The 72089-nt window shown below is 44.1% G+C and overlaps 1 protein-coding gene across 1 annotated transcript; it reads left to right on the top strand.

Moving 5' to 3' along the window:
* The first annotated feature begins 30481 nt into the window (after window positions 1-30481).
* Window positions 30482-71160, top strand: LOC124775649 (proton-coupled folate transporter-like). The gene is made up of 10 exons (XM_047250480.1): window positions 30482-30491; window positions 35255-35533; window positions 38609-38783; window positions 45725-45911; window positions 46016-46163; window positions 49613-49714; window positions 52032-52169; window positions 54277-54360; window positions 55023-55179; window positions 71073-71160. Exons 1-10 carry the CDS (start codon window positions 30482-30484, stop codon window positions 71158-71160), a joined length of 1368 nt encoding a protein of 455 aa, XP_047106436.1.
* The last annotated feature ends 929 nt before the right edge of the window (window positions 71161-72089 follow it).

Here is a 72089-nt window from a genome sequence, read left to right as displayed (position 1 = left end):
TTTAAGTCTCTTCCCTTCCCTCTCTTCCCCCCCCCTCCTTCCCGTCATGGCGCGGCACGAGTCTCGCATCCTCTTCCAGAACATTCGCTCCTTCCGCTCCAACAAATACCTCCTCATGCACACCCTCTCCCACCACCAGGTCGACACCTTCCTCTTGAACGAAACCTTTCTCCAGCCCCACCATTCTATCCGCACCTCCCCCTATATCCTCCACCGCACTGATGCTCCTGGTCCTCGTGCGCAGGGTGGAGTCGCGATTGGCCACCTTAAGCATATCCCCGTCCGGCCACAACCTCTCCTCAATGACCCCACTGAACACCTTATCCTTAGCGTCTTCTTCCCCTCCATCACCATTACCTGTGCCACCATCTATGTCCGCTCCACTGCTCCTCTTCCTTATGACTTCATCTCACACATTGACCGCACCTTCTCCACCTATGTGATTGCCGCCGACCTCAACGTCCATAGCCGCACTCCTGCTGCCCTTCGGCGGTGGCATCAGTTCCTCTCCACAATCCAGGGTGACCTTGTTCCCATTCCCCAGCACACCCGACCCGAAAGTAACACCACCCCCGATGTTGTCATTGCCTCCGCCAACCTCCTTGGGCGTATCACTGTTGCCGTCCTTGACCCCACAGGTAGCGATCACCTCCCTGTCCTTCTCACCATAACGTCTGCCAACCGCCCCCCTCCGGCCCCGCAACCTGCACCCCCTCCCAAGGTCGTCCATGACTATCGCCGTGCCAACTGGGATGCCTACCGGGACTCCATCTCCACCCAGGTCGAAAGCCACCCTCTTACCTATCGCCATCCTGACGACATCATCCGCGCCTCGTCCTTCCTTCAGACGGTCATTACTGACGCCGTGGAGGCCCATGTTCCTACTAAAACCATCCACCCACACCGTCCCACTCTCCCTCCGCGGGCTGTCCTCCTCCTCCGTGAATCCCGCCGCCTCTATCGCTCCTTCCTCCGCACTCGTGACAGGGATACACTCCAACGCCACCGGCAAATACAGCGACACGTACGGAACCTTATTACAGCAACGAAGCGCCGGGACTGGCGCCAGACCTGCACACGACTCAATGCCACCCTCCCTATCAACTCCTCCAAGTACTGGTCTGCCTTCCATCGTCTTACTGGTTCCCTTTCCGCTCCCCACTACCCCCTTCTCCATAACGATCGCCCCCTTCCAGACAACCTCAGTAAGGCCAACCACTTTGCTTCCCACCTTTCCGAGGTCTTCTCCATCCCCGATGATCCCCACTTTGATTATTCTCTTTTCCCCACCGTCATGGAACGTGCTGATACCTCAGTCGCTCCACTTGCTCCTAGTCTCCAGTACTTGGGGCAGTTGCCCCCCTCCGACGTCAACACTCCCATCACAGCACAAGACATTAAACTTCTCCTCCAGTCCAAACGCAACACGGCCCCTGGTCACGACTGTGTCACCTACCGTCACCTTCGAGAAACCCCTATTCCTTCCTAACTGTCCTCGCCCATCTCTATAATGTCATCCTCTCTACTGGCTTCTACCCTGACCTGTGGAAGACCTCCCGCGTCCTCCTCTTCCTCAAACCCAACAAACCCCCTTCTGTCGCCTCTTCCTATCGTCCCATCTGCCTCACCTCCGTCTTCAGTAAGGTCCTTGAATCCATCCTCTCCCACCGTATCCATCGGCACCTTGCTCAACACCACCTCCTCCCCCTTACCCAGTGTGGCTTCCGACCCTCCTTCTCTGCTGACGACCAACTCCTCAACCTTGTTCACCTTCTGTCCCTCCAGCTCAACTCCCGTCGCTCCGCCATTTTTGTTTCCCTTGACCTCCAAAATGCCTATGACCGTGTATGGCATCCCGGTCTCCTCTTTAAACTCCAAACCTACGCCCTGCCTATCAATTTTGTCCGTCTGGTCGCTTCCTTCCTCTCGCACCGTCCTTCCTATGTCACCCTCCACAACACCAACTCCCGTCTCTTTTATCCCACGGCTGGCGTCCCCCAGGGTTCTGTCCTCTCCCCTCTCCTTTATCTCTTGTATACAGCTGATATGCCCAAGCCACCCCCACCAGTTCACCTTCTCCAATATGCTGATGACACCGCCTTCCTGGCTCTCTATCCTACCCTTCAACGGTCTCAACGTACCCTCCAAACCCACCTTAACCAGTTCACCACTTGGTGTAACCAGTGGCTCCTCCGTCTGAACCCCTCCAAAACCCAGGCAATCATCATAGGCCGTACCACTCGCTCCTTTCGCCTCCAAGATTTCTACCTCACCCTTTATGGTCGTCCTATCCAACTCACCCCCACCCTGAAATACCTTGGCCTCACCCTTGACCGACACCTCACCTGGACCCCTCATCTCCTGACCATCCAGCAGAAAGCCCATTCCCGCCTCCGCCTGCTGAAACTCCTGTCCGGCCGGACATGGGGATTGCATCCTTCTACCATCCTCCACACCTACAAATCCCTCATCCGTCCTATCCTCTGTTATGCCAGCGTCGCCTGGATCTCCGCCCCCACCCGCTTTTACAAGGCTCTCCAAATCCTTGAACGCCATGCGCTCCGCCTTGCCTTCCGTATCCGCCTTCCTTCCCCCACACGGCTCCTGTATGAACTGATCCCCTTCCCCCACCTCCTCTTGTTCCTCCAACATCTCCGCATCCTTTACATTGTTCGCAGGGTTGATCCCCCCCACCCTCTGGTTTCCTCCTTCCTCTCCACCCCTCGCCCGTTGCCGCGCCTCTATCGCTGTATCCCTCCCTCTCTCCACCTCCACACCCTCCATCTCCTTCATCAGGGCAATTTCCAACGCCTCCCCCTCCCGGATGACGAACTTCGCCGTGACATATACCCTTCCTTCCAACTATAACCCGGCCTTGTTCCCCCCCCCCCCTCCCCAGGGCCCCCTTCTCCTCTTTCCTCCTTCTCCCAGAGCGGATTCTCCTCCATCCCCCCCCTCCCCTGAGACCCTGCACCCCATACTTGCCTCTCTCCTTCCCACATCCCTCCCTACCTGGCCCTCTTCCAAGCGACCCCCATTCCCCTCCCCCATCTCTTCCCCTCCCTCCCTTCTTCAGGTCTCCCTCATCTCCTTGAACCTGGCAGATCCTCTGTACTGATCATCATCAGTGTGCCACGTCAGTGTTGTGTTTCGTGCTATTTCTCGTGTGCGTCCAGAGGTGTGATTTTAATTGTGTACTGCCTTGAGGTTCGCCGTCAGTGTGCTATGCCATCCGTCAACACCTTCATGCTCCAGTCATACTGTGCCTTGTGTTCTTTTACTCGTCGCAGAGTGTGGCTTTTTGTGTGTGCTACTTTTAAACAGTTTTTTTTATCTCCATTTTACAGTCACCCCGTTTTTTTTTTTGTATATTGCCTTCCATGATGTTCTCCCTTTTGTATATCTATGTTCGCCTTCTTCTCTCCTTTGCTGTTTTTAAATGTCTTCTATTGTTTTGTTCTATGTCTTTCGGCTGAAGAGCAGCGCATATGCTGCTGCCAGCCCGCCCCGATGGGGAATTGAAATACAATAAAGAAAAAAAAAAAAAAAAAAAAAAAAAAAAAAAAGATTTATAACCAATCCCCTCCCCAATCCTACCGTTGCCAACGGTGCCTGATGTACAATGACCACCACTCCCAACTGCAAAAACCCCCCCCCCACCTGTCCCCATTGCAAGGCCTCCCACTTTCTCAAGAACTGCCCCAACCTCGCTGCTCCTCCTTCCTGTAATACCTGCAATGGCCCCCATCCCACATACTCCCACAAGTGTAAAGCTAAACCCCCTCCAGCCACCCCTGAACTTACAGTCCCAGTTCGTCCCGTCGATCCTCCTGTCCATCCTAACAATTCCCTCCGTCCACCCCCCACGGCCGAGGACATCATCCGGTTCATTACCGTTGTACTCCAAAACATTCACCCTTTTCAGCGCCGGCACACCTTCCAACAAATATCCCTTGCTGCTCGCTCTGTTTTCCACCTGAACACCTTCGCCACTTACTCCCACAACCAAGCCCACTTCACCTTCACCCGCCTCGACACCCTAGTTTAAGTCTCTTCCCTTCCCTCTCTTCCCCCCCTCCTTCCCGTCATGGCGCGGCACGAGTCTCGCATCCTCTTCCAGAACATTCGTTCCTTCCGCTCCAACAAATACCTCCTCATGCACACCCTCTCCCGCCACCAGGTCGACACCTTCCTCTTGAACGAAACCTTTCTCCAGCCCCACCATTCTATCCGCACCTCCCCCTATATCCTCCACCGCACTGATGCTCCTGGTCCTCGTGCGCAGGGTGGAGTCGCGATTGGCCACCTTAAGCATATCCCCGTCCGGCCACAACCTCTCCTCAATGACCCCACTGAACACCTTATCCTTAGCGTCTTCTTCCCCTCCCTCACCATTACCTGTGCCACCATCTATGTCCGCTCCACTGCTCCTCTTCCCTATGACTTCATCTCACACATTGACCACACCTTCTCCACCTATGTGATTGCCGCCGACCTCAACATCCATAGCCGCACTCCTGCTGCCCTTCGGCGGTGGCATCAGTTCCTCTCCACAATCCAGGGTGACCTTGTTCCCATTCCTCAGCACACCCGACCCGAAAGTAACACCACCCCCGATGTTGTCATTGCCTCCGCCAACCTCCTTGAGCGTATCACTGTCGCCGTCCTTGACCCCACAGGTAGCGATCACCTCCCTGTCCTTCTCACCATAACGTCTGCAAACCGCCCCCCTCCGGCTCCGCAACCTGCACCCCCTCCCAAGGTCGTCCATGACTATCGCCATGCCAACTGGGATGCCTACCGGGACTCCATCTCCACCCAGGTCGAAAGCCACCCTCTTACCTATCGCCATCATGACGACATCATCCGCGCCTCGTCCTTCCTTCAGACGGTAATTACTGACGCCGTGGAGGCCCATGTTCCTACTAAAACCATCCACCCACACCGTCCCACTCTCCCTTCGCGGGCTGTCCTCCTCCTCCATGAATCCCGCCGCCTCTATCGCTCCTTCCTCCGCACTCGTGACAGGGATACACTCCAACGCCACCGGCAAATACGGCGACACGTACGGAACCTTCTTACAGCAACGAAACGCCGGGACTGGCGCCAGACCTGCACACGACTCAATGCCACCCTCCCTATCAACTCCTCCAAGTACTGGTCTGCCTTCCATCGTCTTACTGGTTCCCTTTCCGCTCCCCACTACCCCCTTCTCCATAACGATCGCCCCCTTCCAGACAACCTCAGTAAGGCCAACCACTTCGCTTCCCACCTTTCCGAGGTCTTCTCCATCCCCGATGATCCCCACTTTGATTATTCTCTTTTCCCCACCGTCATGGAACGTGCTGATACCTCAGTCGCTCCACTTGCTCCTAGTCTCCAGTACTTGGGGCAGTTGCCCCCCTCCGACGTCAACACTCCCATCACAGCACAAGACATTAAACTTCTCCTCCAGTCCAAACGCAACACGGCCCCTGGTCACGACTGTGTCACCTACCGTCACCTTCGAGAAAGCCCCTATTCCTTCCTAACTGTCCTCGCCCATCTCTATAATGTCATCCTCTCTACTGGCTTCTACCCTGACCTGTGGAAGACCTCCCGCGTCCTCCTCTTCCTCAAACCCAACAAACCCCCTTCTGCCGCCTCTTCCTATCGTCCCATCTGCCTCACCTCCATCTTCAGTAAGGTCCTTGAATCCATCCTCTCCCACCGTATCCATCGGCACCTTGCTCAACACCACGTCCTCCCCCTTACCCAGTGTGGCTTCCGACCCTCCTTCTCTGCTGACGACCAACTCCTCAACCTTGTTCACCTTCTGTCCCTCCAGCTCAACTCCCGTCGCTCCGCCATTTTTGTTTCCCTTGACCTCCAAAATGCCTATGACCATGTATGGCATCCCGGTCTCCTCTTTAAACTCCAAACCTACGCCCTGCCTATCAATTTTGTCCGTCTGGTCGCTTCCTTCCTCTCGCACCGTCCTTCCTATGTCACCCTCCACAACACCAACTCCCGTATCTTTTATCCCACGGCTGGCGTCCCCCAGGGTTCTGTCCTCTCCCCTCTCCTTTATCTCTTGTATACAGCTGATATGCCCAAGCCACCCCCACCAGTTCACCTTCTCCAATATGCTGATGACACCGCCTTCCTGGCTCTCTATCCTACCCTTCAACGGTCTCAACGTACCCTCCAAACCCACCTTAACCAGTTCACCACTTGGTGTAACCAGTGGCTCCTCCGTCTCAACCCCTCCAAAACCCAGGCAATCATCATAGGCCGTACCACTCGCTCCTTTCGCCTCCAAGATTTCTATCTCACCCTTTATGGTCGTCCTATCCAACTCACCCCCACCCTGAAATACCTTGGCCTCACCCTTGACCGACACCTCACCTGGACCCCTCATCTCCTGACCATCCAGCAGAAAGCCCATTCCCGCCTCCGCCTGCTGAAACTCCTGTCCGGCCGGACATGGGGATTGCATCCTTCTACCATCCTCCACACCTACAAATCCCTCATCCGTCCTATCCTCTGTTATGCCAGCATCGCCTGGATCTCCGCCCCCACCTGCTTTTACAAGGCTCTCCAAATCCTTGAACGCCATGCGCTCCGCCTTGCCTTCCGTATCCGCCTTCCTTCCCCCACACGGCTCCTGTATGAACTGATCCCCTTCCCCCACCTCCTCTTGTTCCTCCAACATCTCCGCATCCTTTACATTGTTCGCAGGGTTGACCCCCCCCACCCTCTGGTTTCCTCCTTCCTCTCCACCCCCCGCCCGTTGCCGCGCCTCTATCGCTGTATCCCTCACTCTCTCCACCACCACACCCTCCATCTCCTTCATCAGGGCAATTTCCAACGCCTCCCCCTCCCGGATGACGAACTTCGCCGTGACATATACCCTTCCTTCCAACTATAACCCGGCCTTGTTCCCCCCCCCCTCCCCCGGGCCCCCTTCTCCTCTTTCCTCCTTCTCCCAGAGCGGATTTTCCTCCATCCCCCCCTCCCCTGCACCCCATACTTGCCTCTCTCCTTCCCACATCCCTCCCTACCTGGCCCTCTTCCGAGCGCCCCCCATTCCCCTCCCCCATCTCTTTCCCTCCCTCCCTTCTTCAGGTCTCCCTCATCTCCTTGAACCTGGCAGATCCTCTGTATCGATCATCATCAGTGTGCCACGTCAGTGTTGTGTTTCGTGCTGTTTCTCGTGTGCGTCAAGAGGTGTGATTTTAATTGTGTACTGCCTTGAGGTTCGCCGTCAGTGTTACGCTGTGTGCTATGCCATCCGTCAACACCTTTATGCTCCAGTCATACTGTGCCTTGTGTTCTTTTAATCGTCGCAGTGTGTGGCTTTTTGTGTGTGCTGCTTTTAAACAGTTTTTTATCTCCATTTTAAAGTCACCCCGTTTTTTGTATATTGCCTTCCATGATGTTCTCCCTTTTTTATATCTATGTTCGCCTTCTTCTCTCCTTTGCTGTTTTTAAATGTCTTCTATTGTTTTGTTCTATGTCTTTCGGCTGAAGAGCAGCGCATATGCTGCTGCCAGCCCGCCCCGATGGGGAATTGAAATACAATAAAGAAAAAAAAAAAGATTTATAATCCCACCCTGAAATACCTTGGCCTCACCCTTGACTGACACATCACCTGGACCCCTCATCTCCTGACCATCCAGCAGAAAGCCGATTCCCGCCTCCGCCTGCTGAAACTCCTGTCTGGCCGGACATGGGGATTGCATCCTTCTACCATCCTCCACACCTACAAATCCCTCATCCGTCCTATCCTCTGTTATGCCAGCGTCGCCTGGATCTCCGCCCCCACCCGCTTTTACAAGGCCCTCCAAATCCTTGAACGCCATGCGCTCCGCCTTGCCTTCCGTATTCGCCTTCCTTCCCCCACACGGCTCCTGTATGAACTGATCCCCTTCCCCCACCTCCTCCTGTTCATCCAACGTCTCTGCATCCTTTACATTGTTCGCAGGCTTGATCCCCCCCACCCTCTGGTTTCCTCCTTCCTCTCCACCCCCCGCCCGTTGCCGCGACTCTATCGCTGTATCCCTCCCTCTCTCCACCTCCACACCCTCCATCTCCTTCATCAGGGCAATTTCCAACGCCTCCCCCTCCCGGATGACGAACTTTGCCATGACATATACCCTTCCTTCCAACTATAACCTGGCCTTGTTCCCCTCCCCTTCCCCAGGGCCCCCATTTCCTCCTTCTCCCAGAGCGGATTTTCCTCCGTCCCCCCCTCCCCTGAGACCCTGCACCCCATACTTGCCTCTCTCCTTCCCACATCCCTCCCTACCTGGCCCTCTTCCGCACGCCCCCCGCTCCCCTCCCCCATCTCTTCCCCACCCTCCCTTCTTCAGGTCTCCCTCATCTCCTAGCGCCTGGCAGATCCTCTGTACTGATCATCATCAGTGTGCCACGTCAGTGTTGTGTTCAGTGCTGTTTCTCGTGTGCATCAAGAGGTGTGATTTTAATTGTGTACTGCCTTGAGGTTCACCGTCAGTGTTACGTTATGTGCTATGCCATCCGTCGCTACCTTTATGCTCCTGTCATACTGTGCCTTGTGTTCTTTTAACCGTTGCAGTGTGTGGCTTTTTGTGTGTGCTACTTTTAAACAGTTTTTTATCTCCATTTTACAGACACCCCGTTTTTTGTCTATTGCCTTCCATGATGTTCCCCCTTTTTTATATCTATATTCACCATATTCTCTCCTTTGCTGTTTTTAAATGTCTTCTATTGTTTTGTTCTATGTCTTTCGGCTGAAGAGCAGCGCCTATGCTGCTGCCAGCCCGCCCCGATGGGGAATTGAAATACAATAAAAAAAAAAAAAAAGATTTATAACACCCACCGCCTTGATCCCCCTCACCCCCTGGTTGCTCCTCTCCTCTCCCATCCCCGCCCCCTGCCATGTCTTCACTGTTGTATCCCCCCTACCCTCCATCTCTACACCCTTCATCTCCTTTCCCAAGGTGGCTTCCATCAACTCCCCCTCTCGGATGATGCCCTCTCTCCCTCCATTTATCCCTTCTATCAACTCTGATCCTCACTCCCCCTCCTTTCCTCTGTCCTTTTCCTGGGCTCCCTCTCCCCCCCTTCCATCCTCCTTTTTCCCCACCTCCCCTCTCTCTGCCCCCTTCTCTCCCCCGAGCCCCTTTGCATTTCCCTCCTCTGCCTCCTCTCAAAATTTCCCTCCTCTGCCTCCTCTCATTCCCTCTCGCATCTGCCCTGCCCCTCCCCCCCTTTATTAGTCCTCTCCCTCCTTGGTTCCCCCCCTTTTCGTTTTTTTCCCCCTCCTCCGCCCCCCCCATCTGCCTTTGGGTCAGGAGTGTCGTCTTCGTGCCGCCCTTTTCGTGCAGTGTTTTACAGTGAGTGTTTTACAGTGAGTGTTCTGCGTTGTGTTTTCTTTTGGGAAGTATTGTGAACAGCCGTCATACTGTCGCTGGGTGTGCTTTTTATATCTTGTGAACAGAAACCAGACTGTCGCCGTGTTTTTTAATTGTGTGTCTACTATGTTACTTGTCTGATTCCTGTGTCTTTTATTAACATTGCCAACCCCTTTTGCTTTCTGTTTTAACTTTCGGCATTTTTCCGCCATTTTACACTTTATGTCACCGTTTTGTTGCCTGTTTTTCTTGTTTCTTTTTCCATTTTTTAAAATAAAAGTCTGTAGGCTGTAGAACAGCGTACTAAGCTGCTGCCAGCCCACCCCCTTCGGCGGGAATTGAAAATCAATAAAGGAAAAAAAAAGATTTATAACACCTACATTTAAGATGACGCTAATGTTCGAGGCAACGATAGGTACAGCAAAAAAATAAATAAATAAATAAATAATAATAATAATAATGTTGTGAGTTAGCTGGCCGGAGTGGCCGAGCGGTTCTGGGCGCTACAGTCTGGAACTGCGCGACCGCTACGGTCGCAGGTTCAAATCCTGCCTGGGGCATGGATGTGTGTGGTGTCCTTAGGTTAGTTAGGTTTAGGTGGTTCTAAGTTCTAGGGGACTGATGACCTCAGAAGTTAAGTCCCATAGTGCTCAGACCCATTTGAACCATTTTTTTGTTATTAATTCACAGTAGTTTCAGGCCGATATTGTCTTTAACTCGGCTGAAAATTTTCTTAATTTGTCTGGGTGGCTGAAAGACTGGTCCGATTCCCTGCCTGCTGAGGGCGCTATTCGTCTAGCTAGTTATGCACGGCAGGACGGAAGCTGAGCTGTGTGTTGGCTTGTTTGAATGGCGTCGCGTCTTAGTTTCGTCAACAGCGTTGATCCAATGTCATGGACAGAATATCTGTTTCTTCTGAACGCAGAGGAATACTTCCCACAGTTCACTGCCTGATGCGGCGGATGGCGCTGCAAGGAACGCTATACTGTGTAGAGACCGCAAGCAAAATCTGTGGACGTAGAATGTGCGACTTCGGTATCCGGCGTCTTGGCTTAATCTAGCCAATCGCCTGCCGTCCTGAGGGTATAGAAGAGGGAACTTTGCCAGCTAACGCCAAGGATAACTCTTTTATACCCTCAGGACGGCAGGCAGTCAGCTTTAGTCCTTGACGACGACGATGGTGGAGAATATCATCGAAAACTTGGAATTTTATCCGAATTTGACGCGGCAAGTGAATTAAGAACTTTTCATGAATCTGTTTGGTGTTTACATTTGTGTGTTTTTATGTCCGTCTCCCGCCTAGAAGTTAACCACACTGCTCACTGAAAGATTTCTCACTATTGTTACATTGTTACTCTTTGTGTGTGTGTTACTGCTTTCTAGTTCACTGTAAAGTTAGTCATGTGTGACAAATTTGGATATTGCCGTATAATTGTTAGTATGGGAGAAACAAGTCAGGACTGTGGATTGATGTTTAATCGGGGTGATTGTTATGGGTAAGCCAGTAAAGTGTCAGACGAGGTTCTCCCATGGAGTTATAGATTATTATTCGAGAGAAGAGAAGCCTGGAATAGGAAAGAAAGATTGACGTCTTTCGTAGAGAATTAGAAATGGCGTGTTTTGAATTAGGTGTATTTGAAGGGGGAACGAGTCAACTGGATCTGGGAAAAGGTGGTAAGTAATAAACAGAAGGAGAAAAACCTCAGAAATCACATTTCAGATTCCGGTTAGCAATCAGTTTGACTTGTTACTTGGTATAGAAGAAGAGTCTATCCATATTCTAAGCAAAGAACAGTACAGCAGACTCCTAGGAATGACGTTAAGGTTAGGTCTCTAGAATAGTCAAGCAGAAAGAAAAGAGTCCTGCTGCTACGTAGCAGTCACTGAAGGGGCGAAGTCCAAACGATACACAAAAATACTTGGCGCAGAATACCAGGTGACAGAAAGCATAGAGGTTCTGCGCAGATATTTTTATGAGTAAGATCAGGTACGTAACAGTAGCAGGAGCAGGAAACAGCCTGGCTAGAAAAAAAATGGTTCAAACGGCTCTGAGCACTATGGGACTTAACATCTGTGGTCATCAGTCCCTTAGAACTTAGAACTACGTAAACCTAACTAACCTAAGGACATCACACACATCCATGCCCGAGAAAGGGTTCGAACCTGTGACCGTAGCGGTCACGCGGTTCCAGACTGAAGCGCCTAGAACCGCACGGTCACACCGGCCGGCGCCTGGCTAGAGCTTAGAGTGCAATATTAAAGGTGAACTGGTGCAAAAAAGAGTAGCAACATCACATCCATGTATGAGGTTTGTGGAGATTTTACAGCGCCATGACAAGCACTCGGTTGGCACGCCTGTTAGCTGTGTAAACAGACCTGAATGGATTGGTTTTGACTGAAACAAAGTCTCATACCTGTGTCGTATTTATTGCTGCAACTGGGACATGGGGATACACAAATCATGGCATGCACCTGAATAGGAATTAGCTGAACATTTTGCAGGAAGTGTTGGAGGCGGGGGGCAGGTGGCGGGTGGCACAAGCACACAAGACAAAGTCCCTATGATTACTGGAGTCACAAGGGTACATTTTGTAGTTTAGAGCCAGGTTATAGACACAGTCTGAAAAGAAATTAGAATGGAACAGGACCCTAATATATGTAACATTTTCTAGAAAAGTAAAATTAATTTGTTTCAACAAAACATTATCAGGTTGAAAAGGAGGAGTTGCAACGTATGTAAAAGTTGGACACAAAGTCAGAAATAATTAAACAAATGGTGTTTGTACTGATTAGAAACTAGAATCATGTGCTTGTGAGTTGTAACTACAGAATACTTTTCTGGTAATTGTAGAAGTCTACAGATAATCTCTAGTAAACGTTTAGCTATTTACGAGAAATCTCGATGGAGACAAGAAGGAACAGTCAGCAGTTCGTTGTGATTTCAATGTAGATTTCTTAAAAGATATGAAGAAACGAACTGGAATCATTATTTGGGTGTTTCAATCTAATTTCAGAAGTCTGTTTTCCAACACGTGTGCAGCAAGATAGAAGGACTCTGATTAATAATATTTTATAGGCATTGCTCAGTCTGAAACAATTAATGTGTACACAATTATTAATGGGCTGTCTGATCATCAAACACAGACAATGGGAATAAACAATGTAGCACTTTACACCACTGAGGCTGGTTCAAGTAAAGCAGTGAGGCTCATTAATGAAAACATATTTTAAGGGCAAGTTAAAAGAGGTGGTGTGGGATGACGTATAAAGAGATGTTAGAGTGAAATTCGATATATTTCATAGTAGCTTTGTGTCAATAATGGATAGTTTCTTTCCTAAGAAGTTATCCAGAAAATCCTTAGAAAGTCCTGAACAACTGAAGGAATTAAAATATCGTGTAAGAGGAAGAGGAAAATCTATTTAAGGATCAGAGCAAGTTAAGATCCGACATTATTTGCATACTACAAAAAATACTGTAATAAGTTAATGGAAGTCATTAAAATGTCAACAAGTATTTATATCCAGTTAGAAATTAATAATGTAGGTAATTAGATGGAAAGCACAGTGTATGGGATATTCTCAAATGGGAGACAGGACAGCCTGTTAATGTTCAAGATACCATAACAAATTAAGTGACAATGTTGGGACTGATAATTCACAAGCTGAACAGTCACTTCCTAAATATAGAGGGAAATATAGGATTAAAATTGTTCAATTGAAAAATCAAGAAAATATATTAAATATAACATTCCGTAAACCTGTAATCAGCTGGCAGTACCACTATTATCATTCAGTGAAATTAGCAGAATTTTAAAAATTCTAAAAAAAGTGTTGTATCTAAGAGTAATTACTCTGAAGGGGATAGAACTGAAATTGATTAATAAATAAAGGTACTTCAAGAAAAGCAGAATTTCTCGCTACTTTTTGATGACAACTCGCAATACCATATTTATGAGACATATAGGACATGTGCAGTAAGCACAGGTGTTATTACACGTGTTTCTATCCTTTCTATGACGTAACTATGGTGTGTGTAACTAATGATGACACGAGCACTAGAGGCTCTCGTCATTTTTATTCCTTTTACTGATAACCACTGCTGTCTTAGAGCACCTGCTTACAACTTGAAAATGACTAAAAGGTAGAAATTACAGTAATGGGTTTTTGATGAACATACAGTCGATGGCGAACAGGAATCTTTCAAACAATTCAGACAATGTTGGCAAGGTAAAAAATTTTAGTAGTTGGGGAGAAATGACAAACTTTAATTTTGTGTTCAGTTTTGGGTGGACTCCTTTTCCTTAAATAAGTGAATGACCTTCCATTTGACATTCAATAAACAGAACTGGTAGCCTACTTCTCGCAATATACACTAGTCTTATAATAAATCCCATTAGAGAGAAAGTAACAGAGGAGAATTATGTTTTTCAAAGAATTATTAAGTGGGTCGCTGAAAATGGACTCTCCATAAATTTCGAGTAAACTCTGTATTCAGTTCTGTACAGCTAATATAGTCATATAAACAACTGGTGTAGCACATGAGCAGGAATCAGCAAGTAGAGAAGAATGCTCCAAATTTCTGCGTGAATGTATTGATGAAAACTTGATTTGGAAGAAGCATTTTACTCAGCATCTCAAATAATTAAGTTCAGCCACTTTTTTTTCCTTCATATAATTGCTGATCTTGGAAGCAAACGAATCAATCTTCTGACTTATTTTGCATATTTCCACTTAATTACATGTTATGGAATAATTTTCTGGGGTAAAATCACTTAGAAAGAAAGTAATGATGCACGAAAGCGAGGAGTAAAAATATCGGCCTTTATTACCCATTATTAAACCTGTGAGTGACTCAGAAAGGATTTCAATATGCAGCTACAAACATTTTTGATCATTTACCCAGTAACATTGAATGCCTGGCAGGTACCAAAGCAAGTTTATATCTGACCTAATGTCATTTCTCTTGGACAACCCCTGCTTCATGGACAGTTTTCTATTTAAAAACCGATAGCTCCTAATAAAAATTAAAGAAATGTGTGGTTGAATGAATAGGATTAAAATATAATGTATTCAGTTGCTTTAACACTAATCATGTATACATGTGCTGTAAACATGACGCATTCAACATCACGTCGATAAAAGAATGGTTCAAATGATCTACGGAACATGTAACTAAATAACTAGACTACAGCTATGTGTTACACTTAATATTTTATGACTCACATCTGCGACGATCTTCACGACTGACAAGGCCGAAACACTGAAGTTATCAGTGTTGATGCAGTATGCTAATGACAGCAACGTCGTAAGACTGAACAACCAGGAAATTTATTTACTAAATTATCTCCATGGATTGGTTATATTTCCTTTACTTTTCACTTCTAACTCTAGATTATTGGCACTACTGAATCCCTAATGAGTTGGGATACATGAATGGAATCGCTGCCAGAAATAGTGGAATCATCAGGGCTGGCAAAATATATTGCGGCTTGTGTACATAATCGGCTGACTGACACTACAGGAAGTTCAACAACAAACTAAGAAATTAAGTGATTGGTGATTTCAGAACAAGCTACAAAAAGCTGTTTTCATTCATTTTGCTGAAAGGAGGCTATCAAAACAAAAGAATCTGGCGCTAAAATGAAACGAGGTGTTAGGCAGTGGAAGAGAAGGATACGTTATGTAAGTATCATCATGTAAGTAAATCTAAATTGTAGAAACTTTATAACCGAAAAATGTATGAAATGGAATACATATATATAAAAAATTGCAGTATTAGTGTGCATAACTTCCAACTTAAGTTAAATCTGTCGAGCCGTGCTTACGACTAGTGTTTGTATGGGGACATCCCATTACTGAGAACATTTTCACATTAGTTTTTGACCAGGATTCGACGAATATGGCACACAAAGCTTTATTGTAACTAATACTCCATGTCAAACGTGCTTTCTTCGGATGTGCCTATGGCGTCAGCTGTTTCGTACACCTTTCGTCGTCGTTCTTCCATTACCAAATTTGCTCGATCGACTGCCAGAATCAGCAATGAACACGTAAGGGATCTACACGCAAGCTAAAGGAAGCATGGAGGGGAGTGAAACAGTGGAATCATCAATCTTTTCTTCAGCAAGCAAGACAACACGACCGCCAAGCAGCAGTGCCACAGTATCGAGTTCGATATCTTGTGTATATGAGCAACGTGGTGTTAAAGAAGAGTCAAGTCAAAAAGTTTAAGAAGTTTTGGAAAGGACCATATCCAACCTTGGAGGTGTTGTCGCCAGTCACTCTTAAGCTCCAACTGCCCTTTCGTTCGATTGTCGTTAATGTCAATCGTGTAACGCCATTTCTGGGTAGATTTCCTGTAGTATCGCAAGGACTGACCGAGAGGCAGACCTGCTGTTCTCAAACACAGGAAGCGAGGATCGCGAGGTCGCAGTCCAGACTTCGAGGCCGACGCATCTCCACGTTCCGAGCGATCCTGTTCCAGACACCCTTACAATCTGCGTAAACGTGTGTAGTGTGTGCGAGTGCAATGCGTGTGTTTATTTCAGCCATGTGCTTATGTGAATGTGTTGTGAAAATTTAGTACTGAAGCTATTGCACGAGTGCACAGTGAAACCAAACCTTTTATTCCACAGATTACCACAAGAAACTCATTTATTTTATGTTCATTGTTAACTCTGGTATTTAGAACTAATTAACCATGTTCATTTTTATTGTAATGCTTGCTATGATAGCGTATTCTACTAATACTGTAGCCGGGCGGGATTAGCTGAGCGGTCTAGGGCACTGCAGTCATGCACTGTGCGGCTGATCCCGGTGGAGGTTCGAGTCCTCCCTCCGGCATGGGTGTGTGTGTTTGTCCTTAGGATAATTTAGGTTAAGTAGTGTGTAAGCTTAGGGACTGATGACCTTAGCAGTTAAGACCCATAAGATTTCACACATATTCACACTAATGCTGTAGTAATAGTACCACAGAAAACAGGTGTTTTGTTAGAACCACGATCAGACATGGTGGTTTCAACAAGTAATACAAAACTTGTCCTCTAGTAAAATTTGAGTGAAATCCAGCAACTGTTCAATTCTGTAAAGAAGCAAATTGCCCTAATTCGTTCTGTTAAGGGTAATTATACAATTTTGCAAATGGGTACATCTTGTTATAGTAACTGGATCACAGCCAAAATGCAGGTAGAGTCTACATTTGCTAATTATGAGCAAGAGATTTACTTTTTTTTAAAGCTTTTGCCACACAAAACTTTAATTAGGCATAAACGTGCCTGGTTTGATTTTGGAGGGAGTACCTTTCGTATTGAATTTGGTACTTTAACTAGTCGAGATGTACTGGAAGTTAAAGTAAAAATATTAGCTCTTGAACAACAGTCCAGTACGGATTCAACTAACCTATCTAAAGAAATTATCGTATTAAAGAAAATGCAAAGAACTATTACTAACCACACAGTTTTCATTGAACAAATTGTAAAGCAATTTATCTCACATTTCCAAGTAATTGGTAATGAAACTGTTAGATTTAAACACTCTTGTGTTAAGGATTACTGATAGTTTACCAAATGCTAGAACTGATGCCCTTAACTTAAGAACAGCCTTAGAAAGTAGTTCAAATGATTGTTTGAGCAGAGTACCACTACATCCAGAACAATTTTTAAAGATCCTACTATCAATTGAACGGAAGCTAGATGCAACATATACTATGATTTACCCTGTTAACTCTTACAGTTTATATGCTTACTATAAGTTAACCACCACACACTTATTAATGATTGATGACGAATTAACTGTTATTGTTTCTATTCCCATTGCTAGATCAAAGCATAATTTTGAAATGTATACGATTTGTACTTACCCTGTGAAATGGAGACAGACAGGTATTCATGTAAAGTATGTACTGAATGATTATCTGCTGATCAGCAAGGATCGAAGATATTTTGTGTCACTAAATGAAAATGATTTGCATGTGTGTAAACGTAGTCATAAGTTAATTTGCCCTCAATCGGCAGTATTCTTAGACAGTAGAATGTACAGCTGTGAGAAAGAGTTCTTTATGAATCATCCCCCAAGAAATGATTGCCCTAGAATTTTAACGCATCTTTATCATCCATTTCTTAAACGATGTTCTGAAGGTATAATTTTCTCATTTAACTCCACCTGTGATGTCACATTTACCTGAGCTGCCCTTTACACTAAAACTGAACAACAATAGATTAATCTTGAATGCCACACATTGTGATTCATCATGTGAACTATTTGATATGCCTAGTGTGTTGCCAACTACATTTCATGCAACTGGACATTTGCTATTAACTAGAAAGTTATCTGTTTATTACAATGATTCATAAATATTAACATATGGAAAGCATTCCTTATCAAGTTTTTCTGAAGACAATAATTTAATTAAGGACATCCATTAAAACGTAATCTCTTCCAATAATGAGGTAAATTTCATTGAAGCTCAAATAGAATTGTCTTTCGATTCCTCCAGTAATGTTAATGCATACTTGATTGTCAGTATTGTGTTTTTATTGCTTTTATTAATTTGTCATTCGTCAACAGCATTTGTCATGTGTGAAATTGTCATCTTGAAGGCAGAGAAGAGTTTCTCTGTAGCGAACATTACCGTGTCTACAAATGAAATACATGTTGCAATGCCTTCTGATACCACAAATGGCGAAATAGATTCATAACGCCCACGAGGTCGTTTTGAGTCACCTATGGTTGCTTTTTTTCTCTGGGGAGAGTGATGTAAGGGTCTATGGGTTTCAAGCAGCCGTACAGTACGGGCAAGCCCTCGCCAGCCGGCCTTTCTCAAATGCTGACAATTTGCTTGGTCAGTAGACGTGTGTCCGGCCGGCGTGCGACGCAACGAGTACGCTACTGGCCGCCGTCTGCAGCGCGCGGTATTAACTAGCGCGGCCTCGGGCGCGAATGTGTCTCTTTTTCTTAGCTCACCATGGAGCCTTTCGATACGACCGTAATTAGACGGTGTTAGGATGTCAGACACAGTGATGATAGGTGTGCTTTTGTAGACGTCTTGTGTCTTATCCGGTCCAGTACGTCATCGTATTCTATGTAATATAGCATAAACCAGTCCCAGACGTGACTGATGCGACGTATACTCACCGATGAGCGCAGGCTTTGTAGTCCCAACTGTTTGAAAATTCCAGCTGTTCAACTATTCGGTAGCGCCAGCCTTTTAACATCCTACAGTCCTAATTCTCTTCCACTCTGTGATTAAGCTAAATTTGAATTTTAGCCTTGGATGTACAAGAGGTATTAGGAAAGCAATGTCGGATAGTTCGCGAAATTGAATTTTCAATAGCCCTAGTATTTTCACTTTACTTACTAGTCCTCTACAACATTATTTCATCTGGGAGTGAGGATTATCGTGAGTTTTTATCGTGATATTTCACGAGGAGACGCCGAAATACTTGTTAGTATATGTACAGCTGTCTTCAAATCTTTCACAATGCGATGAGTTTTCCTTAATCAACGTCGTACTTGTTTACATAACCCCACCACATGTTTCCGATTTATTTATTTATTCGTATGGCTAGATGGATCAGAAAAATTGTTTAATTACAAACCTAGCGATCAGTTTCTTGTAACGAAACTACATGGGTGACCGTCTAGTATCTGACGCGCGAGCGGACCATTGCATATCATATTTAACCAAAATTAACTCGTGTTGGTAAACTCTGACAGAGTTCCGGTTCGTAGTAGATGAAAATATCATGGTTCAAATGGATCTGAGCACTATGGGACTTAACTTCTAAGGTCATCTGTCCCCTAGAACTTAGAACTAGTTAAACCTAACTAACCTAAGGACCACACACACATCCATGCCCGAGGCAGGATTCGAACCTGCGACCGTAGCGGTCGCACAGTTCCAGACTGTAGCGCCTAGAACCGCTCGGCCACCTCGGTTGGCGCCGGTCTTTCAATCTGATGCCACCTCGGTGACCTGGGCGGAGAAAATTCCCCACCCCAGCCGGGAATCGAACCCGGGCCCAGAGGATTGACAATGCGTCACGGTGACCATTCAGCTACCGGGGGCGAACATGTTTCCGATAATGGCCACTGAGGGCAAGTGCAATAATTTCGTGGCCAGGTAGTACAATTACGAGGTCATGCCACGAGAGGAAGCGCTGGCGCGCTCTCTGTTAACACGGCCACTCCGTCTACAAGGCCGTGTAGCGCATGAGTGCTCACCACTGCGGCCGGGAATGGACTGACTGATTTGGCTATGAAAGCCCAACTCACTATCGTTCCTCACCGCTTTTATTTTGGCAGTACCACATCCCTACCCTCCGAATTTCACAGAAGTCACAATGCATTCCTAGTGGGACTAGCACTTCTGGAAGAAAGGATATTGAGAAGACGTGGTTTAGCCACGGCCTGCAGAATTGTTTATAAACAAGTTTTCACTCTGCAGCGGAGTGTGCGCTGATTTGGAACTGCCTGACAGATTAAAACTGTGAGAAGGAGTTGTACATCGTGCTGGCGAAAGGCAGAATTCCTGGGTTCGTTTCCCGGTCCGCCACGCAGTTTTAATCTGTCACGAAGTTTCAAATCAGCACACACTCCACTGCGGAGTGAAAATTTATTTTGGATTATCAAAAGCTATTTACAAGCTGTAGCAATGGCATAAAGATCGGAGAGAAAGGAGTATCACACAAATGAGAAAAAATGGGTAAGGCCTAGGCAAAATCAATATTACTTGTAGATCACCGAAGTAAACATACTATCTCAACTATTTACACTTTCTAAAGCACAGCGATAAAGATTTCCTTTGACGCTAACCCTGTTCAAGATATAGATATGTGAAAATCGCTTTTTGTATAGAGAACATCAGCAGGAAATGTAACATTTTAGATTTTCTTCCCATTAATGAAACGATATAATACTCAATTACGAGAGTGAAACGAGCTGTAATCGAGAGAAACCAATGGAAGTGTATCAGACAACTACTACATGCCTGATTGAGGATAATGTTGATTTACAGATACTTAAACGTGGAAGTAGTTATATAAAAGCACTTAAGTGCATAGAAATTATCGAATGGTGGAGAACTTTCTGAGTTGTGTGTATTGTAAAGTAAGTAGAAGTAATGTAACTGAATTTTACGACAAAATAATGAACGATGTGATGTAATATAAGTGCCGCTGTAACTGCTGTATACAATTTGAGTGGCTCTACGGATTTGGGTTCTAGTGTCAAATAACTTTAAGAACATGGCGTTTGCAGAAACTGATTTAGGGAAACTAAAATGTGATACATGATGATGGCTTGCCACGTACCACCTGTATCCAGTAAAATAGCCCACAATCCGTGAGATGCCCCGTGAGCCGCCACTGTCAAACCTGATAGTTGTAACAATACTTGACACGAATGGGTACGTTTCTTACCATAAATCGTAATCACAGAAAGATTATTAAGAGAGGAGTCGCCTTCAGTAAACGAGATACGAAACAAAAGTTGTTGTGCAGGCTTTCCAACTCCTCGAAAACATTACTATTCCACTGATCCACCATTTGCAATGAAGGTTGTGATTAATTTCTAGCACATTTTTGTTTCCTGAATTTAGTTCCCGTTTCGGTTCCAGAGGGAATTTACGTGTGACGTGAAGTGATAAAATCTGTCACCCATAATACCTTTTGATAGATATGAATTGCTTCGCGGGGAGGCACTTATCTCGGAGATCATGGTTATCGGTAAGTCACAAGGCCGCGACATCCTGCCTGTTAACACTTAAAAGCAGCAGGTGGGAGCGTACCGTATCTCGCAGCGGCGACGGGCTGAGACACAGGTAAGGCTTCTGTGTTGAGTGGCCGGCCGCGGTGGCCGTGCGGTTCTAAGCGCTTCAGTCCGGAACCGCGTGACTCCTACGGTCGCAGGTTCGAATCCTGCCTCGGGCATGGATGTGTGTGATGTGCTTAGGTTAGTTAGGTTTAAGTAGTTCTAAGTTCTAGGGGACTGACGACCTAAGATGTTAAGTCCCATAGTGCTCACATCCATCTGAACCTTTCTTTTTGTGTTGAGTGCTACTGTTTGTGCCGGCGGGCAGCGTTCAGTTATCTGTGTGGCGCCAGCAACACGTTGGTGCTGCTGTGCAATTAGTATCTCGTAGCTGTCAGTAACAGTATGTGTCGCATGTATGCAAGCGAAGCAAGGAACGTACATCTAGTTAAACGTAGTGGGCAGGATATCAGCTGTAGATCACTGTGCAAAGATAAAAATGTGTACTCTCTACACACGTCAAGCGTCTACGTTTAAATACGCCTGTTATTTGAAGCACTTTTGGATGCAGGCGCTTGATGATGTTATTTTCATTTCATTTTAACACTGACTCATCTTCGCAATCTTTACACCCTCCGAGTGGTGGAAGATTATTTTTGTTCTTCATGAGGGTATTTTTGATCCGTCGTTGCAACTACAAAAATGCGTGATTTTTTCACCAGACGCGTTTTGCTTTATTGAGGTAAAGTATCATCAGTGGTAAGTAATTAAGTTTATTTACATTTTGATTTGCTTTTTAGATCGAAAAACAGTTCGTTAAGAATAGGTTGGTTTGTACTTACGGTGATTTTTCGGCTGCTTTCTCGCTTACATCGGGAAATGCCGTCTGCTAGCACATCGTTGTTTTTCTGTGTTAGACAGTGATAATTTTCGCCTAATTTGTATATGTTCTGCAGCACTACGCATTTCTCACAACACACTTTTATGCACACCACTGTATTCTGTTTGTTTTCGTGCTTGAAGTATGTGTTGATGTTTGTGTTTTGTAGTGTTGCCAACATAACCTTTCCACTACTTTGTCTTTGACCTACAAATATTCTTTTCTAAATTTGGTTACTGTATGCGTGTAATTCTATTTAAGTACGTTTCTGTGTATTTGTATGCTGTGTAAGAGTAGAGAAGGAATAGCGAAGGAGATTTATTTACTTATTTTTGAGAGGAGAAACCATGATGAGTGGACATAAGTATATAGCAGTGTGATGAAGTGTGGGTTAGTTTCATTTCACCTCTCGCTCCTCACCTTCTCCTCTAAGCGACACTCCATCACACTGCTATATACTTATGTCCACTCATCATGGTTTCTCCTCCCAAAAAAATAAATAAATAAGTCTTCATCGCTATTCCTTCTCTACTCTTACACAGCATACAAATACACAGAAACGTACTTAAATAGAATTACACGCATACAGTAACCAAATTTAGAAAAGAATATTTGTAGGTCAAAGACAAAGTAGTGGAAAGGTTATGTTGGCAACACTACAAAACACAAACATCAACACATACTTCAAGCACGAAAACAAACAGAATACAGTGGTGTGCATAAAAGTGTGTTGTGAGAAATGCGTAGTGCTGCAGATCATATACAAATTAGGCGAAAATTATCACTGTCTAACACAGAAAAACAACGATGTGCTAGCAGACGGCATTTCCCGATGTAAGCGAGAAAGCAGCCGAAAAATCTCCGTAAGTACAAACCAACCTATTCTTAACGTACTGTTTTTCGATCTAAAAAGCAAATCAAAATGTAAATAAACTTAATTACAGATCACTGATGACGCGTTACCCCAATAAAGCGAAACGCGTCTGGTGAAAACATGACGCATTTTATAGTTTCAACGACGGATCAAAAATACCCTCATGAATTATAAAGCAACTACGGACACTATATCCACAAAAATGAATATTTTGATGTCTTGAAACACTCTTACTCATTTACGGAAATTAAACAACCCAGTAATTCATACGCATGACTTTACCACTGTACATTGGGTTCAGATTTCTCCTAAAAATAACAAGAGCAATTACGAAAAAAGTTGGTTCATATTAAAGGAAATGACTAGTAGTGGTACAGGGTACGTTCCGCCACGCACCGTACCGTGGCTTGCGGAGTATCTATGTAGATGTTGATGTAGATGTACTTCTTCACGACGAAACCGCTGAATGGATTTTGATGAAATTTGGTGTGGAGACAGCTTGAACGTCGAGAAAGGATATAGGCTACTGTAGAAAGTGTTTAGAGTGTTTAGTACAAGATTTTTATTGATTTAAAGAATATAACGCGAATTAGGGAAAATATTTACTCTTTGAAGAAGTTACTTACTCTTTGACTTTTCGGCTTTCATATTTGTGAAGATGCTTGTATTTGCTGATACGTTCTACATAATACGATTCAACGTTATAAATACAATGCTTAGAAAGAGTTTAATCCACGCTTCCGCACTATAATATACTAATTGCGACAGTAACTATGTCACGTTTTTAAGACGAAACCTCTGAACCGATTTCAATGAAATTTGGTGTGGAGATAGACTGGACGCTGTCGAAGAACATAGGATACTTAATAAAACAAAACAAAAAAATCGCCTCCTAAGAGGGTGAAATAGGGACTGGAACATCAGTGAACATAAACCACGTCTTCGCACGTTGAGGCACTTGGGGAGTGATTACGCACATCACGAGCTATGCTTACCCAAACAAGCAGATACGTGAGAGCAGCTGGCGTTACTTCGCGGTACTGTAGCTTACTTACCATCACTCATCATAACAAAATTACTAATATGCAAGCGCAGCCGCAGCTAAGTGCGGGTTATTTATAAAAAAAATATACCTTTACTTATAAAAGCAGTGTTGATGCTGCAGGTTGTGATCCGTTAGAAAGAATTTGTAGATCACTGCAGTTTATGTCCGACAAACTGCAGAATTGACGTATGTTAGATTTCACGCTAAGTCGTCTTTCTCTGTGCGACGCCAAAATCTTATAAAATAATTGAAGCTCACATATATTTATTACAACGATCTTTTATCACTACGCCACGCACTGGGTGATTTAATCGACAACTAGCGTGTTTCTGCCAAGCCCTAAGTATAAGGCGTGAATACATCTGGTCGCTTTCATTTCCCTGATTACTGATTCTATTGCCTATGTGATAATGACTCTAGGTTCAGAACCCTCATCGTCAGGAAATACACGACCAACTAACAAACACGTTTAGTATCAACATTGTAGCGATTACTTTATCGTGTTTCGGTACGCTGCTTACTCTAGTGTCGCCTAGCCTAGATAAGGCGTTCGAAGAACGCGGCGATAGTTGATTTGAGCCCGTGAGTAGTCCTACAGTGCTCCCCCAACGCGTGGGTCAACGTGATGCCCGGATGCCCGTGATGCCCGGCTAGCTAAGCGACAAATTTCCGGAGCATTTCGTCTAACATGTTGACAGAAAGCATCAGGGAAGTGGACATTGTGGAAGGTATGTAGGCTCTTGTTCTATCAGAAATTCCGTCAAAATTTACCATCATATAAGTAGCTCATTTTTTTTTTTTTTTTTTTACCTTTCCTAAAGCCAGGCTAATTGTCATGTAACAGATCCTCAGTTTTCTTTTCCATTCTTCTGTATATTATTCTTGTCAGCTACTTGGAAGCATGAGCTGTTAAGCCGATTGTGCGATAGTTCTTGCATTTATCTGCCCTTTCTGTCTGCGGAACTGCATCGATGACATTTTTCCAGTCTCGTAGATTCTACACACCAACTTGAATAGTAGTTTTGTTCTCTCTTCCCCCATTGATTTTAGCAATTCCGATAGAATATCATCTCTTTGAGCTCAGGTCTTCCAGAGTTCTTTCAAATTCTGACTCTAGTACTAGATCCCCCATGTCTTCCGTATCGACTTCAGTTTCTTCTTCTATCACTTCAGATATGACCCACGCTAAATGCGCTATTTCCATCCACCTTTTTTCTCCTCCTCGTTTAACAATGGAATTCCCATTGCACTCTGAATGTTACCACCCTTGCTTTTAATTTCACCGAAGTCAGCCCTTCCGACAATCATTCCTTTTTCTTTTTTTCCCACGTTTTTCCTACAGCCATTTCGGCTTGGTTGCACTGCACTTCCTATTTATTTCATTCCAAAGGAATTTATATTGCTGTATATCGGTCTTTCCCTGAACATTTTTGTATTTCTTTCTTTATCAACTAATTGAAGTATTTCTTCTGTTGCCCATGGTTTCTCCGCAGTTACCTTTTTTGTACTTACATTTGTCTGGGCAACGTCTGTGATTGTCCATTTTAGTGGTGTCCATTCCTCTTCAACTGAACTGCCTATTTTAATATTCACTAACACAGTATCCACATCCTTAGCGAATTTCAAACACGTCTCATCGTTGCTCAGTATTTCATTATCGCACTTCCTTCCACACTGATTCTTCTGAACGATTTTCTTATACTTCAGTCTACACTTCATTATTAATAAATTCTGATCTGAATCTATGCCTGCACATGCGTACGCCTTACAATCCAATATCTGATTTCGGAATATCTGTGTGACCATAATGTAATCACACTGGACTCTTCACGTGTCTCCGGTTCTTTCCAAGTATATCTCCTCCTCCTGTGATTCTTGAACACTGTATTCGCTACTACCATCTAAAGATTTTTGCAGAACTCAATTAGTCTCTCTCATTCCTGTTTCCAAGTCCATATTCTCCTGTTACCTTTTCTGCTGTTCCTTCCCCTACTACTGCGTTCCTATCCCCCTTGATTATAAAAGTTTCATCTCACTTTGTATCCTGAATTACCCGTTTAGTATCCTCATATACTTTCTCTGTCTCGTCATTTTCTGCTTGGAGCGTCGGCATGTATACCTGAACTATCGTTTTCGGCGTTAGTTTACTAGCGAATCTGATGAGAACAGTTCTATCACTGAAATGTTCACACTACCTCTCTCGTTACTTTCCTATTCATAACAGAATGCTACTCCCATTACACCATTTTCTGCTGCTGTCCATATTACTCAGTTTATGGTTCGACCAAGAATCCTTATGTTCTACCCACTTCACTGTCGCCCATTATATCTAGATGCAGCCTCTTCATTTCCGATTTCAGATTTTTAAGCTTTCCTACTACGTTCAAACTTCTGACATTCCTAGCTCCGACACGTAGGATGTTACCCTGTCGTTCGTTATTCCATTTTTTTCTCATGGTCATCTCCATTTTAACAGTCCCGTCCCGGAGATCCGAATGGGGATTAATCAGGAATCTTTTGCCAATGGAGAGATCATTATGACACTATTTCAGTCACAGGCCGCATACACTGTGCATAACATTACGTGTTTCTAATGCAGTGGTTTCCATTGTTTTCTGCATTTTCATGCCATTGGTCATGGCTGATTCTTCTTATTGGTCCTAAGATTGTATTCAGACACCTAACTCACGATTTCCTTACCAGAGTATTTCATAGCAGCCGTCTGATACGAAAGCCGCGTTTCGAGTTTTTACAAAAGCCTTGACAGAAGATAAAAGTGTGTAGAGATCGTTTTATTGTTTTTCAGAATATTCGCTTTTAAAATTTATACACTTTTGTCATCGTCTGAACCAATTATGGTAACATTTTTTTCTCACTGATGTTGATATCTCAAAAATACGATTTTGGAAGTATTCAACATCTTATTAATATGATGAAATTCTCTATCCGTATATTTTGTAGATGATGTAAGAAAGCAAAAAGAAGTAGTGAGACAGTGAATCATGTGAATACAGACAGTAAGACAGTAGTTCGATTCTCTTGGAAGCGATTCGCAAACGAGCCAGTTTAGTTGGTTTCGGTTGGCTTTGGAACACCGAAATAGTTGACAGCTTAGTTTCCGGCCTGTACAAATGTATCCTAGTTTCGTCTTTGACACTATATTGTTCACTGATTTTACGATTCGGTAAAAATATTTTGGGATTTATTGTATAACAGACACGAGCGTGTCTTTTTGGAGCTTCGGTCAGATTATACCGAATGCATCCGCTACGCATCTTCTCCATCCCTAAACTTCGATGCTAATTCCACTGCCTAACAAAAAGGCGAACCACCCTGGAGATACCGTCAGACGTCAGAGTAGGCATCATCGGCGGGTAAAAGATGATTGAGTTGCTGTTCCCTGTGACAGGTACACTGGCCACTAGAGTACGGTAGTGCTGTTTGTCTGCTGTAGTTACCAGGGCTGGTAGGATATAGACCAGGCACGACCAGCGTCACGTGTTGAAGTGATCAGTGTGACAGACACGGAGGTGCCGGATACAGAGGCAACGCCAACTCCACCTGACAGACTTCGAAAGGGGCATCGTTGTCGAACACTACTCAGCCAGCTGGTTGAATTGTGCAATGTCCAGATTTGCTCAGCATTCAGATGTGACAACTGCTCGATATTGGAATGCATGGGAATGTGAGGTCACCCAAACTCGTCGTCAACTTTCCGATCGTCGGCGTTTGATCTCTACAGGGGGTGTGGCCGTATTGTGCACCAAGCGCATCCTAACCCCTTCACATCAGCGCCCGCCAGCGGCGGACGTCCTGCAATTCCGTGTCATCCCGCACCATTGGTCAGAGACTAGCGGCAGCTGGGCTAGGGAATTACTTTCCCACGCGTAAGCTGTCGTTAACACAGCAATACAAACGGCCGTGTCTGGTGTATTGCCGTGACTGAGAAGCACGGTTTTCTGATGAAGATACATCACATTGTGTTCAGCGATGAATCGTGGTTCTGCACTACCTCGGATGATTTGGGGAGAGATCTGCGCTTACAGTGTTTTGCAGCACAGCGGTGTTATTCCTGGGATCGTGCTGTGGGGAACAATCGGGTATGACTTCATGTAATCGATGGTAGTAGTGCTGGGGGGAACTGACGGCACAACGCTAGGTCACGGACATCCTGCGTCCTCATGTGTCACCTCTTGGTGCCATTGTTCAGTAGAACAATGCTCCCCCACACATGGCTTCTGTTTCTATAAACTGTATGCGTGATGTTAAGGTATTCCTGTGGATGGGAAGATCCCTAGAACTGCCATCGACAGAACACGTGCGGGACCAGCGCGGACGTCAAATCCGTCTCAGTGCGAGTATCCAGGACATCAAGGACCAGTCACAACAGTTTTGGGCCATTTTACAGCAGGAAAGGAAACAACGGCCTTATGACACCCTTCCCAACCGAATCAGTACATACATCCAAAGTAGAGGGGATGCAACGTCATACTGATAAATGGGCTGATACTTCCAAGTGCTTTGTAAATTTAACTCGATTTGTAGGACGTGAGGTCCGCCAGTTATGGAAAACACCGTTTTTTCTCAGTACCGAAACATGTTTCTGCACCACTGTGCCATCATCAGTGGGTTTCCGTTTTATTTATTCTTTACACTTGGTGTGCATGAATTTTCCGGATCATTTGTGTATTATTTACTACAGGTAGCTTGTCATGTTTTCATGTGGCAAGCCCTTTTATTCTCCGCATCACGGAGAGGTGTCGTGATGCACGCGTAAATATAACACGTATTTTCCACAAATAAGGTAGTAAAACACTTTTCACTTCACCAAAGCACAAGTGATGCAGAAAATTCATGCTCACCAAGTGTAAAGAATAAAGAAAACGGAAACCCACTGATGATGACACAGTGGTGCTTAAACATGTTTGGGTTCTGAGAAAAAACGGTGTTTTGCATAACTGGCGGACCTCACATCCTACAATTTTAACTGTAAACACGGTCAACACAAGGAGCTGCAAATCCAAATGATGAATATTTACTCGCCTTTTTAATCAGTGAAATAAAATAACACAACCTCTCAACCATGAAGTTTCATTTTGTTTTCCAACCCGTGCTGGCTGCTCTACTGTTTTTTTTTCTGGCAGTGTCGATACTAGTGCCGTATTCGATATACCTAAGGACGCCGCTGTCTAGCGGTAAGCCACCTGCCGAGTCTCTTCAATCGCCGGCCGGAGTGGCCGAGCGGTTCTAGTCTGGAACCGCGCGAATGCTATGGTCGCAGGTTCGAATCCTGCCTCAGGCATGGATGTGTGTGATGTCCTTAGGTTAGTTAGGTTTAAGTAGTTCTAAGTTCTAGGGGACTGATGACCTCAGATGCAAGTCCCATAGTGCTCAGAGCCATTTGAACCATTTTCTCTTCAATCATGTTTCGCATAGCGTACATAATTTTTTGTAACAACAGTCGATTAGATCGACCTTCACAAAATTTATCGCTGACTTAAGACGTTCAAATTTTGGCAGACCAGTTGTAAATAGAATTTTCTCAGCGTCATTGATTACTAAAAGTTGAACGAAGCGCTTAGAGGCATTGATTTGAGTTAGGTCCTAACGAAAACCTTTAGAAAATCACCTCTCAGAAAACTTCACATGAAATATCCGTCCTGACACAACACTGTTTCTTTAAACATTCACTCATAAGTAAATTGCTTGTCCAGTTTTTGAGCTGTTATTGTTTCCACAACAGAACATGGAATATTTTAAAAGAACTGTAATATCTGTCAAACCTCATTTTAAAAGACATTCTCGTTCGCCGCCTGGCCGTTCTCTTCTAACTGTGTAAACGAATTTTCACGTCTGAAGTCCTTCGCTAATATGCTATTGAAATTTAAGTAGTAAACTCAGTAACCGAATGTGCATTTCACTACCTGCGTACACTAGTTCACTCAGTTCCGGAGGAATTGGATTCCAGCTGTCAATTTTTCGCAAGGAAAGTAACCCCTTTTTCCCTGCTTCACACAGCAGATACTGTTTTTGTCCCCGTATTTGTGCAGTCGACTGCCTGTTCAAAATGGTTCAAATGGCTCTGAGCACTATGGGACTTAACTTCTGAGGTCATCAGTTCCCTAGAACTTAGAATACTTAAACCTAACTAACCTAAGGACATCACACTCACCCATGCCCGAGGCAGGATTCGAACCTGCGACGGTAGCGGTACCGCGGTTCCAGACTGTAGCGCCTAGAACCGCTCGGCCACCGCGGCCGGCGGACTGCTTGTCTGCCTCCGTCACACCTAACAGCGCAATAGAATTAAGTAGGTTGAAATCCATCATAGACTCACGCAGATTCTTTGTTCCCTTTTTCAGAGTAAAGACGATGGAAGCCAGAGCGAGTGTTACAGCGCCGGAAGAGGAGGTGATGCGTGAGACCGACAGGAACGACCCGCAGGAGGACGCGGCCCCACCCACACGCGCAGGTGAGTGCGCGGCGCGGCTCCCCGCAACACAGCACCACTCTGCAGCAGCCACGTGCAACAGATCCCCTCTTCATAGAGCAGCACGATGAGAGGCAGTATAACACAGACAATGGTTATCTGACATCCTACATTAATGCTCACAACTCACTATGTTGATTCTTCCATAACGGTTGAAGGATGGCAGCGTTCCTTTGATTCGAGTCAGATCTAGATGTTCAGGATGTACCAGTCGACTAGCAGTATTTTGCTAGACCTTCCCGTTGGGCTACACACTTCATACAAGTCTGTATCATTATCACCGTTCTGATACGACAGAATATGATTTAAATCTATGACGCTCACCCCAAAAGAAAGGCACACTATTTTTTTTTAAATCTGTCTTTTATTCTACATGTTTGAAAGTTTTACAGTGTGTAGATACATCCTTTAGGAACAATATTTTCATTTCTCCACATAATTTCCATCCCTCTCAACTGCCTTACGCCATCTTGTAACCAGCGCCTGTATACCCGCACGGTAAAATTCTGGACCAACCTGTTGGAGCCACTGTTTGACGGCGTGCACAAGGGAGTCATCATCTTCAAACCTTGTTCCACGAAGGGAGTCTTTCAGTTTCCCACAGAGATGATAGTCACATGGAGCCAGGTCAGGACTGTAAGGCGGGTGTTTCAGTGTTGTCCATCCGAGTTTTGTGATCGCTTCCATGGTTTTTTGAGTGACATGTGGCCGTGCATTGTCGTGCAATAGCTAAACATCCTGCTTTTGCCGATGTGGTCGAACACGACTCAGTCGAGCTTGAAGTTTCTTCAGTGTAGTCACATATGCATCAGAATTTATGGTAGTTCCACTTGCAACAGTCCTTCGGAATCAAAAAACACCGTAGCCATAACTTTACCCTGGAGAAGGTGGGGTTTTGAATGTTTTTTCTTGGGTGAGTTTGCATGATGCCACTCCATTGATTGCCTCTTCGTCTCTGGTGAAAAATGATGGAGCCATGTTTCATCACCTGTCACAATTCTTCCAAGAAATTCATCTCCACCATTCTCGTACTGTTCCAAAAGTTCGCTGCATACCGTTTTTCTTGTTTCTTTGTGAGACACTGTCAACATCCTGGGAATCCGACTGGCACAAACGTTTTTAACGCCAACACTTTCAGTATTCTGCAGACACTTCCTTCCCCTATACCAACGTAGCGTGACAATTCATTAACTCTCTGCACATTGTCTGGAGTGTGTGCTGTACGAGGCCTGCCGCTGCGAGGACAATCCTCAATATTGCCGTGCCCGCTTTCATCACGTAACCTGCTTGCCCACCGACTAATTGTACTGCGATCGACAGCAGCATCTCCATAAACCTTTTTCAACCTCTTGTGGATGTTTGCCACTGTCTCGTTTTCACAGCACAGGAACTCTATGACAGCACGTTGCACGAACGTCAAGTGTAGCAGCCATCTTGAAGACATGCTGTGTCGGTGCCACTCACGGGAACAGGTTGAACTAAGTTTGAAAACAAGCGGGAAGGATGTGTCTACACACTGAAAAACTTTCACACATGCAGAATCAAAAATGTATTTTTACAAAAATAGTGTGCATTTATTTTGAAGTGACCCTCGTAATTGTCCTCACAATACTGCTCCTGGCAATGGATCATTTGCCAGATCCTTGATGAAGTCTTGTAACTCCTACAGTGCTTAAATGCAAACAATAATTAACTCTATTTGTATCCGAGAGTAAATGGAAGCTCACTATATACTGTATATTTGTCTTGTGACACACAGCAACTGCACTGATATTTAAGACATTTCTCATTTATTGTTCCGTCTCAGCTGCACCTTTGTTATTAGATAACATGTTTCGATTACTGAGGATCGTCTTCAGATCTAAAACAAAAACTAAATATGTACCATCTAATATTAACAATAAGCGGAAAAGTAAAGAGTTGAACATAAACGTGGAATTTACCCAAGTAGCTGCGTCAGCAACACGTCTGCTCAGAAACACATTTGAGTACTGTGTTTTGCAACTGAGGTCAATATTTTAAACAGATATATGTTGGAGGTAGGGGAGGCGGTGGGACGAGGGGGAAGGGGAAGTGGAGCGAGGGTTATTGGGGGAGGGGGGGGGAGGAATTAGGTTGGGGACGGTGGTGACGTCACGAGTTTAATAAGAGGAGTCGTCCTAAAATTATAGAACGCATAATTATGAAAAAAATCTCGTTAGAGTATTAGTAGTGCAAAACAATGAATATGTAAAATATAGACTGCAAAGATAGTAAAATTACACTACTGGCCATTAAAATTGCTACACCAAGAAGAAATGCAGATGATAAACGGGTATTCATTGCACAAATATATTATACTAGAACTGACATGTGATTACATTTTCACGCAATTTGGGTGCATAGGTCCTGAGAAATCAGTTCCCAGAACAACAACCTCTGGCCGTAATAACGGCCTTTATACGCCTGGGCGTTGAGTCAAACAGAGCTTGGATGGCGTGTACAGGTACAGCTGCCCATGCAGCTTCAACACGATACCACAGTTCATCACGAGTAGTGACTGGCGTATTGTGATGGGCCAGTTGCTCGACCACCATTGACCAGACGTTTTAAATTGGTGAGAGATCTGGAGAATGTGCTGGCCAGGGCAGCAGTCGAATGTTTTCTGTATCCAGAAAGGCATGTACAGGACCTGCAACATGCGGTCGTGCATTGTCCTGCTGAAATGTAGGGTTTCGCAAGCATTGAATGAGGGGTAAAGCCATGGGTCGTAACACATCTGACATGTAACGTCCACTGTTCAAAGTGACGCCAATGCGAACAAGAGGTGACCGAGACGTGTGAAACGTCCCCTTTGAAGAATTATACAAGACTGTGCTTAACCTGACACACAATATTTTTAGCGCAACGCAATCTGACTTTCAGAAATCCCTACAAAAGAATGGCCCTGACTAACATTAACCTATGCATTTCACAAATCGCTTACCTCACAAAAATCTTGGTTACTCGAACTACTGCAATACAGCGAGCGCCACTACTGCCAGCTAAATAAAAGATTCAAACTACGGAAGGCACTAACTACTGATAGGCATAGTTAGCAAATGAAAGATTTTAATAGAGAACAAACAATGTATTTACCTTAATAGTCATAATATATATAGCAGTTCATGACAAATTACAAAACTCCGCCATCTCTCTCCCCACATCTACCACTGCTGGCGGCTCACCTCCAACTGCCCAACGCTACGCGCTGTTCACATCCAGCTGCCGCTGCCCAACACTACAATGGCAGACAACAATGCAAACTAGCCACAGACTTCACACAGCACAGCCAGTGATTTTCATACAGAGGTGGCGTTACCAATAAAAAAACCTAAACAGCCTACTTACACGTGTAACCAATGGCACCCCATACCATCACACCAGGTGATAAGCCAGTATGGCGATGACGAATACACGCTTCCAGTGTGCGTTCACCGCGATGTCGCTAGTGATACGAGGCCGTTGGGATCCAGCACGGCGTTCCATATTACCCTCCTGAACCCACCGATTCCATATTCTGCCAGCAGTCATTGGATCTCGACCAACGCGAGCAGCAATGTCGCAATACGATAAACCGCAATCATGATAGGCTACAATCCGACCCTTATCAAAGTCGGAAACGTGATGGTACGCATTTCTCCTCCTTACACGAGGCATCACAACAACGTTTCACCAGGCAACGCAGGTCAACTGCTGTTTGTGTATGAGAAACTGGTTGGAAACTTTCCTCATGTCAGTACGTTGCAGGTGTCGCCACCGGCGCCAACCTCGTGTGAATGCTCTGAAAAGCTAATCATTTGCATATCTTCTTCCTGTCGGTTAAATTTCGCGTCTGTAGCACGTCATCTTCGTGGTGTATCAATTTTAATGGCGAGTAGTGTAAAAAATGGTCTGATGGGGATTGGGAGTGACCAAAGAAGAGCGGGTTAGGGGCAGGGTGGCTGTGCGTTTAACAAGAGAAGGTCTTATACTAAGATTGCGAAAAGTCAGTTTGTAAAAAATCTTCCGTAAAAATACCAGAATATGTGTGTGAAACTGTAAAAGGAGATAAAATAGTATATTATAATAGTGGAAATAAAGGGAGAAAAGTGAATTAGTATCTTGAGACATTAAAAGTACAAAACTTTCAAAGTGTAAAACCGTAAGGTCTTACTCTGAAAATATTAAAAATAAAAAAAGAAGCGATTAGGGGAAATCATGGCAAACCTAAATACGGATGACCAGATGCGTGTTTGAACCATCCTCCCCCCGGATGCCAGTCCGGTGTGCTAATCACTGCGCCACTTCTCTCGGTCGGCCTACAACGATGGATGTATAAGAAGTGAAATACATAAAGGTTGTAAAATTACAGACGTGAGAACCCTGAACTGCATGAGGTGTCATTATTAATATTTTTTAAAAGCATTGCGACTATAAAGCAGCAAAAAGCGTAAAATAATAAATTATAAAAGGGAAATTTTATACACTTTTATTTTTTATACTTTCAGAATAAGACTTTATGGCTTTATACTTTCAAAGTTTCACACCCACGCCAATGAAAAATTTCTGGCTGTACCGGGAACCGAATCCGAGTCTTCCGCGTGGCAGCGAGTCACGCCGACCAGTCGTACGTAGGCGGATTATCAGTTTGTAGTGTGGAAATTGATTCATTAGACATATTCCAGACGTAAACACTCACCAGTAATAGTAAATGCAATCGAAATATTTCCTATATTTGTACATTTGGTACACACGCTCAGAGACGAGAGTGTGAAACACAACTCCACGAGCAGGAACTGAGGCAGCGATCGGACGAGTGAAGGAGTGCGTCGTGTTGCAGTGAAGTGGTGGCGCACGCGCCCGACGGTGGAGCCGCTGGTGCTGCTGTTCATGTTCTCCTACGTGGTGACGCACTCGGTGGTCAACGGGCTCTTCCTGGAGCGCGTGTGCGGCTCCAGCGACACCAGCGTGTGCACCAACGAGGACCGCGCCTACTCCAGCACGCTCACCACCTGGAAGACCATCATCGAGGCTATCGTGCCCGCCGCTGTGTCGCTTTTCATCGGCAGCTGGAGCGACAAGTTCGGACGTCGACCCATCTTCATCTGGTCCTTTGCTGGTATGTCAAGAGCAAATGTCTTCTATGAATCAACTACGTTTACCAAACTGAGCTTGCTTTAAAATTTACGATAGCGGTGCTCTGATACAAAAAGAGCGGTTTCCTTTAGTCGTAGAAATAGTCACGTTAAGAGCTGTGTGCCTTTGATACTCTATATTAATGCATGTCATAGCACCGACAGTTTCGACCCATTCTTCATGATAGATGAAAATACAAAAATCTACATCACAGCTAAGTAAATTTAAACAGATTCAGAAAATGCACAGTGTTACTGACAAGGGGAGGCCACGACTTTTGGAACGCGGATTTACTGCAAACTTCGTACACTCGTAGTACTCCATGAGGACAGGAACATGTGTAAGCAGTAGCCCGTACTTCTCAAGTGTTATTAAGAAAATCGCAAGATAATTTCGATCGTCGAATATATATCTGTCCGTGGTCATTTGAACTACCAAGCGACTGCGGCCGACTGGTGTTGGTACGGTAGCTCAGCGTGTTCGGTCAGATCGTTAATTACCCTTTATAAAAAAAAAAACTGAGCGCACGGATGAACGAAAAATTGCACGGATGTCATCGGACGTCCGCCCTGAACAAATTCAACAAACAATATAGAACAAAATTAAAAAAAAAGGAAGTGTTTGGCGTTCAAGCCGCTGGATCGCTGGATCGAGTTCCGTTCGTCAGTTTTGTTTTTAATTTTCAACACAGTCATTTTCTTTACTATTTATATTACAATTGATATAATGGGAAAAATACGTGTAATCGGATGAACTTTTATTAAATTTACAGAGTTATTTGTCAGTCTACTAATTTTTATTATCACAAATAATGTAATATTCGTAACTATCGACTAGTAAACGACCAAACGCATAAAGTGATACTGAAAATGTATGCTTGTCCGTGATTTGAGAAATCCCTTATACCTGGAAGGAGCCCGAAACGACTTGTTACCTCCAAGTTTTGACCGGCACAGACGGCTTTCGAAATACGTACAATTAATCGTCGCTTTCGACATTGCGAGTACAAGTTGCAGGATGGTATTTTTCGTAAAAAAAAACATAGAAAACATACAGTTAAACGGCACCAGCTGCATTGAATAAGCGTTATGTTTCCGCATACGCAAGGTCTTTTGGTGTTTTCCGTGGAAAAACAAACTTCGTTAACATTTTCAAAAACCTCTCTTTCAGACGATAGTTTGGAAGCAAACCATGCATAACGCAGTATTTCTTTAAAAATCGGCTCTGATAATTGGTTATGCAGTATCGAGTGTATTTTAATGGCGGCTTCCGAGAAGCAATTTCTCGTTCTCTTTCGATTAAATACGAACAGTTTTGAAGACGCGGACAAGCGTACATTTTCATTATCACTTTATGCGCTTGGTCGTTTACTAGTCGATACTTACGATTATTACATTATTTGTGGTAATAAAAATTAGTAGACTGACAAGTAACATTGTAAATTTAATAAAAGTTCATCCGATTACACGTATTTTTCCCATTATATCAACTGTAATATAAATAGGAAAGAAAATGACTGTGTTGAAAATTTAAAAAAAAACTGACGAACGGAACTCGATCCAGCGATCCAGCGGCTTGAACGCCAAACAATTTAAAACAAAAAATTGTTCTGTATTGTTCGCCGAATTTGTTCATGGCGGACGTCCGATGACAGCCGTGCAGTTTGTTCCTCCATCGGCTCGCCCAGATTTTTATTATAAAGGGTAGCTAACGCTCTTTTTTTTTGTAATTTCATTTTTTTCGTTTCAATTGTTTGTGGCGGACGACGCATGACGCCCGTTGAAGTTCTTTACTGATCCATTCTCTCAGTTTTTTTTATTACAGAGGGCAGCCGAACACGCTGAGCTACCGTGCCGGCACGCTCTGACCGAACACGCTGAGCTACCGTTCCGGCACCACTCGGCCGCAGCCGCTTCATGGTTCAAATGGCCACGCACAGATATAGACGGTGATCAAAAAGTCAGTATAAATTTGAAAACTTAATAAACCACGGAATAATGTAGATAGAGAGGTAAAAATTGACACATATGCTTGGAATGACATGGGGTTTTATTAGAACCAAAAAAAAAAAAAAAAAAAAAACAAAGTTCACAAATGTCCGACAGATGGCGCTGGACAGCAAAACTGCTACCGTGACGGGTGAGAGGTACGCCGATATGTTACAGAATCGCATCATCCCCAGCCTGGCTGATAAACACCTGCTGGGACGTACGATGTTTATGCAGGATGGCACACTACCCCATATCGCTAGACGCGTGAAAGATCTCTTGCGCGCGTCGTTTGGTGATGATCGTGTGCTCAGCCGCCACTTTCGTCATGTTTGGCCTCCCAGGTCCCCAGACCTCAGTCCATACGATTATTGGCTTTGGGGTTACCTGAAGTCGCTAGGGTATCGTGATCGACCGACATCTCTAGGGATGCTGAAAGACAACATCCGACGCCAATGCCTCACCATAACTCCGGACATGCTTTACAGTGTTGTTCACAACATTATTCCTCGACTACAGCTATTGGTGACGAATGATGGTGGACATATTGAGCATTTCTTGTAAAGAACATCATCTTTGCTTTGTCATACTTTGTTATGCTAATAATTGCTATTCTGATCAGATGAAGCGCCATCTGTCGGACACTTTTTGAACTTTTGTATTTTTTTGGTTCTAATAAAACCCCATGTCATTTCAAGTATGTGTGTCAATTTGTACCTCTCTATCTACATTATTCCGTGATTTATTGAGATTTCAAATTTATACTGATTCTTTGATCACCCGGTATATTCGACGACCGAAATTATCTTGCGATTTTCTCAATAACGCTTGAGAAGTACGCGCTACTGCTTACACATTTTGATGTCCTCATGGAGTACTACAAGTGTACGAAGTTTGCAGTAAATCCGCGCTCCTAACGTCCTGTCCTCCCCTTGTGAGTATTCGAGCGTAAACGACCTCCACAAAATAACTATTGATATCAAGTAGTCCAACGCTGCGTTACAACTGGCTTGTGTCGGAACACTGTGCTCTTCTGTTGCTGGTTATGTCAACGTCGTCCCTCATTCCAGGCAACGCCATTGCGTACGGCGTGTTCTCCGGGCTGGCTGCGATTCCAGACCTAGCGCCGGAGTGGTTGTTGATGCCTTCAGTAGCGGCCACCTTCAGCGGCGGCATGATGAACCTCATGGCTGTGGCCAACGTCTACATCGCCGACGTCAGCTCTGCGGGGCAGAAGGAGCTGAGGTAGGCGCTCACAGCTTAATACACTCATTACAGACCAGAGTGCCAACGAAGCACGTGATATTGCAGTTTTAATGGTAGATGTCAGTCGCAGTGTACTGAAGAAGAATATTCAGTTGTAACAGTAATATTACACAGCAAATACACCGACAAGCCAATACAATACGCCCGCTGCCACCGCATGGCTGGATGCTGCCTGGTAATGTTGCGGGTAAGTATGAGTAGGAGTATCTAAGTGGAGCAGACGTGGACGGGTGAACACTCGAACGAAGACATGGGCTGCATATTGGGAGATCCATGCAGATAAGCGACTTTTGCGAAGGGCAGATTATTTTTACGCAGAGCCTGTGAACGAAAATCTCGAAAACTGCGAAGCTGGTCAAATACGAGGGCATTTCGAAAAGTAAAGATACAATGGCTTGCAGTCCTTAAATAGAACATTTATTTAGAAAACGTCAGTTACATCTTATTAACTGTATTATTTGTTATTTTTCGACATAATCACCCCCATTATCCAAACATTTGTTAAGTTGGTGCACAAGCTTTTGTATCCCACAGTCATAGAAGGTTGCCGCCTGTTGTCGAAACCACATTTCAACTTCATCTTTGATCTCTTCATCGTCGTGGAATGATTTTCCACCAAGATGTGACTTCAGGTAACTGAAGACATGGAAGTCGGTGGGCGCAAGGTCGGGGCTGTATGGCGGATGGTCCAATACGTCCCATGTGAATTGTTTGAGTAGTGCTTTGGTTACGAGCGCTGTGTGAGGCCGAGCTTTCTCATGAAGCAAGAGGACTCCACTTGTCAGCATGCCCCTGCGTTTGTTTTGAATTGTCCTTCGAAGACGTTTCAAAGTCTGGCAACATGCAGCAGCATTAATTGTCGTTCCAGGAGGCATAAATTCTAACAGAAGAATGCCTTGTCTGTCCCAAAAAACAGAAGCCATGATTTTCTTCGCTAAAATCGACGTTTTGCATTACTTGGCTTTTGGTGAATTCGAATGGTGCCATTGCATTGATTGTTGCTTGGATTCAGGTGTATGGCGATAAACCCACGTCTCGTCACCTGTCACAATGTGATCAAGGAACTCATCACCTGCTTCAGCACGGCGTGTGAGGAAGTCGAATGCAAAGCCCATCCTTTTCTGTTTGTGTTCTTCCGTTAACAGTTTTGGAACCCAGCGCGCACACAATTTCCTGTACCCTAACTTGACAGTCACAACATCATAAAGAGTTGTCATTGACACGTTCGGTATGATCTGATGCAATTCTTTCAGTGTGAGATGTCTATTCACACGAATTGCTTCCTCTGGGCATCAAAAATCACAGATGGGCGACCTGTTCTTTGTTCGTCATGAACATCGGTCTTACCTTCAGAGAAATGACGACACCATTTCGTTACATTTTGTCGGTTCATAATGTTCCCATAAACAGAAACAATTTCTTTGTGGATATCCGCTGGTCGCTGACCTTTTGCATGAGGAAAACATATGACGGAGCGCACTTCGCATTTGGCGGGATTCTGAATCGGGGCAGCCATTTTAAACACGACCTACTCCAACCAGAAGCAACGTTCAACTGCCGAACGACCGCGAGGAGAAAGCTAATGGTTCAAGGTTAACACCAGTGTTGCCAATCTGCTCGCCAAAACACTTCTGTTCCTCTGGCGTGCGGTGTATCTTTACTTTCCGAAATACCCTCGTATTATACTGCCGTGAGCATCTACGGAAAGAGATAGAAGGGCAGTAAAACTAGCACTCGGCACCAAATGGCAAAGCGGACAAGACTCTTCACAGAACATGGGGTTGGAACATTGTCTGCTCTGTAAAGTAGGTTAGATGGTGATCTGTGGCGTCTCTGCTGAAACAGCACAAAGCTGGTGGTCGCACAATTGTTTCGGAGCACACCGCCCATCCTACATTGTTGAACATGGTTCTCCGCAGCAAACCACCCCTACGTATTCACATGTTGACCAAACGACATCGTCAGTTACGACTGCAGTGGGCACGGGACCATCGGAATTCGACCATCGATCAATGGAAACTCGTCGGCACTTTGGGGAAATCACATATTTCCTTCAGTAAGCCGGTGGTTGTCTCCACAAAGGCCATCATCGAGATGAACGGCGGCTGAAAATGTGCAGTGCACCACGGAGACATTCTCCTGCGCTTGCTTGGGGCATGTGGTAGTAATCTTACACACAGTGACAGCTGCGAAGTTCCTGCATCCCTTCATGTTTGATGTCTTCCCCGACGGCGATGTCATCTCTCAGCGGTACAATTGTCCGTGTCTCCCAGCCAAAACCGTGGTACAGTGGTTTGAGGAGCATAATAGTGAAGCCACGTTGGCGTCTGGGTGATTCGCAGTTCAAGGTCACGCGGTTCCTGGCACGAAACCAAGTCCACAGTACTTATTTGATGATTGTTAATATTTTTTTAAAAAGGAGATAAGGAAAAGAGATAAGGAACTTTATTGTTTATAATACAACATACAGTCACCATAAATCTTTATTTTACAATTGTTATTGCCCACTTTAGCCCATATAAAAAGGTACATATCACCATTCAACTTCTTCTTCTTCCTGGTAGACAAAACAAATGGTATACTAGGAACAAGGGTACGATACGGTACTTTTGCTAGTATTCCTGCTGTCTCAGATATACTCCACGTCTTCCAGGCCAGAATGTTAGCATCTGGAAATGCTTCAAGGCCACCATAGTCTGCATGATTGCCCCAAACAACAGCCAAGGTAAGCGATGTTGAGCCTCCAAACACAGCTTGTACATCACAAGTGAGGTTCAGACGCAGTCCACGAAAAACACTTGGTCGTCCAATCAATTGCTATTTAGAAAACTGCCCAGCCAGATCAATATCAATGGCCTATAAAGACCTGTACACAGGTACACTGCGCCGCCAGCGACGACGGTAACCTAGACGTCGCAGAGGCGTTGCTGAGGCACGCTAACACAAGTCTTTAGACAATAAAGTCATTATAGACAATAAAGTTCCTTATCTCCTTTTTAAATAAATATTAACAAATTCGCGTGGTGTAAATCCTGTGGAATCGATCTGCGTCGCTGTCGCGCACCATCACCGCGTGCGCAAATCAGCATCCCGTCATTTATGCGAATTACGTGAACTGTGCGCAGACATGTAATGTCACATACTTCCACAAACCTACCAAGAAACTTTAGGGTCCCTGATACGTAGAATCAGTGAAGTATTTCGTCCCAAAAATGGACAAACAAGTTATAATCAGATGGTCATAATATTTTGGCTTATCAGTGTATGCTTACCTTATCTCATAGTATTAGCTGAAATATTTGCCACTTTCGAGTTTCACGTTCTCTGTTAGGCGTTTGATTTGGTTAACATATGTAAAACCATTTACTGATAAATCGAAAACATAGGACAGCCGTGTAATATTATCCTGTGCTAACTGACTTCCTGACCTCCCCTCGAAGTCTAGGTGGAAACACCGCAAGAAATGCATGCCTGGCTATAAACGCAGATGTTAACCAAGCAAGCAGGTTGCAACTTTGTTTTTTGATCACGAACATCACTTGTGCAACACCCTCAATGCTTTGCAAGTGTCATTCACGTTAAGAACAGTATTCAGCGTAGTTGTGTGCGCATTTTGTCGGAGCTAAATGAATTCGAAGAGGGCAAATTGTTGCTGCTCATATGCTGAGTGCGTATATAACCAAGATATCCGAAGAGTGACCGGCCGGTATGGCCGAGAAGTTCTAGGCCCTTCAGTCTGGAAGCGCGTGACGGCTACGGTCGCAGGTTCGAATCCTGCCTCGGGCATGAATGTGTGTGATGTCCTTAGGTTAGTTAGGTTTAAGTAGTTCTAAGTTCTAGGGGAATGATGACCTCAGATGTTAAGTTCCCATAGTCCTCAGAGCCATTTGAACCATTTTATCCGAAGTGTTCGATGTTTTAAGAGGCACCGTATTGACGGTTTATGCAGCATATAGGCAAAGTGGAAAAGCATCATCCGCAAAGAGTTGAGTGGTAGTGGGTTCATGGTCAGTGAGGAGGATTGTGACGAAAAATAAGAGGATGACAGCTGCAGCACGACAACAACACGAAGATTGCTGCATAAACAGGCAATTGCAGGGCCAGCTGGAATTCCACGTTCACTCCTCAGCGCTGCAAATGTCCGTAACAGGAAAACTGATGCAGAAGACATAAAACCTGGACTACGGGGCAATGGAAGAAAGTCATTTGGCTGGATTAGTCTTCTTCCACCGTGTTTCAAACTTCTGCTCGAGTTTATGTCCCAAGAGTGCAAGATGGCGCGGGGTTCGCCGATGATTTAGGCAGCCATATCGTGCTATTCCATGGGCCCCATGGTTACTCTGCAAGGATTACGTGACCATTTTAGCTCACCAGTTCCATCTCATGGAACAATGTTCGCTCCCCAATGCTCATGCTTTGTCCGAAGACAACAGGGACCCTGTTCACACAGCTCGTATCTTCCAAAAACTTTTTTTTAAATACTAAGATGAATTCTCACATCTCTCCTTGTCACCACAGATCTATATCACTGAGTCCGTGTGATCTACTTAGGAAAGAAAATTGCCGATCACTATCCACCTCCATCATCGTTACCTGATCTTGCTTCTATTTTGTAGGAAGAATGTTGTAAGATCCGCTTCTAAACCAAATAGGACCTTTATTTATCCTTTCAGAGATGACTGTAAGATGTTTCAAATGCCAATGGGTTTCCTACACTGAACTAACAGTGGCATTGCGTTGTGTTTGTGGTGTTCCCATATTTTTGTACTATCTCTGAAATGTGACGTTACGGCTGACGCGAGTTCAGCTCTAGAGATTCAGTTAAACCCAAGAAAATTAGGGAGTATAAAATACTTATTTTTATTTGTGTGATCTCGTTGAAGTCAATAATGTGTAGTTTTTGTCTCCAAGCAGAAATGGATTTTGAGAAATAAAGCGAATCAAATTAAGAGAGGTCGTCATTTTCAGTAATCTTCGTTATTTATTGTTGCTTCTTCCTCCACTTATGTTTCTCAGACATTTAAGTTCAAACATTGGCGCTAACACTGCGCAATATTCGACAGAAAACAGAATTACAAAATGCATCTTTCTCATATCGCACCTGGCAAGCACCTCCTCTGTCAATTTCTCACTGTTAAGCAAGACGCTCCTTTCCAAAGTCAATACAAATTTTGAACCTGTAATACTTGAATTTTAGCGCGGCTCAACACCTGTGGCACAATCTAAAGTGCATTGTGTCCACTCTGACCTCTAAGCCTTTCACTGAGATATGAATTACGGAAAGGTGACAACTTCTTAGAAATACATAAATTTTGAAAATATGTGTTTCATCAGGTATCAATTTGTATTTCTTATTAATTGGGATGACATTTCGGTTTTTTATACAAGACATGGTCATTGTAGAGGTAAAGCTGGTATTAGGCACAATTAACTTGCTTCTCAAGACGTTATATTTAGATATATAAATGGTAAGGAACGGGGTCAAAACTACTATGCGTCAGAAACCGTTCTTTCTTTTATCAGTGTTAGAGAATATAAAGTGTACATTATATATAGTGTTATGTGCATAAACTCAAGTAGACGTGTATTTCTTCAATTACGTGGTTCACTAGCCGATATTTGAATGTACAAAACAGTACTGTAGTATCCGATACATGACCTATTTCGTTGCAACTTAAACTCTTATTGTTAGACTGAACTTTTTCTGTGAATTGTGTGGAGTTGCTATAGCCAAAATCAACATTTACTGCTGTTCATTGTGGTATAGACGTGAGAATGTGGTTTCTTGCGGTAACATTCTTGCATAAATATTTCACGGATTTCTTGCGGGGTCAAATTTGTATGTGAACCTAAGCTTTCAACGATATCCTCTGCCGTCAGTGCCAGGAATTATTGTGGGTCATGTGGGACTTTATTTATTCCGCCGAACTATGTCAAGCAGACGGCCCGAAATCACAGAAGTTCCCAATGCTGTCACAGAGTATGCCGGTATCTGTGACGAGAAGTATTAGCAGCGATGCTTACTACTCTGTACCTTTCAGCTTCAAGCGCCTGTTTTGTGCAACAAGGATATACTTGCTGTTACACATTCTGATCTCAACGGCTTAGTTGAGGACAGAATCCCAGTAGACCGGCTAGGTACAGACGATACCATTTGTCACACATCAAACACGATCGCCCGTTTGTTTATGGTCTCTTTAACTGAGTAGTCAACTCGTCTAACTACCATTTCTCGGGCCCGGATTCGATTCCCAGCCGGATCAGAGATATTCTCCTCTAGAGGTGTTGTGTTGTCATCACCGTATCATCATCATAGACAAGCAAGTCGCCAAGCGTGGCGTCACCTGAAGAGCCTTGTAGTTAGACGTCCAAACTGTAGGGTCTGTAGGGTCTGCCGGCCATCAATGGCACACGATCATTTCGTTTCATTCAGTTTGTGTTTGGTAACACAGATTTGTCGAAACCATGATATTTAATATGGCATCGGTGCTCTGTGCAACGATCTGAAACAGTATGTGTTGGCTGATAAATGTAGCTACTACTGTACTGTCACGAAATTTTATACATTACACGAACATTGATACCAAGACTGTCTTCATTCTGGAAGCAATATCTCTTTAATTTTCCTGGGCAGGCACGATATTTAATCAATTCCTGGTGATGACGACAGAGGAAGCCATCCCAAGCTTAAGTCTATGAACAAATCTGACAGAGCAGAAAATCCTTGACACCTTTATCCAAACCATGTGTGTAGCATGTGATCAGGTTGACTTCGACCTAATGTGCATGCGAGCAACAGCATTGGCACAGACGAGATCGTGACTTAAATTTAATGAGTGAAAAAACCAGTACATCCAATGTAGAGGTGGTCGCGTCACAAGAGGAGAACTTTCCTGACACTGTTTACTTCCCGCTTGCAGACTGGGGATACTGGATGCGGCGCAGTACTCGGCCATGATGCTGGGGTCAGGGCTGTCCACGCCGCTTTTCCTGGGCCTCAGCTATTACGGGGTGTACGCCCTGGCCGCCGTCCTCATGCTGCTGTGTCTACTCTACTCCATTTTCCTGCTGCCGGAGACCATGGCGCCCTATACGCCGCCTGAAGACGTGAGTTGCAGGTCTTCTGGCCGACCGAACTGAACGCATTACTCGCACCCTAAAACATCCATAATCATTACAAAAAATTACGTGACTTTGTCTCGTGTGATCAGGCGAGTTGCGGTTGCTGCAAGGGGATCTTCCGTCCCCAGCTGGTGCGCGACGCGCTCAAGACGTCCCTGATGAAGCGGCCTCATCATGGAAGGTCAACCATCCTCATCGTCATCATTGTCGTCGTCACTGGCGTCCTCATCTCCCAAGGTATACCCAAACTGAAGCACTGATCCTAGTAAGAACGTTATGAGCTTATGTTCATCTGATTTATACTTGATCTGGAAGCAAATTTTGGCGAATGGAAACTCTTAAGTGTTTCACACAAGTTAACTTATTCAGTTGCATTCATGGCCAGTAGGAACAAACTCATCTGTGACCTGATAGTTTTGGAATCTCTTCTAAATAGGATTTTAATTCTGGACAAATTTTAAATTAGATCACACTCCTACGATTTCCAAACAACATTTGACAGGAGAATTCATTCATTTTTCAAGTTCAACATAAAAGAGTACGTGCTCGGCTCGGCACTAGATCCCGTCAATAGTCTCCCAACAGCTGCTACTAGTCGTGACTAGCTCATTACGTAAGAGGGAGACGAGCGTTAGACCGGTCGCCAAATTGACTTCAGCTGAACACTGCTACACCGGAGGTATACATTGAGATGACAAAAGTCATGAGATACCTCCTAATACCGTGTCGGACCTCCTTTTGCCCGGCGAATTATGGCAGCTCAACGTCGCATGGACCAATAAGTCGTTCGATGTCCTATCCAGAAATAATGAGCCATGCTCCCTCCATAGCCGCCCATAATTGCGAAAGTGTTGGTGTTACAGGATTTTGTACACGAACTGATCGCTCGATTACGTCCCAGTAATGTTCGCTGGAATTCCTGTCGAGTAATCTGGATGGCCCAATCATTCGCTGGAATTATCCAGAACGTTCGTCGATAATTTGGGTCCATGGCTTTGTGGGGTCTGCGCCATGCTCGAACCCTTCCATCTGCTCTTACCATCTAAAATGAGGACATCTGACAAAGCAACAGTTTTGCAGTCGAGTACAACCGATATGGTCATGAGCCTAGGAAGGGTGCTGCAGACAGTGTCGAGCTGTTAACAAGGGCACTCGCTTCTCTCGTCTGCTGCTATAGCAACGCCTTACGGATTCGTTCGTCGTCCTTTCCAGATTGATTTCTGCGGTTATTTCTCGCAGTGTTTCTTACATTGACAACTCTACACAAATACCGTTGCTCTCGTCGTTAATTCAAGGCCGTCGGCCACTGCGTCGTTCTTGATGAGAGGTAATGCCTGAAATTTGGAATTCTCGACACACAGAATATTGAATCCCCTAATATTTCCCGTTGTGCTGCCATAATCAATTCGGAAGCCTTTTCACGGGGATCATCTGAGCACAAACGACATCTCTGCCGACGCGTTGCTCTTTTATATCTTGTCTATTATACGATGCAATCGCCATCTGTATATGTCCATCTCCCTATCCCATGAATTTTGTCACCTCAGTGAAGTACATTTTAATCGCATACATTGATGCGGGAAACAAAGTAAAACTCTCAGTCGATTAACTAACTTTTTTAGACACCGGTTCTCACAAAACAATGGCCACTGTGACGCCTGCAGAGACATGTCAGCGTGGTTAGGAGATCACGTTCACCGTGGCTGAGCACCGGTTTATTCTTTATCTTTCTACAAGAGACAAGAGTAAAGGTCACGAAGTTCTGCATTGTTCAACAGGCCATGGGAGACGATGCTACAGTTTCCATGTTGTACAAGACCTCCTTCTTTGACCTATCGTATAGCGCAACAGGCTGGGCGCCAGCTTGCGTGTGAGGGAAGTGAGATAGATATGAACTGAAAGCGCACAGCAGATTTAAGAGCTGTTGGGTGGTACACCGTCCAGTCTCAGAGTGGTTTCAGGCGGTTTCCCACGCCCATTATGTCAAGTGCTGGGCAAGTCCCCAAATTCCGCCTTAGAGGATACGGTACACAAGCGTTCAAAGTACGAACACACAGGACAAAGTTTACACGACTCACAGACAGATGGTGCACAAGACTAAAGGGGTGATTCCACCTGAGCGCCTTGCTCCTAGTCAACGTACGGTTCTGCTTGCCCCATACGCAAGTAGGGGCTTCCAGTGTCAACACTGATGTGGATGGAAGCACTCATGGGGAAAAGGCATGCACCTACACGAGTGCCTCTACTTGCGTGCGGGGCAAGCACAGCCGCAAGGCGACTAGACACAAGGCGCCCAGGTGTTAAACGCTCCATTAGGTTACGTTGACGACTGTGGCGTTATTAAGGGCATCTAGCCACAAAGTTAAACAAGAAAATAAAATTGGACAAATTCTAGAATAGTTCACCCCGTACTAGAATGGAAAGGAAGAAGAAAGGGTAAGCTCTCCATCAATAAAACTGCTAATCCCTATTTGCGTTGAATAAGGAAGACAACTTCTCGCCAATGAAGTACGAGAGAAAATTGTATAAGAGTAATGTAAACAATTTTAGTACATGTCCTACACAGTGTGTCAGGGCAATTTCTGGAATGTACGTTAAGCAAAATTCGAACACTCCGCTTCGATAGCACCTCAGCCTGTCCTCGATCATGACTTTCTCAGTCAGATGGCTGTGTTTCACTATGAACGCCGACGAGTGGATGTCAGACCCAGAAGAAGGCCACTGCAACCGTGACCGAAACGTTGGTTTTCTCCAGCGGCTGTGGTTTTATACATTATGACGCCGTACCATAACCATAAAACTTTTATGTCGACTGACTGGCCGCGGAAGCCTAAGCGATTATATTCAAATTTTTGTTAGTTAAAATTCGAATCTGTGTTTACTTTAAGTATAGTTCAAATGGCTCTGAGCACTATGGGACTTAACATCTAAGGTCATCAGTCCCCTAGAACTTAGAACTACTTAAACCTAACTAACCTAAGGACATCACACACATCCATGGCCAAGGCAGGATTCGAACCTGCGACCGTAGCGGTCGCGCGGTTCCAGACTGAAGCGCCTAGAACCGCTCGGCCACACCGGCCGGCAAGTATAGTTTAATGGTCAATCACAGTGTAGCTAATTTTATGATTATATAATATATATACACTTCTCAACACATTTATCTTGGCAAGATTACGGTCCTTTTAAGTCCAACCATCCATTCTACATATTGTCCATTATGTTCAAATAACGAAACAGATGTTAGAAAAAGGAAAAAAAATATCAGATACAACAAAGTGTTATAATTTTTTTTCAGAAATGCAGCTTTTTTTCTTCTTACTGCCTAAATAGATCTAATTAAACATCTGAAATAATATATCTTTTGCATCTGTCACTCTGCTTATCGTTCAGTGGTCTCCATTTATCTATTTTAATTTTTCAAATTCTAGAAGACGAAAAATGTGCCCAGATGATTAAAAATGTCCTCCTCCGTTCTCCATTAACAGGTGTAAGTGTATCGCAGGTGTTTAGTAAACAGTTCAAACGATGACACAGTTCTTATAGCTGTTCTGTAGTAATTTCAATTTTTCATACATCGTTATTTCCTTTCCGCAGAGTCTTAAGCAAAACGAAGTATAGAAAATCCTTCTGAGCTATTACCGGAGGCGTCGCACGGTGTGTAATATTTTGCTGTACATTTCCAGGAGAAGGCGTCGCAAACTACCAGTACCTGAACGCCAAGTTTCACTGGAGCGTCGAACAGAGCTTGCTGTACGGTTTCTTCACCAACGGCACCACTGCTGTAGGTAAGCTGACACATATCAGTTCTGATATCTGGTACACACCCAAGGACAAGAAGCTGGCATTGATTTTGATACAAAACAACAGAGACGACTAGTTTTCAACGAAAAGATCAGTCATGAAAATAGTTTCAATAAGTGCTCTTCTGCGACTATTTGTTCGAGGACATTACAGCTCTGAAGGAGCTGAAAGAAGGGAGCACCTCACGATGAAATCTCAATTTTATGTTTATGCGATAACGCCTCTGACATTGCTAGAAGTCTTTGTTTTACCTTGTGTGTTGACTAACCAAACCATTTCAACGTAGAGAAGCGAACTTTTTCGAATGTCAAGAAATACATTGAAGTCACAAAGTACTTTGAAGCTGCCATTCATCACAACAACTAGCAATTTTGTCTAAGTCATGTTGTTCCTCCTAGGGTCACTCAGCAATGACACCTCCCCGTACACCACAGCGTCATCAGCAAACAGTCGCAGATTGCGACTCACCCAGTCCCTCATATCATTATGTACATGGGGAATAAGATCTGTCCTATCACACTTCCTAGGGGGTATCCTTATCTGTGAGAAACACTCGCCTCCCAGGACAACGTTCTGGATTCTATTACTTCAGAAGTTTGCGAGCCGTACACATATCCGGGAGGTTATTCCGTCTGCTCGTAGCATCGTAAACAATCTGCAGTGGAGCGTTGAGCCAAACTCTTTCCGGAAACCGAGGAATATGGAATCTGCTTGTTGCCCTTTATCCATGGTTCGTAGTATATCATGTGAGAAATAGGCAAGCTGTGTTTCACACGGGCGAAGCCTTATAAATCCGTATCGATTCCAGGATAGAAGCTTTCCTGTGTGGAGACATCGAGTTAGAAGCAGCCACAGAAAATTTTAACTGTCTACGTTAAAAGTTAGGTTCGGCATTGGTTTAGGAAATTCCTTTTCTGATTAACAAACCATGCAGACTGAAAGGAAAGTTATTTAATTTTTAGGTTTCAGGAGGCATAAATCATTTTAAATATTGTTATTAAATTAATAGAATACTGAGATTCCGTAGTGTCTTGTCGAGTGTATGCCGTACAACAGCACAATTAGTTCAACTTGTGCCAATGGTCCACGAACACGCTAAATAAATTGTGCTGGTGGGAGTATGATATTTCTTACAGTTCACTACATTCAGCATTTGTGAAACTTTAAACTGCTTCCAGTTCGAGACTCTAATCCAAGGAACATTTCGACGAGGAATTACTTTTTTTTTTAACTTACATTTTTCCCCGGAAACGCCTCCCTGAAAACGTTAAGACCCCAGATCCACAGTATTCGAGACCCAACAAAAACAAAATATCATTATAACAGTAACCTCAATACTGTTGTCAGACCAAGCTATTCGTAGTTGCTTTTTTTTGGGGCCGCTAGTGTCGAAGTGGGATGGGGAGCATATATTTTATACGATACTGCAGTGTCTGCGTTCTTCAGAGATACGATGCATGTCCGAAGGCACAGGAACTGCGGCAACATTATGAAATTCATGACATGTATTCGCAGTTGCGAATATGGAAAGGCACCAACTGGGTAATGGAATGGCGACAAAAAAAATTTGCTCCGGATTGAGACTTGACCCGGATTTCCCGCTTATCGCGAGCGGTCGCCTTTCAATAAGATTAAACGGGGGAGCTTCACGGCCACACCCAAAATTTCATATGTTGTCAACCATATCTGTACATCTTGCACTCGCATGTCTGAAGGAACGTGACATCGTACTTCTTAACAAAACAGCTACTGTAATATAAAACATCTGCTCTCCCACCATATTGCAGCACTAGCGACCCGAGAAAAAGCAACCACGAATTCTTTCTCATTTCGTGAGGAATATCTGGGAGAACGTCATGTGTTGTTCGTCCCTTCACGGAGTGCGCTCTCTCGGAATTTCAGTAGTTAACATATCCGTGATGCACATAGCCTCTATTGTAGCGTATGTCACTGGAGTTTATTGGACATCTCTGTAGCGCTCTCGCGCCGACTAAACGATCCCGCGACGCAACGGTCCGCTCTTCGTTGGATCTCAGTCCATATCAGTTCGTCGCCTAGATTGTTGCCTCTGGAGCTATTGAAAAGGCTATTGCCCCTTTTTATGAACACATGTTTGTCTGGCATCTACACATATACCCCTCCGTATTGGTTGCATCTACAGTGCCACAAGGCGTCCCATCTGAGCAAGGTCCGTGTTTCACGCGGGGAAAGCAGCTTATAAAGACTGTTTCATAACACTGCTGCGATCGACTGCAGGAGAAGTGAACTGCTGTGGCCTTCACTACTGCGCTCTGCCTGCAGGTACCATGGTGGGAGTGCTGGTGTTCGTACGCTGGCTCAAGCTGGATGACGGCTGGATAGCCCTCATCACCTTCTCCTGTAAGATTGCCGCCGCCATAATCTACTCGATATCTCCGGAGTCGTGGTATATGTTTCTAGGTAAGTCATCACCAACTTTATTCGTTTCCATTATGCTGCACACCGAATTGTATGTTGGTCGCTTTTACGAATATGACTCAATTTCACTGTGATTTTATCTTACACGTTGCCCATCTCTTTTTAAATCATTACTCATCTTATTTTAAGGTTCATCAACGTATAATTAAACATAAATCCTAGACTTCTCTTTCACCCTAATGTAAGATCAAACAGCTAAACAACTTCGTTTGTTGCCGTAGTTCATTTAGTTCATTCTTCCACTTCTATCATGAACAATGTAACACAGTTTTACGCATAATAAACTATATGCGCTACTAAAGTCTTCATCCACTAATACCATTTGGAGCTTCTTCTTCTTCTTCTTCTTCTTCTTCTTCTTCTTCTCCTTCCATAGATAAGGGTATTTCATCTGTTACGGTACACAAGCTCCAGCCACTCTTCCATGTTCTTCCCAGCTGTCTTGCCCCCTAGGTTTGTACACAATAATATGTTTTGAAACTCTGTTTTCATGCGTTCAAACTACGTTTTCCCACCACCTGTTTCAGTTTGGAACTATTTTTTTGCGCACTCAATCAACTTCCATTTCTAGTAACTTCATTTCTGAAGCGATCTTCTCTGGTGCGTTCTTTAATCCTCTCATTTTCGTTAGCTGCATCCTGGTCATATCCTTTCCCGTGTGATCCCACGTTCCAGGTCTAAAGAGGATAGTACATACCGCTATGACTTAGCAAAATGTCATTCATGTCTCTTTGGTGTCTTTAGAGCTATGAATTTAAATTTAGAAAAAAGTTCTCTGGCGAATATCAGACATCCATTCTTTAATCAAAACATTTTTCAGGTAATGCAGCCCTCTCGATAGATATAAATAATTACTACACTAAAATTAAAGAAATCGGTGGGAGAAGAATTATTAGGATTGCCTGTCTTGTCAATCACGACGTCATTACAGACGAAAGGATATGGAAGGAAATCCTTTTCAAACAAATTATCTTCCAACTTGACGCAAGATAAATAGGGGAAATTAATTCCGAATGACCAGACAGGGATTCGCACTCCGGTCTTCCAGACAGCCATTCCATTGTCTTAACAGCTATGCTACGTATTTCGCACAAATCTGGCAGTTCTTCGAGGTTCCGATATATTGTTAAAATTCTCTGCTGCCAGATGTTTAGAGAACCTTCAAACTTAGGAAGTCAGTTGGTCGAAAATCACTGTTTCAGTCTTTGGTTGTGAATACTGCCAGTTACATTACGTAAATGCAAGGGGAAAGGTACACATGGAAATAGCCGGCCGGTGTGGCCGAGCGGTTCTAGGTGCTTCAGTCTGGAACCGCGCGACCGCTACGGTTGCAGATTCGAATCCTGCCTCGGGCATGGATGTGTGTGATGTCACTAGATTAGTTAGGTTTAAGTAGTTCTAAGTTCTAGGGGACTGATGACCTCCGATGTTAAGTCCCATAGTGGTCAGAGCCATTTGAACCATTTGAACACATGTAAATAGCACTACTAGGTTATGAGCACTTATTAACTATTTTTAAGTATTTAATCAACATATTATGATAGCTGGAGCATTTAAAAACATTTACAGCGTACATATCACGCAGTGAGCTCTGTCGCAAATGGGTCTTGAAAGCTTTTAGCATATATACTGGAAATATAGAAAACTCTTTAGTCAGGTTACCTTCCATTCGGAAAGTGGCTGCACTCAGCGACTGTTATGTGATTTATAAATTATAGAGTGTAGCAAACAATCGTCCTTTTTTAGATTTGCGTAATAAAATCTAAAAAAAAAGGACGACTGATAGCAGCACTCTATAATTTATACAAAAGTCTTTAGTGTTAAAATAAATAAATAAAACCCGTTGAAAAAAAAAGAAATGTGCAAATAGACAATAGATGATGATCAAGAAGAACATCAGTTAGAAGCACGCGATGCTACGGAATGTAGTAACGTGTGCTTCTCAGCTATGTGGCTTTCTTGTAAGTATTATGAGAGAATAGGCTACTCCAGACAATGCTCTGCAGCTGTCGACCCCTGCTTCAAGTCTCTGCTCCACTTTGTACGATATTGTATTCCACAAAACCATAATATGTTCTGCATCTTTCAGGTGGGGCTATCGCTTGCTTCGGAGCCTTGATCTGGGTTCTGGTCAGAGCGATGCTGACGAGGCTGGTCGCCAAGGACGAGATAGGTGAGTGCTGTTCCGAACTGGCAATACCACATGCATGTCAAAGAAACGTTACCTTAGAACACTTTTAGCGACTTCTATGTTTAAAAAATCCTCCGAACGTAATGTCGGGGTAAGCTATAGTAGGAAACTACATACACAGAATAACTCGGAAAGAAACATTATGATTATGATATCGATCGCGATTAAAAATCTGAAACGTTGGAGAAAAATTCCATGATTATTTCGTGTTTAGAGTGCAGATTGCAGTTGACTTGTAAATAGTCCATGCATAAAAAAAGAGACGTAGGATTTTGTGTTGTAATTTAATGGTTTTAAGAATCACGCTATTGTGTAAAGTAATTTTATGTTACGAGTGTGCATAAGTCACAAGACTCAGTGACAGGGGACATTGTGAAGATTTTAACCTTTAATCTATAGGCAAAGAGTGGTCAGCCCCGTAGGCAACGCGATTATATGTTGAAGAAATCATGTTTTATGGATGCCAATAGCATTGCTGCGAGACTTTTTCACTTGGAGAAGGGACAAATACATAACATCTCAATGAAGCAGAGAACAGATACTCAGCGAAGAAGAGTCTTAAGAAGGGATCAGCATACTGTGCCACACTGCAGCGTGGAGAGAGAGAGAGATGAGCAGCACGCGTGTGTCTTGTGTGTCCACAGGCCAGGTGTTCGCGCTGGCAGTGACCATAGAGTCGGTGACCCCACTGGTGGGGCCTCCCATGTACAACGCCGTCTTCAATGCGTCCATCAACACCTTCCCTGGAGCCTTCTACCTGCTCTCCGCCGGGATCATGGCTATCGACCTCCTACTGCTGCTGTGAGTACTCTTATACCAATAGACTAGAATCCACTATAGCGATGCAATGACAGTAGCGTCACCTCGCTTTCCACAACCACCTTCTACCACAACACAAATCCAATACCAGCTTTTCCAACTCCTTTCTTGTTCTATATTAGACATATTTGCACCTTGCATTAGTTTTGTAAATTGGTAATAAGAATCCCGTCGTTTTTTCATCTGATTCAACTCTAGTACTCCGTCTCTACTCCACGCCATCATTATTCACTTCATTTTAACCTACTCCACTTTCACCTCTTACATATTAAAGCTCCTCCTTTCTTGTCCTTTTCAATAACTGCAGTGTGATACCATCCTTAATAAGATCGTCTTGTTCATATTACACCTTCTACCACTGCTGGAACTTCACACCTACAATACTTTACTTGACTATACATAGGACCTCGATTTTAACACCTCACACCTGACATGAACACAATGTGCGCAATGTTCCCTTCCACACGTACTAGTACCTGATTGTTCCATAGAATTTCTCCCAGTAACATCACCACCTCTCATTATCTCATCAATGATAGCATCTACATCTGCATCTAGTTGACTACTCGGCAAAAATGAAATGATCGTGTGGCATTGTTGGCCAGGAGCCCCATCCGGGGAAGTTCGGCCGCCGAGTGCAAGTCTTATTTCAGTCGACGCCACATTGGGCGACTTGCGTGCGGGTGATGACGATGACATGATGCAACTCATCCCAAAGTAACTCAAACGCAAGTTCTATTTCTAATCGAAATTGATGAGTTTCACTCTGATTACTCTCATACAATTCTGAAAGAAACTGACAACTATCTATTTGCAATATTAAATATAGAACAACAACTGTACAACAAGAGAGTTTGTGTGAAGTCGTACCATTATTATTATAAAAAACACGTTGCAAATATTTACATCCTATCCGATGTCAAGAATGCAACAAACTAGTGTTTTAAATACGAGCTGAATTCGTTATGAGCAAAACACAGAAGTAATGCCTGCAACGATGACCCAGATTATGTAAGTCCACAGCCAGGACGGTTTCGAAATAGTAGCAAGGCGAGATTCTAAGGAACTCATACGGTGTACTGTTCGAGACTGAGCTATGGTGGCTTGCTTTTTGCATTCCATACCTCTGGTGGCGTTCTTCACTCCGAATCATTATCTGTATTGCTTACGGAGGCACATATTAAATCCTTCCCCTCAGAAATCGGAACCTAGGGGCGAAAACGTACTGCTCTATGCCGACGTCGGCAGTGAGGGGCAGGTCTGGCGGCAGAACGCTCCACTAACTGACCTCTCCGTGATAGCTGGGCCTGACTCTGTCACAAGGCCCGGTCGATGACTGCGGGGAAATGGAGGTGGCAGAATGATCACGGTCGTAGACTGCTCTGATTCCACTGTAATGAGGGAAAACTGGTATGAAGAGTGATTCTGTCTCCAAAGATTCCCAAACCGTATTCCTCTCACCCACCTGGCAGCGCGGGAGTGTGCAGAGGCGAAGGTCCTATCAAGGTGAAGGAGACGACGAGAGATCCAGCTGATGGATATTCTGTTGTTGGTTTGGGGGTCAGATGGGAAACAATGGTGGGGGCGCCGATTTCAACTGCGATCACAGCTAGAGCAGGTCAGGTCGATACATCCAGCCACAGTCTAAAATAGCTTATGTCCCTGTGGCCTATGACAACCCCAGAGAGTCTCAGACTCCAGCCGAATGTACACGCCCAGACACAGGCGCCGTATGTGTAACAGGGACTGTACAAAGCACGGCAGACGTCTAACAGCCCGCGGTGCTGCGCCTGTATAGGATTTTTCTAGACAGACCCTGTTGACAGGCTGGAGCTGTACATCGGAAGGAAGCTGTGCAAGGCATTCTTGGTCCACAACGTCTGCATACCGTTCCACCTCTGAGTCTTGAGTGTGCAGACCATTCACTCGGTTTCCGCATTGGAGGCAGGCTGAAAGGGGACGGAGGTCCGATAGTGCCGTGGCGGCAGCAGAAAATCTGGAACAGGGTCTACATAAACTAGATCCCAAAACTAAGATACAGGGTGCCACCTCAATGGCGAAAATTTTGTTGAGAGCAGGGGTGGCTGTGGTGGCATGTGTGTCATCAACCAGAGGTTTGTGAGAGCCTTCACCACCAGAAGCAACATAACTCTTTGAAATGGGCCAGCAATATGGACATGGACCTTGTAACATGGATGTCAGGGAAGGCGACAGTCAAAAACATTGTGCTAGTGACGTGTGATTGAGGGAGCCAGCATGGCAGGAGCAGGACGCACGTTCAGTGTCATTATTGATGCCAGACTAATAACCGTCGCGCCTGCCTTACGCCTTCATGTGTGTCATCACCCAGTGTGATGTTTGAAAGAGGTGAAGTACCTAGGTCAGGGCAGGGCAATCAGAGTCCTCCTTGGCCAGTATTAAGACGCCGTGGATGGCACTGAGCCATTAGCGTAGCACGGAATAATTGTGAAAAGCTGGGTTAGCTTGGCGGGAAAGTGCTCTGGCTAGCCTTTCTGGACCACTGACAAAACCTTCCTCAGGACTGGGGTACTGACGAGCTCGAGGCTGCCTCAAGCGGTGTTAGCGGGATTTCGTCCACGGTTGTTTGTAGGTGTTGATTCAGGGCAAATCAAACAGGTTCCTGGTAATCGAATTCCGCGTCAGGGCCAAGAGGGAGGCGGGACAAGGTGCCTACGTTGGCGGGTCGGGTAGTGGGGCGAAAGTGAATTATATAGAGGCGTTCGCTTAAGAACAACACCCAGTGCTACAGACGCAATGCCTTCTTATCTAGGTGTATACAACAAGGAAATGCAAACAAAACACAACTAAAGAAAAATCAAAACAAGCAGAGAGCATAGAACCCCACAGACACTACAGCACACATGGAAACAGAAAACAGTAGCACTCATGACATGAATAACAGAAAAAATGGTTCAATCTTATGTGCAAACAAAAGCAACACACAAGATAGCAAATATACTAAAGAAACAGGGATTACAAGTAGCTTACAGAACAAGAAACACACTCCAACCACATTTATAAAGAATAGAAAAACCATATAAATACCAAGGAGCAGGTATATACCAGCTAGAGTGCCAAGAATGTAAATCGGTATATCTGGGGATGACAAGCAGGAACTTTGAAACTAGATATAAAGAACGTATAAGAAGTTGGAAATATGAGAACGGTCATTCTACTTTCGCCGAACACTTGATAAAATATGGACATGAACCATCCAACATGGAATGTGACATGACAGTTACCAGAGTGAATAATCACAAGAAAAAGCTCCTGACGTTGCAAGAAAACTTTCACATACAAAGAGCCAATCGAATGGAAAAGAAGGTACTCAATGACCAAATCCAAATAAACAATAACTCCCGGCTCATGCTATCCACCAAAACAATAACAAACCGAAATGTAGCCAGGATAAATAATTAATGAATCTTCTTCCCCTCCTCCCTCTCTCTCTCTCTCTCTCTCTCTCTCTCTCTCTCTCTCTCCTCTCTCTCTCTTTCTCTCCCCCTCCCGCACACACACACACACTGACACATGAAAAATACATTTGCACACTGCAAATTACACACACACGCATAAACTCATATTTATTAAAACAAATAATAATAATAATTTATTTGCACACAGCAAAGTACACACACAAACTCATTCAAAAACAGCAGAATACACACACATACACCCAACAAATGAAAAGCATCAAACACAACAGAAACTAAAGACAGACAAACACACAACAACAGTTGGCAACTCTACACACCGGAAACACACATACGTTGATCACCAACTGGAAGTGAAAGTGAAACATGTGATGTGACAAATGTGTATGAAACAATGCCATAAATCGGCCAGCTGGAGTATGAAGACCAACATTTACATCTCCAGGAACATACACATCTGTTAACAGCGCTGAAAATCGCTTAACACCGAACAATACATTCACAATACGGAACTTGTGTCACAAAATTTGCTTCTAACCTAAAAAGCAAGAGAAAAACACGACAACGTGTAATATATCAGCATATTATATCTATCACATAATACGTTTATTGTATGTGTGGTGTCACCGCCAGACACCACACTTGCTAGGTGGTAGCCTTTAAATCGGCCGCGATCCGTTAGTATACGTCGGACCCGCGTGTCGCCACTATCAGTGATTGCAGACCGAGCGCCGCCACACGGCAGGTCTAGAGAGATTTCCTAGCACTCGCCCCAGTTGTACAACCGACTTTGCTAGCGATGGTTCACTGACAAAATACGCTCTCATTTGCCGAGACGATAGTTAGCATAGCCTTCAGCTACGTCATTTGCTACGACCTATCAAGGCGCCGGTACCAGTTACTATTGATACTGCAATAATGTACCGTCAAGACCGACGTTCACCATTAATGGATTAAAGTTAAGTATTCCACCAGCTACGTCCGTTTTTTCTAAATTCTAATTTCCTTGTCCTGTTCCAGACCTCACGCCAGCCTGCGTGAGCTAAAACGCGTGCCTTTCGGCTTCCTCTATTAAAACGGGGTTGGCTCTCCTGCCAACCCACAACAGTATGTATAAAAAGAAACGTATTTCAGGCCGCTGATGATGCTTCCCAAATAAATGGAGCGAAACGCGTATGGCAACAAACAAACTGCCTTCATTTAGCTGCATAGACGGTACATACGTACACTTATTTAGAACAACTAAGGGAAACACGGAAAAAAGATAAAAATATGACGAAATCAAAGGTTTGTAATCAGTTAACAAATGGAATTTACTGCCATACAAAGACACATGAAATTTCTTGACCCCATAAATGATCGATAAAACCTCCGTCTCTGTTTGGGAATCGTTGAGCTGCACAGCATTTAACGTTTGAGAGGTCAAGGCAGTTTAGTGCTCAGAATCACCGGACAACTTGTAGGACAAAACCACCGCAATGCCCCGCTGGGATGCGTCGATCGCAAGCGTCAGCAACAATCTCGGTGTATATGGCATCAGACACCTTAGCTTCTTAGAAATCGTCCGTACGGTTCTGAAAAGCTTGTTGATAGGCGGCCGATCACACAAATTTGAGCCGGGCATGGATGTGTGTGATGTCATTAGGTTAGTTAGGTTTAAGTAGTTCTAAGTCTAGGGGCCTGATGACCTCAGATGTTAAGTCCCATATAGCTCAGAGCCATTTGCACCAAAATTGGAACATAAATTTGACAGCCTTCTTATGCAGCTCACTGAGGAGATGCGCAATCTGCTTCACTTGCGGAGTAAACACAGTATAGTATGTGATTTACCCATAAATAACTGCAACTGATGAAGGTTAGTGGCTAACATTTCTACTATCATATCGACGTCGTCGCGCGTGGGTGAGATATCATTGTTACTAAGGATATGCTCCTGATAATTGACAGAGGGGGCAAGGAAAGTACACTTTTCATACCAAGCGCAGACCATTTTCCTGGAGACAGTTAAAAAGGGATTAGAGGTTTTCGTCATGTTCCACGTGCATAGATCCCATAACAATAATATCGGCAAATAATTAATACAGTGCGGAAACCTTGAATCAGTTGCTCTAAAGACTTTTGGAAAATGGCAGATGCACTCGCAACCACAAATGGTAAGCGGTTGTACCTATTTAGGCAGAGAGAAAGAGAGAGAGAGAGAGAGAGAGAGAGAGAGAGAGAGAGAGAGAGAGAGAGTGATGAGAAGAACATGCATCCGCTTTGGGTGAATGATTTGTAACAGGAGAGTTGCGTAATATGCGTCGGAATGCTGAATATGGAGGGCGTTTCTAAGCGTCCTGATTGCAGTTACAAAAATGACATTCTTAAATCTCTTACGAGACGTCGAGGACCCGTACGCCCGTGAACTCGAGCGATACTTAGGGACAGAATTAGAAGATGATGAGTCGGAATCAGCAGGTGGCTGCTACCTCCGAGGGCGATTAAATACTAGGGAAACTTGAATTTCATTTGTAAAAACATTTTGAGCTGCCAAAGCAGTCTCGAAGGATTTGGTGATTTGAACCACCTCCCAAACACTAGGACTGGGTTTGGCCAAAGCGTTAGATGTAGCCGCCCTACTAGGTGTAAGCTGCACTATGACATCTCTAATCAATGATTGATTCTAAATACAAAACTTTACAGGTCTGGCACTTGCGTGCGGAAACCTGCTAGTCGGCTGTCCAAACTGCACAGGACTGCCCACGTTGTTTGTGACACTGACTGAACTGGAGCCTTAAGTCTAGTTTACACGACGACATCGAGTTGCGCCACTCGTTGCGTGGAATTAGTTGCACGCAAATGGTTTCATAGTTGACTGTAGACACGGCCGTATGTCTGTTTACGAGACCGAAGCCGCTACTTCTCAGTCAAATAATTAAGGGCTGAGTGTACGTCGCTTGCCAACAGCGCTCGGCAGACCGGATGGTCACCCATCCAAGTACTAACCCAAACCGACAGCGCGTAACTTCGGTGATCTAACGTGAACTGTTGTAACCACTGCGGTAAGGCCGTTGGCATAAGTACCATAAAAAATAGGATTAATGTACTGCACAATTTCCGATTGTAAACTGTACCGTTCACTCAAAGCACATGCGTCTTCTTCCCATCTCTCTCTCTCTCTCTCTCTCTCTCTCTCTCTCTCTCTCACACACACACACACACACACACACACACACACACACTCACACACTCGCTTTTGCCTTCTTTCTTCTTCTCTTCTTTGTTATTTCTATTGCTTTTCTTTGAAGCAACACAATGAAAGTTCTTCCATGGTCAGTCTCACATCTCCTTAATTTATGTGGCGCTGGAGACAAATGTTTTTTTTTTTTTTGTCCAAAGTGCAGCCATCATTAAGATTCATAGCAGTATAGATTTGTAAAAAATATAAATTCTGGTTTTCGGCTGGCGTAACAATTTTAACAATTTCTTTCGCGCAGTGTTTGAGCTGCTTACCTTGCAGTCCACTTTAGGAGCTGCAAGTAATGGCCGTAAGAGGCTGCAAATATATAAATTCAGACAAACTGTGAAGTATTATTGAACACGAGCAATTACTTATACGATCATAAGGACTATTCTTTTCCAGCGGGTGAGAGGTATACGAAGAGCTCTCCTGACATCAGAACATCGTGTGATGTGACGCCCTTGCTAGTTAACAGCAGTGACATCGGGAGGGGACTCAAACCCGTGCAGCCATTCTGACGTAGATTTTGCCTGGTTTTCCTAAATAGTTTAACGCAAATTTCAGAAGATTGCTTTAAATAGGTGCGACTGAATTCCTTCCCCGTCTTTCTGCTTTCTGAACTTGTGTTCAGTGTTTAATGATATCCTAATGATACCTTAATCGTCTTCCCTTCCTCCCTAACGTGAACAACCAGATAAGTGTAACAGATGAGTACAAAGGTGCCCGACCGGAACTAAGAGAAGCCCTAATAGTGGTGCAATGAAAGTACCCTCTGTCATGCACTTCATACGGTTTTGAAGAGTGTAGATGTAGAAGTTGATATACAGGGGTTGGACAAAAACACCAAGAGAACTGAATGCTTGAACGTGAAGGCACATTCTAGATAAAGGTGCAGGTTGCACTGTTGTATTTGATTACGGTCGTCACCTGTAGAATGCCTTCAACACGTTTGCAAGTATCAATAGTGATAACAACAGTGTTTTCTGTAATTATGAGTGCATTATGTCTGGTCTAAGTGAATTCGAATGTGGCCAGATTGTTGGTGCTTGTGAGCGCTTCCGTAAGCAAGGGAGCTGAAGTGTTTGGTGTTCAAGAGGCACCGCATCGAAGATTTATAACACACACAGGGAAAACGGAAAAACATCATCCGCTAGGTCACAACACGGATGAAATTGGATGCTGAGTGATCATGACAGACGGTCATTGACGACAGCCCCGGATCTACGGTGTTTCCGAACCGGTGCAAAAACTTGATAATCCTACCGCCCTCCCACTCAAGTGTTTCAGACGCGACATGAACATTTTAAAAAAAATCGTTTTTTCAAAAATATGTTCATTTTATAGTGCACGTTTTTCTGAAGAGTTAAGTATATAAAACATTTGTTCGAGAAAATGTAAGATATGTTATTTGGTCTTGAGTGTGCCAAAATGCAATGCCATACCTCTTCACACAGCATTCTTCTATCGCACGTCAATGTCGAATTCAAATGTTTATATTTTGTGATGGAAGTCGTCAAGCCTATATTCGGGAGAGTGGAAATTAAAATGTCCTGTGGTGCCTCTCCTATCCTCAGTCGGCAGGTTTGACATTCTACATCGCTTAAAAAAACTCTCAATTAAAACTGGGTGGGATTATTTGTGACCGAGAGAATAAGTCTTCAGAAAATTTGCACTATTTATTGCCTATTAGCTAATAACTTTATCTTCTGTGTAATATAAAATTAAATGTAAGGAACATAAAGCCAGTAAAGACAAGAGACAAGCAAGACAGTACACATTTCTTCTGTCCTTAGGTTCCACCATTTTTTTCTCTCTAATCGTGCTACGGTTTTACAAGTCGTGCTTTCCTTTCAATGAAAGGATCTATTACCTAATCACTCGTTTTGTGACATGAAAATTGAAAATGTTGTTGTTAATACTGAAAAAGCTATTAATACGAATAGTGCCCAAGAGCGGGACAGTTTCCAATTTGGTTACGTCTATTCTGCCACTGTCTGCTAGATAAAACGAAATAGCGCTTTCTAATATTGCAGCAGTTGTAACACACACCAACTAAGCGAAACTGTTTTGGCACAAATTGTCATTTTTATGTACCTTATTTAGACAACACGGCAGAATATAATTCACGGAGTACTATTATCAAATGCATATTCGGCCTATTACAAGCAAAAGGTTTTATGTTAGGAAATAGTTTCACATTTCATTCATATGCTCCAGTTTCTCGAGCATGAGATCGAAAAGTATTAGTACGAAAATTTTACATAAATTTAGAATCCTTATATTCTTCCACATAATTTGTGTGATGTCAGTTTTCTCTTTCCTCGTTTTAACAAACAATATTGCCAACACTAATTGTCTAACTATTCCTGCCATTGTCAGAACTAATTCTCTGGTTAACTTTACTATCTCTGCCAGAATCACCGGTTTAGTTATCCCTCGTTTTTCCTCCGGTTGAGCGTTATTACGTGTTCGTACAAAGTGTTTTCCGCGCTGTAGAACCCAAGCGACCGCTAACCGAGGACTGTACAACTCGCCCTTAGTAGTGTAGCGTTCTGGCATAACTTTTCTGTCAAAATTTCATTTTCTTGGATACACCGAGAAGATAATATGTAATCTTTCCTAGCTGTTATTCATGTTGTCGTTTATTTCCACTCTGGTAGTCTGAATCTATGGATTTCGCTAATAATTGTAACAGCGCTTATCATTCGCACACCCAGTCAACCAACCTCATTAGAAAACAGCAATTGTTATTCATCCTTTCGGGATTATTCGGCTCAGTTCGTATAGTCCCATCCTCTTTTGTCTGCAGGAAATTTATTTATTTCTTGATGCGACGGGGATTTCCCTGGCAGAGACATCACGTACTCTATGCACGCATTCGAACTTCAACTTATGATTCGTTCGAAAAATAACTTAGTATGTGTTCAAAAATGTTCAAAAACCAACAGGGACGCGTTTCAAAATCATATGAACCATGGTCCTTGCCGTTGGTGGGGAGGCTTGCCTGCCTCAGCGATACAGATAGCCGTACCGTAGGTGCAACCACAACGGAGGGGCATCTGTTGAGAGGCCAGACAAACGTGTGGTTCCTGAAGAGGGGCAACAGCCTTTTCAGTAGTTGCAGGGGCAACAGTCTGGATGATTGACTGATCTGGCCTTGTAACACTAACCAAAACGGCCTTGCTGTGCTAGTACTGCGAACGGCTGAAAGCAAAAGGAAACTACAGCCGTAATTTTTCCAGAGGGCATGCAGTTTTACTGTATGGTTAAATGATGATGGCGTCCTCTTGGGTAAAATATTCCGGAGGTAAAACAGTCCTCCATTCAGATCTCTGGGCGGGGACTACTCAAGAGGACGTCGTTATCAGGAGAAAGAAAACTGGCGTTCTACGCATCGGAGCGTGGAATGTCGGATCCCTTAATCGGGCAGGTAGGCTAGAAAATTTAAAAAGGGAAATGGATAGGTTAAGGTTTGGGAATTAGTGAAGTTCGGTGACAGGAGGAACAAGACTTTTGGTCAGGCGAATACAGGTTTACAAATACAAAATCAAATAGGGGTAATGCAGGAGTAGGTTTAATAATGAATAAAAAAAATAGGAGTGCGGGTAAGCTACTACAAACAGCATAGTGAACGCATTATTGTGGCCAAGATAGACACGAAGCCCACGCCAACTACAGTAGTACAAGTTTATATGCCAACTAGCTATGCAGATGACGAAGAAATTGAATAAATGTATGATGAAATAAAAGGAATTATTCAGATAGTGAAGGGAGACGAAAATTTAATAGTCATGGGTGACTGGAATTCGAGAGTAGGAAAAGGGAGAGAAGGAAACGTAGTAGGTGAATATGGATTGAGGGAAAAAAATGAAAGAGGACGCCGCCTGATAGAATTTTGCACAGAGCACAACTTAATCATAGCTAACACTTGGTTCACGAATCGTAAAAGAAGGTTGTATACATGGAAGAAGCCTGGAGATACTGACAGGTTTCAGATAGATTATATAATGGTAAGACAGAGATTTAGGAACCACGTTTTAAATTGTAAGACATTTCCAGGGGCGCATATGGACTCCGACCACAATCTGTTGGTTATGAACTGTAGATGAAAACCGAAGAAACTGCAAAAAGGGGGGAATTTCAGGAGATGGGACCTGGATAAACTGACTACACCAGAAGTTGTACAGAGTTTCAGGGAGAGCATGGGGGAACAACTGACACGAATGGGGGAAAGAAATACAGTAGAAGAAGAATGGGTAGCTTTGAGGGATGAAATGGTGAATGCAGCAGAGGATAAAGTAGGTAAAAAGACGAGGGCTACTAGAAATCCTTGGGTAACAGAAGAAATATTGAATTTAATTGATGAAAGGAGAAAATATAAGAATGCAGTAAATGAAGCAGGCAAAAAGGAATACAAACGTCTCAAAAATGAGATCGACAGGAAGTGCAAAATGGCTAAGCAGGGATGGCTTGAGGACAAATATAAGGTTGTAGAGGCTTATCTCACCAGGGGTAAGATAGATACTGCCTATAGGAAAATTAAAGAGACCTTTGGAGAAAAGAGAACCACTTGTATGAATATCAAGAGTCCAGATCGAAACCCAGTTGTAAGCAAAGAAAGGAAAGCAGAAAGGTGGAAAGAGTATATAGAAGGTCTATACAAGGGCGATATACTTGAGGACAATATTATGGAAATGGAAGAGGATGTAGATGAAGATGAAAGGGGAGATATGATACTGCGTGAAGAGTTTGACAGAGCACTGAAAGACCTAAGACGAAACAAGGCCCCAGGAGTGGACAACGTTCCATCAGAACTATTGACGGCCTTGTGAGAGCCAGCACTGACAATCTGGTGAGCAAGATATATGAGACAGGCGAAATACCCTCAGACTTCAAGAAGAATATAATAAGTCCAATCCCAAAGAAAGCAGGTGTTGGCAGATGCGAAAATTACCGAACTCTCAGTTTAATAAGTCACGGCTGCAAAATATTAACGCGAATTCTTTACAGACGAATGGAAAAAACTGGTAGAAGCTGATCTTGGGGAAGATCAGTTTGGATTCCGTAGAAATATCGTAACACGTGAGGCAATACTGACCCTACGACTTAGATTAAGGAAAGACAAACCTACGTTTCTACCATTTGTAGACTTAGAGAAAGCTTTTGACAATGTTGACTGGAATACTCTCTTTCAAATTCTGAAGGTGGCAGGGGTCAAATACAGGGAGCGAAATGCTATTTACAATTTGTACAGAAACCAGATGGCAGTTATAAGAGTCGGGGGACATGAAAGGGAAGCAGTGGTTGGGAGGGGAGTGAGACAGGGTCGTAGCCTATCCTCGATGTTATTCAACCTGTATATTGAGCAAGCAGTGAAGGAAACAAGAGAAAAATTCGGAGTAGATATTAAAATCCATGGAGAAGAAATAAAAACCTTGAGGTTTGCCGATGACGTAATAAATCTGTCAGATACAGCAAAGGACCTGGAGGAGTAGTTGAACGGAATGGAGAGTGTCTTGAAAGGAGGATATAAGATGAACATCAACAAAAGCAAAACGAGGATAATGGAATGTAGTCGAATTAAGTAGGGTGATTTTGAGGGAATTAGATTTGGAAATGAGACACGTAAAGTAGTAAAGGAGTTTTGCTATTTGGGGAGCAAAATAACTGATGATGGTCGAAGCAGAGAGGATATAAAATGTAGACTGGCAATGGCAAGGAAAGCGTTTCTGAAGAAGAGAAATTTGTTAACATCGAGTATAGATTTAAGTGTCAGGAAGTCGTTTCTGAGAGTATTTGTATGGAGTGTACCCATGTATGGAAGTGAAACATGGACGATAAACAGTTTGGACAAGAAGACAATAGAAGCTTTCGAAATGTGGTGCTACAGAAGAATGCTGAAGATTAGATGGGTAGATCACATAACTAACGGCATTGAATAGGATTGGGGAGAAGAGAAGTTTGTGGCACAACTTGACTAGAAGAAGGGATCGGTTGTAGGACAAGTTCTGAGGTATCAACGGCTTACCAATTTAGTATTGGAGGGCAGCGTGGAGGGTAAAATTTGTAGAGGGAGACCAAAAGATGAATACACTAAGTACATTCAGAAAGATGTACGTTGCAGTGGTTACAGGGAGATGAAGAAGCTTGCACAGGATAGAGTAGAATGGAGAGGTGCATCAAACCAGTATCAGGACTGAAGACCACAACAAAAAAAACATGAATAATCGATAGACCAACGTGCGCTGTATGACAGGCGCTTTGTAAAACAAGGTTCTATCCTTAAAGAATAGGAATTTGGCGCCCCCTGAAATTTCCGGCTGGGGCAGACACCCAGGTTTGGCCCACCCTCGATCCGGGCCTGGTTGAAAAAAACTGATACGAAAAATAAGAGGACGACTGCTGGAAAAGTCGCTGCCGAACTGAATGGTGCACTCGCGAACGCTAGCAGTACCCAAAGAACACGAAGGGAATTCCATAAGCAAAGAACTGTATAGGCAGTTGGAATTCCAAAACCACTCACCAGTGATGCTAGTGCCCGTATCAGGAGAACGTTGTGCCAAAGCCAAAAAGCTAGATTGTGGAGCAATATCAGAAAGTCATTTTGTCAGTTGAATGTTGTTTCGCACTGTTTCCAAATTGTGGCCGAGTTTACGCCCCAAGAGTGAAACATGACGGGGTTTCGGTGACGATTTTGGGTTCGGTGATGATCTTGGGTTCGGAGATGATTTTGACAGCCATATCGTGGTATTCCGTGGCCCCCATGGTTAGGCTGCAAGGTGGCATTACTGCCAAGGATTATGCGACCATTCTGACAGGTAATGTCCATCCTATGGTGTAATGTCTGTCCCCCAATGGTGGTGCAATAATCCAAGACAAAAGGGCCCTTTGTTCACAATGATGGCATCATCAAGGATTGGTTTTGAGAGTACGAGGATGAACAGTCGCATCTCCCCTGGCCATCAGAGACACCAGATCTCAATGTTATTGATACTTCTTAGTCTACTTTGAAGAGAAGGGTGCGTGATCGCTATCCACCTCTCCTATCGTTACCTTAATTTGCCTTTATTTTGCCGGAAGAATAGTATGAGCTACCCTTAAAAATCCTTTATCCGTTCAGAGACGACGGTAATCTGCTTTGAATGCCAACAGGTTTCCTAAACCGTAGTAGGTATTGTAACGTGTTGTCTTTTTGGTATTTCCATATATTTTAGAAATTTGTGGTTAGGTCTTATAGGACCAAACTGCTGGGGTCATCGGTCCCTAAGCTTACACACTACTTAATCTAACTTAAACTAACTTACGCTATAGACAACACACACACCCATGCCCGAGGGAGGACTCGAACCTCCGACGTGGGGATCCTCACGGACCGTGACAAGATGCCCCAGACGGTGCGGCTGAATAAACCACGGAATAATGTAGATAGAGAGGTAAAACTTGACACACATGCTTGGAATGACATGGGGTTTTATTAGAACAAAAAAAAACGAAGTTCACAAAATGTCCGACAGATGGCGCTGGACAGCAAAACGTCAGTTGGGTTGGTTGTTTTGGGGAAGGAGACCAGACAGCGAGGTCATCGGTCTCATCGGATTAGGGAAGGACGGGAAGGAAGTCGGCCGTGTCCTTTGAAAGGAACCATCCCGGCATTTGCCTGGAGCGATTTAGGGAAATCACGGAAAACCTAAATCAGGATGGCCGGACGCGGGATTGAACCGTCGTCCTCCCGAAAACGTCAGTGACTGCGCATGACAATCGTGTATAAAAGAGGCTGTAATGAGAGAGAGAATCAGATGCGCCAGTGGTCGCAGCATGTTGACGTTACCTGAAAAGGCGCTTTTAGTGAAGCTGTATTATCAGAATGGGGAATGTGCTAGTTCAGCGTTACGATCCTATCGTCATAGGAAGGGGATTCGAACGGTTAAAGGTCCGTTGACAAACGCAGCTGTGGCGAGAATGATTTCGAAGTTCGAATCCACGGGTTGTTTAGACGATAGACCCCGTAGTGGCCGACCGAGCACAAGGCGTAATGCTGCTGAGACAGTTCAGGAAGAAATGGAGACTGCAGCGGCTTTGTCTATGCATGGGGAAGTCAGCGCTCGTGCAGTCGCATGTCGCACCGGCATTCCACACACTACTGTTTGGTTGGCACTTACGCGTACCCTCCGATGCTATCCGTACAAAATCCATCGGCATCATGAACTGTTACCTGGCAATTTAGTGAAGCGGAGGGCATTTGCGGTGTGGGCGTTTCAAAAGATGGCGGAAGATGACGATTGGTTGAGTAACGTGTCGTGGACCGACGAAGCTCATTTCACGGTCAGAGGGTCTGTCGACGCCCACAACTGCATAATTTGGGCTACCGAAAATCCTAGAACTGTCGTGGAAACTCCATTGCACGACGACAAAGTTACGGTATGGGTTGGATTTTCCACATCTACCGTTATTGGGCCTTTTTTCTTCGAGGAAATGCGTGATTCTGGTTTTGTAACTGCTACCGTGACGGGTGAGAGGTACGCCGAATCGCATCATCCCCAGCCTGGATGATAAACACCTGCTGGAACTACGATGTTTATGCACGATGACACTCCACCCCATATTGCTAGACGCGTGAAAGATCTCTTGCGCGCGTCGTTTGGTGACGATCGTGTGCTCAGCCGCCACTTTCGTCATGCTTAGCCTCCCAGGTCCCCAGACCTGAGTCCGTGCGATTGTTGGCTTTGGGGTTACCTGAAGTCGCTAGTGTATCGTGATCGACCGACATCTCTACGGATGCTGAAAGACAACATTCGACGCCAATGCCTCACCATAACTCCGGACATGCTTTACAGTGCTGTTCACAACATTATTCGTCGACTACAGCTATTGTTGAGGAATGATGGTCGATATGTTGAGCATTTCCTGTAAAGAACATCATCTTTGCTTTGTCTTGCTTTGTTATGCTAATTATTGCTATTCTGATTAGATGAAGCGCCATCTGTCGGACATTATTTGTACTTTTGTATTTTTTTGGTTCTAATAAAACCCCATGTCATTGCAAGCATGTGTGTCAATTTGAACCTCTCTATCTACATTATTCCGTGATTTATTCAGATTTCAAATTTATACTGATTTTTTGATCACCCAGTATTTTGCCGACATATTGTAGATGTAGGTAAATTGAGAGCACTAGTTTTGAACTGGCTACGTTGTTGCAGATTCGCAATCTTCCTAAACCGAGGAGCGAAGAGGGAGCAGCAGAGGCAGCAGGACCACACTGACAGCAAGACGGCGGCCCCCGAGTGAGTCTGGCCAGATGGCTCGCCGCGGCTGTAGCCGTGTGACGGCCGCTCCACGAATCTCAGCACCGCGGCGCTGCGTGCGCCTCTCACCGTGGTCGCGTTCTTCACCTGCAGAGGGCCGCCAGAGAGGTCGAGGAGTACACGGTGTGCGCGCGGCCTACCCCTAGCCGCTCCTGCCCTGCGTTCCTACGTCACTGCCCGCAAAAGGACGGCGTGGCTCTCCTGCCATGCTGAATGCCTTACAGCTTTTTGTAACAATTCTTTTTTATGTGTACTTATTGTTGTATAAATATTTACATTCAATTTTTCAAAAGAACCAGTTCTTTACAATCCAAGCCAACACCTTAGACACATATCTGAAATGGTTTGGTTTTTTTTATGAACATAAAAATAAAATATACTACATGCGTTTCCTCCAAAGGCATGTATTTGCAACCGTAATTACATGTACCAGGAAAGCAAATAAACATTTTATACTTGTTTCCTAAAACACTGTTGTGCTGGACTTATTTTATAAAATCATCTTTAACGGAAGCTTAAAAAAGATTTCTTTGAATTATCCTCTACGAAGTTTTTTGGAAACAACAGCATCTTAGTCTTAGCCTGTTTTAAATTACACATAAAGCAGTTGCACATAATTTGTACATGACTGTATATGATCGTCATTACAAAATATTCTTTTTAGACTGAAAAAGACTTATTAAAGCTACATTATTGTAAAAAAATACTACACTTCTCTCTGAGACTTCCTATTCCTCTGATATTATCATAATTAGGACAAAATTATTTACAGCACTGTAAAGGACACGGCTGTGACCACCCGATAAAACTGAGATATTATCATCAGATCACCTTCTGCGTGTTGAATACTGAGCGTATTGTGATACTTCCGCTGGTTACTCACAGCGTCAACGGTGCAGCACGAGGGGAGAG

The sequence above is a fragment of the Schistocerca piceifrons genome, chromosome 1 (genome assembly GCF_021461385.2).
Source record: "Schistocerca piceifrons isolate TAMUIC-IGC-003096 chromosome 1, iqSchPice1.1, whole genome shotgun sequence".
NCBI classification, from domain to species: Eukaryota; Metazoa; Arthropoda; class Insecta; order Orthoptera; family Acrididae; genus Schistocerca; species Schistocerca piceifrons.
The sequence above is the reverse complement of the archived record's forward strand: the minus strand, read 5'-3'. Positions and strand labels throughout refer to the sequence as shown.

Excerpts from the sequence above, each read along its gene's own strand:
- LOC124775649 (XM_047250480.1), top strand. Across the intron at positions 45,912-46,015 it reads CCTATACGCCGCCTGAAGAC|GCGAGTTGCGGTTGCTGCAA; the intron begins GTGAGTTGCAGG and ends TCGTGTGATCAG. Across the intron at positions 55,180-71,072 it reads ATCGACCTCCTACTGCTGCT|ATTCGCAATCTTCCTAAACC; the intron begins GTGAGTACTCTT and ends ACGTTGTTGCAG.